The sequence below is a fragment of the Salvelinus namaycush genome, chromosome 18, assembly GCF_016432855.1.
Source record: "Salvelinus namaycush isolate Seneca chromosome 18, SaNama_1.0, whole genome shotgun sequence".
NCBI lineage: Eukaryota > Metazoa > Chordata > Actinopteri > Salmoniformes > Salmonidae > Salvelinus > Salvelinus namaycush.
The window spans coordinates 8,858,810-8,930,898 of NC_052324.1; the positions used below are offsets into that span (position 1 = coordinate 8,858,810).

The 72,089-nt window shown below is 43.5% G+C and overlaps 1 protein-coding gene across 1 annotated transcript; it reads right to left on the reverse strand.

Annotated features, from left to right (window-relative positions):
• Positions 1 to 10,572: 10,572 nt before the first annotated feature.
• Positions 10,573 to 40,244, reverse strand: LOC120062671 (transmembrane protein 161B). Its single transcript, XM_039012716.1, has 12 exons — positions 40,041 to 40,244; positions 19,427 to 19,530; positions 18,290 to 18,373; positions 16,211 to 16,308; positions 15,846 to 16,002; positions 13,811 to 13,962; positions 13,328 to 13,388; positions 13,046 to 13,186; positions 12,592 to 12,705; positions 12,137 to 12,311; positions 11,917 to 12,013; positions 10,573 to 11,804 (listed from the first exon to the last, which is right to left on the reverse strand). Exons 1-12 carry the CDS (start codon positions 40,041 to 40,043, stop codon positions 11,533 to 11,535), a joined length of 1,458 nt encoding a protein of 485 aa, XP_038868644.1. The 5' UTR covers positions 40,044 to 40,244; the 3' UTR covers positions 10,573 to 11,532.
• Positions 40,245 to 72,089: the final 31,845 nt, after the last annotated feature.

The following is a 72,089-nucleotide window of genomic DNA, read 5'->3' on the forward strand; positions in this document are numbered from 1 at the left end:
GGAACAGTAGCAACAGGACGTATGATGCAACAAACGTGTTTAAACATCATTGTTATCTGAAAAGCGTCTAAACAATGTTTTGTACTAATGGGAAATAAAGGTCTTTACAACTTTATTCCTCAATTTCACCTTTTATTGTAAAAGATTAATGCAAACTTCATCATCCAAACATCACACGGAACACAACCACAGCCAAACTCATTCCATAAACCTGTCTAAATAACAGGTTGCGTGGCCAAAAACAAACAAACATACAGTTGCCTTTTGGCAAACTCCAAGTGGGCTGTCGTGCAATTTACTGAGGAGTGGCTTCCGTCTGGCCACGCTACCATAAAGGCCTGATTGGTGGAGTGCTGCAGAGATGGTTGTCCTTCTGGAAGGTTCTCCCATCTCCGCAGAGTAACTCTGGAGCTCTTTTAGTATGACCATCGGGTTCTTGGTCACTTCCCTTTCGAGTCTCATAGCAAACGGTCTGAATAATTATGTAAATATGGTATTTCATGTTTTCACTTTGTCATTATCGTGTATTGTGTTTAGATTGATGAGGGGGAAAAAAATATTGAATACATTTTAGAATAAGGCTGTAATGTAACAAATTGTGGAAAAAGTCAATGGGTCTGAATACTTTCCGAATGCACTAAAGACTCTCAGACCATGAGAAACAAGATTCTCTGGTCTGATGAAACCAAGATTGAACTCTTAGCCTGAATGCCAAGCGTCACATCTTGAGGAAACCTGGCACCATCCCCACGGTGAAGCATGGTGGTGGCAGCATCATGCTGTAGGGATATTTTTCAGCGGCAGGGACTGGGAGACTCTTCAAGATCGAGGAAAAGATGAACAGAGCAAAGTACAGAGCGCTCAGAACCTCAGACTGGGGTGAAAGTTAATCTTCCAACAGGACAACGACCCTAAGCACACAGCCACAGGAGTTGCTTAGGGACAAGTCTCTGAATGTCTTGAACCTAAGACTTGAACCCGATCGAACATCTCTGGAGAGAGCTGAAATTAGCTGTGCAGAAACGCCCCTCATCCAACCTGACAGAGCTTGAGAAGATCTGCAGAGAAAAATGGGAGAAACTGCCCAAATACAGGTGTGCCAAGCGTGTAGCGTCATACCCAAGAAGACTCAACGCTGTAATCGCTGCCAAAGGGGGCTTCAACAAAACGCTGAGTAAATGGTCTGAATAATTATGTAAATGTAATATTTCATTTTTTAAATTTTTTAATACATTTGTTTTTTCTTTGTCATTATGGGGGATTGTGTGTAGATTGATGAGGATTTTATCAATTGTAGAATAAGGTTGAAACATAACAAAATGTGAAAAAAGTCACGGGGTCTGAATACTTTCTGAATGTACTGTTAGTTAGTGTCGTGACATTACTTTCATTAATCTGCTGACTGTTATTTATCGAATCAACTAACTATGTTTAATTGTTACCCGATTAAATGAATAATGTAACAATTAACTCATTAGGAATTTTGGGCACCATGAGAGCGGTTGTTTAAAGAGTTACCATCTCCCGAAGTAAACTCTAAAGGTCTTTACCTATCACATCCATAAAACAGTCAACGTATTATATCATAACCTCTTATATATCATATCATCATTCTGAACAGTTGTAACCTTCTAGGAAATGCAAACACCCCAGCCTTACTTATGATTCAGTACTACACAGATTGGTCAAATTATTTATTTACTAGCTAACTAAATAATAACACAGAATAAGCATACACACTTAATACATGAGACAAGGGTCCCTAGCGGACTAACACAACATATGGTGGCTTGTTACACAGAAAATGAAGAACCAGCCCTCCTTAGGAAGGTTGTTGTCCTTTCAGTTGAATGCTTGTATGGCTCTGATTGTCCGAGAGGGGTCTCCCCTGTTCCGTCTTCTACTGATGTTCACTCTGGAAGATGCTTCTTGGAAAGGCTAGCCAGCCGTGTCGACGGTTCCCATTGGTGATGAGCGTAGTAGGATACGGTGATTTGAGAAGAGTAGTGGTGGATGGTCCCCCTTAAATTTGCTTTTCTAGATATTTGGCTTAGAACAGCTAATCAGCCGTACCAGTGATTGTCCGAGAGGGGAGTTTTCTCCTCTCTCCGCCTCGTGTTGATAGTCAGAGTTTGAACCACTTTACACGGGCAGCTGCAACCTAGCCATGTTCTGGTCTAGTCTCGGAGGTGAGTATATTTTCTTCACCTCGTGTTGAGGTGTGTAGCGACCGCTCCACGCTTTTCTGGTCTAATGTTAATCTCTCTACCAATCCTTTTATGCACTCTGGCCGAAGGGGATGGTTCCGTCAGTCTGACACGCTCTCTGACCTCACTCGGGACGTGGCTACTTACTATGCACAGATTAAAGGAGATTTTTTGGCTCTATTTTATGGCTCCTAAAATCAGTCATAGTTTAAGAAAAATATGTTCAGAATTTTTCTTATTTCATATACAACGTTAAGAATGGAACTTGACAGTTGACGGATATACTTTCCAAGTTACAGTATTTCCTTTAGAATTTTTTTAATGACATCACAAAATAAAAACCAATATAACATTAGTTTTCTGTATATCATCTCTGACCATTCCCCACCTTCTTATGTTAGAAATATTGTTGCAGTATTCGCTTTAGAAACTGTTAGAGTTTTGGTGGGAAGATAGTCTTAGCTTCTTATGGCTGCAATCCCGTTAACGGGATGATATGACAACAGCCAGTGAAAGTGCAGGGCGCCAAATTCAAACAACAGAAATCTCATAAATAAAAAGTCCTCAAACATACATGTATCTTATACCATTTTAAAGGTAATCTTGTTGTTAATACCACCAAAGTGTCCAATTTCAAATAGGCTTTTCAGCGAAAGCACCACAAACGATTATGTTAGGTCACCACCAACTCACAGAAAAATTCAGCCATTTTTCCAGCCAAAGAGTCACCACAAAAAGCACCAATAGAGATCAAATGAATCACTAACCTTTGATGATCTTCATCAGATGACACTCATAGGACTTCATGTTACACAATACATATGTCTTGTGCGATTAAGTTCATATTTATATCCAAAAACCTCCGTTTACATTGGCGCCATGTTCAGAAATGCCTCCAAAATATCCGGAGAAATTGCAGAGAGCCACGTCAAATAACAGAAATACTCATCATAAACTTTGATGAAAGATACATGTTTTACATAGATTTAAAGATACACTTGTTCTTAATGCAACCGCTGTGTCAGATTTCAAAAAGCTTTATGGCAAAACACAATATTCAATAATCTGAGAACAGCGTTCAGCCACAAAAGGAAGCCATACAGTTACCCGCCAAATTGTGCAGTCAACAAAACTCATAAAAAGCATTGTAAGTGAAGATTTATCTTTGCTGATCTTCGTCGGAATGCACTCCCAGGACTCCCACTTCCACAAGAAATGTTTGTTTTGTTCTGTAATGTCCATCATTTATGTCCAAATAGCTATTTTTGTTAGCGTGTTTGGTAAACAAATCCAAAGTCAGGAAGCGAGTTCACTAAAAGCAGACAAAATGTCAAAAAGTTTCGTAACAGTCAGTAGAAACATGTCAAACGATGTATTGAATCAATCTTTAGAATATTTTTTACATAAATTCAATAATGTTCCAACCGGAGAATTACATTGACTTCAGATGTGCGATGGAGCAGAGCTCCCTCTCATGTGAACGCGCATGGTCAGAGCATGGTCAGGTCATGGTAGACCTGACTAATTACTGTATCCTTCGGCCCCACTTCACAGTAGAGGCATCAGACAAGGTTCTACAGACTGTTGACATCTAGTGGAAGCCGTAGGAAGTGCAAACTCATCCATATCCCACTGTGTATTCAATAGGGGCTGGGTAGAAAATCGACCAACCTCAGATTTCCCACTTCCTGTTTGGATTTTTTCTCAGGTTTTTGCCTGCCATATGAGTTCTGTTATACTCACAGACATCATTCAAACAGTTTTAGAAACTTCAGAGTGATTTCTATCCAATACTAATAATAATATGCATATATTAGCAACTGGGACTGAGGAGCAGGCAGTTTACTCTGGGCACCTTTCATACAAGCTACTCAATACTGCCCCTGCAGCCATAAGAAGTTTAAGATCATGTTTGGTGTATAGAAGCTTGTGGGTACTGGTGTTACTGACATTACCATACCATTCACAGACAGGAGTATTCCTTTTGATGTTCACTCTCAGTCACACAATATGTTTTAGAAATCTTTTTTGAAGCATTGCAAATATTCTGACCAAGATATTTTGTCTATATTTAGTCAAATGTGATACAAGGGAGTATGTGGGTCTTATTTGTGTATATAACTTAGGTAAGATGAGATGGTAAGGTACACCAAATCAAACAAATTCAGTCTATACCCTGCCTCAAATGATGATGATTTTGAAAATAGACTACAGGTTTGAGAAAACAAAAGCTGTTGCTGGGCTCAAGCTATAAAAATGGTGTGTATGATCTGCCCTTGATATAATTGACGGCCCTTTCGGCAGGCCACGTTTTTCCTTGTCCCAAATCTGAAGTAGAATTGCTAACGTTCTATAAAAACAGATCAGAGGCTTCCAGGGAAATGTTATGTCCTCTTTTGGCCCATTCAATCCACAAGGTCAGGTCATTGATGGAGTAGCTCCTCTTTATTGCTACTAGTTCTCACAATCCCAATAACACAATGGTGGAATTCCTATTCTCCCTCAGACAGAGAGCTAGCGATTAAAGGAACACCTCTCCAGAAGATTCTGTCATTCTTGCTCTGGAATGGGGTGGTGGGGGTCTGGAGGGGTACATCAACCCCCCAAAGGGGTGCTCTGTGGCACTCTGTAGAGAACAGACTGGTCTGAATAGGCCCCTCTCAAGGGAAAGAAAGGAACCTCTCCAGAGGTTTGTTTTGAGATCCTGCCTCTGAAATGAATGTATTGGCCCAGTTTCTCCTGTTCATATGGAATATGGACAATGGCACTCACAGGCTTTATTACAGCTCCTCTGCACTATCCAATGAATGCCTCATAATGCTTGAGTTGGATGAGAATGACCCCCCGGTCCTTCAACACACCACCCCAACCATACAACGGAGGACAGGCAAAGCAAATCAATAGATTGATTTAGCCAATTTCAGGTTATACAAGGACTTCCATTTAGTCTAAAGTGACATTCTGGGCTAAATTAAAATTTAGGATGACAAAACTATATTGAACACCATATCTTGAGCATCTGGTTTATAATGAAGTAGAACATGTGTTTCTCAAACGTGACTAGTTGGAGGCCTTGGAACGCAAAGTAATCTAGAGTGAGAGGCTTATCAGACCAATGCATTTATCAATGTACTTGACAGGCTGGTGCTAACCTTGTGAGGACCAAACCTGGACTGAGCCAGAAGGGACCAAAACATGTTGAATAACAAGGCCACTGTTTAACTATGCAACAGTAGAATGTTGTTGCTATTAACCGTGGCCAGGTTACACATGATACTGTAACACAACATCTCCAGTAACAGTTGCAGAGTTGTCTCACAGTTTGTTAAAGTCTGCCCCGCCATCTTGACAACCCCTGAGCTAAATAAAAGCAGGGGTGTAGTGTCATAATGCAAACTAACAGTAATTATACTGTATGTATTACACTGAACAAAAACACAACATGTAGTGTTGGTCCCATGTTTCATGAGCTGAAACAAAAGATCCCATCGATATTCCATACACAAAAAAAGCTTATTTCTCTAAAATGTTGAGCTCACTTTTGTTTACATCCCTGTTAGTGAGTATTCCTCATTTGTCAAGATAATCCATCCAACTGACAGGTGTGGCATATCTAGAAGCTGATTAAACAGCATGCTCATTACACAGGTGCACCTTGTGCTGGGGACAATAAAAGGCCACTAAAATGTGCAGTTTGTAACATAACACAATGCCACAGATGTCTCAAGTTTTGAGGGAGCGTGCAACTGGCATGCTGACTGCAAGAAAGTGCCCCATGGTGGCAGTGGGGTTATGGTATGGGCATGCATAAGCTATGGACAACGAACACAATTGCATTTTATCGATGGCAATTTGAATGCGCAGAGATACCGTGACAAGATCCTGAGGCCCATTGTCGCGCCATTCATCTGCTGCCATCATCTCATGTTTCAGCATGATAATGCACGGCCCCATGTCACAAGGATCTGTACACAATTCCTTGAAGCTGAAAATGTCCCAGTTCTTCCACGGCCTGCATACTCACCAGACATGTCACTCTTTGAGCATGTGTGGGATGTCCTGGATCGACAGCGTTTCCCAGTTCCCGCCAATATCCAGCAACTTCGCACAGCCTCTGAGTAGTGGAACCACATTGCACAGGCTACAATCAACTGCCTGATCAACACTATGTGAAAGAGATGTGTCGCGCTGCATGAGGCAAAAGGTGGTCACACCACATACTGACTGGTTTTCTGATCCACTCTCTTACCTTTTTTAAGGTATCTGTGACCAACAGATGCATATCTGTATTCCCAGTCATGTAAAATCCATAGATTAGGACCTAATGAATTTATTTCAATTGACTGATTTCCTTATATGAACTGTAACTCAGTAAATTCTTATAAATTGTTACGTGTTTATATTTTTGTTCAGAATATATTAATCTGGCACTTTTCATTATGGTTTTAAAACACTCAAAATTGTATGGATGTAACTCATCCCATCCAAGGCCAATGTTTAGGTCTACCTGGGTGATGCACGGCAGCCTTTTTGAATTGACAATAACAGGGTGAGCCTTAACACATTGGGCAAGTTCCACTGCCCAGGCATTGCTAATGAATGCCAGATCTTACAACGTCTAGATAGGTATTTTAAGTATCAGCTAACTACATCATACGTTATAGAAATCTGTCAAACGATGACGTGGCACACAACCAGTGGTTGAGGGTTGCAACGTCTAAGCAGGGGAACACAACCATTGACTGACTGTCATCGCAATGCCTCGACAGAGGGAGGGACAATACAAGGACACATTACACAGTCTTTTGCAAGGCACCGTTTCTGAAGTTGTCCACCATTTGTGCTGTACTGAACACAACCTAACAATACTGAAAGACTAGGAGGAAATTAAAACTGTAGCTAATGTTTTGCACTGGTAACATATGGATTATTAGGAGTATGGACACTATTCTCACAAGGCCTCATTTTAACACTTGTCCATTGGCAAATTTCTGCATTAGCTGTCGAGAACAGGTACACGTATGCCATGCCTCTGGTGGGTAAAGTGGGTCCTTCCTGCAATGTCCACACCTCTGATGCGGGAAAGCTCAAGTGAACAGCAGTCAAAAAAGGTCCTCGCTAATATTTCAGAACAAACCTGTTCAAAATTGAAAAACTTTAGATAATAAAAGACTTGAATGTAACCCTCAAGCTGAGTAACTATTTGTAACAGTCACGCAACCTGTGGGGGCCTCTGGGATAGTAAGCTTCTGGGCCAATAAAATAGCTTTTCCTTGTGCAGTATTTAATCACGGCCAATTATCAACCAGTAAGTCAGTAAACAAAATGTATTGAGATCAAAACCAAATTCCAAAACACATGGTAATGATTTGAATTTATTAAAAGACAAACTAAACCAGAAATAATAAATACATAGAGTAAGTGTAATACTTTTGAACTAAGAGAAAAAGAAAAGGAAAAAAAAGAAACACTAAAGTGGTGACAGACAAGGCAAACAACGCCTTTTTGGCCAATGGATTGTAAAAGTATCCCAGCTACTTTTGACATATCAGGGAAAATATATATCTAAAAAGATACAATTTGCGATTTGTCTTGTACACGTTTCTGAACTGATTGAAAACATCATTGTCCAATAATACATTGTTTGGTGTTAAGGTTATACATTTTCTACAGGCCCCAAAATATATTGAACTTAAAACCCAGTTTCCGAGTGGGTAGGGAGGATGTGGGCGGGTGGAGGGGGGGATGGGTCAGCTTCATATTCTTTTATTTGATTGTTTTTGTGCTTGTAACCCCCCTCAAAAAGAAAAATGCCAAAACTAAATAAAAAGTTGGTCACAAAAGAAAACATGGTGTTCAGAGGTAAAAATAATCTTCCGTTGACCTAATCACGAGGTATAGGGCTAGGAATAAGAGCCAAGTGCAGTCATTAACCGTTGAGGGTAGAAATTAAAATCACATACCAATAATTTATCACAAAGAAACATCTGAATTTAGGCAGGATTGATACATTCATAGTGTGCATACTCTCCACCTTTCAAATAAATAAGAACAAGTGAAGACTTTTGACAGCTCTTTAAAAGCTTGAAATGGGCATGGTCTAACGTACTCGACATCCAAAAACACACAGTACGAGTCAAATGTTTGGACACACCTACTCATGGAAGGGTTTTTCTGAAGTTTTGCTATTTTCTACATTGTAGAATGGTGAAGACATCAAAACTATGAAATAACACACATGGAATCATGTAGTAACCAAAAAAGTGAGAAACAAATCAAAATATATTTTATATTTGAGATTCTTCAAAGTAGCCACCCTTTGCCTTGATAACAGCTTTGCACACTCTTGGCATTCTCTCAACCAGCTTCATGAGGTAATCACCTGGAATGCATTTCAATTAACAGGTACTGCATGCCCCGTTAAAAGTTACATTTGTGGAATTTATTTCCTTCTTAAATGTGTTTGAGCCAATTGTAACAAGGTAGGGGTGGTATACAGAAGATAACCCTATTCGGTAAAAGACCAAGTACATACTATGGCAAGAACAGCTCAAATAAGCAAAGAGAAACGACAATCCATCATTACTTTAAGACATAACGGTCAGTCAATCCGGAACATTTCAAGAACGTTGAAAGTTTCTTCAAGTTCAGTCGTGGCCTCCCGAGTGACGCAGTGGCCTAAGGTACTGCATCGCAGTTGCTAGCTGTGCCACTAGAGATACTGGTTTGAGTCAGCCGGCCACGACTGAGACCCATGGGGCATCACACAATTGGCCCAGCGTTGTCCGGGTTAAGGGAGGGTTAAGGGAGGGTTTGGCCGGCAGGGATGTCCTTGTCCAATCGTGCTCTAGCAACTCCTGTGGCGGGCCGGGCACATGCAGGCTGACACGGTTGCCAGGTGTACGGTGTTTCCACCGACACATTGGTGTGGCTGGCTTCCGGGTTAAGAGGGCATTGTGTCAAGAAGCAGTGCGGCTTCGTTGGGTCGTGTTAAGGAGGACGCATGACTCGCGACATAAGCCTCTCCCGAGTCCTTACAGGAGTTGCGGCGATGAGACAAGACTAACTACCAACTGAATACCACAAAATTGGGGAGAAAAAGGGGTAAAAGTAATTTTAAAAATTATAAGTTCCATCGCAAAAACTATCAAGCGCTATGATAAAACTGGCTCATGAGTATCGCCACAGGAATGGAAGACCCAGAGTTACCTCTGCTGCAGAGGATAAGTTCATTAGAGTTAACTGCACCTCAGATTGCAGCCAAAACAAATGCTTCACAGAGATCAAGTAGCAGACACATATCAACATCAACTGTTCAGAGGAGACTGCGTGAATCAGGCCTTCATGGTCGAATTGCTGCAAACAAACCACTACTAAAAGGACACCAATAAGAAGAAGAGACTTGCTTGGTCCAAGAAACATGAGCAATGGAAATTAGACCGGTGGAAATCTGTCCTTTGGTCTAATGAGTCCAAATTTCCGGTTCCTACCGCCGTGTCTTTGCGAGACGCAGAGTAGAACGGATGATCTCCACATGTGTGGGACTATCATTTGCTTTTCAACAGGACAATGACCCAACACACTTCCAGGCTGTGTAAGGGACATTTGACCAAGAAGGAGAGTAATGGAGTGCTGCATCAGACGACCTGGCCTCCACAATCACCCAACCTCAACCCAATTGAGGTGGTTTGGGATGAGTTGGACCACAAAGTGATGGAAAAGCAGCCAACAAGTGCTCAGCATGTGGGAACTCCTAGACGGTTGGAAAAGCATTCCAGGTGAAGCTGGTTGAGAGAATGCCAAGAGTGTGCAAAGCTGTCATCAAAGCAACAGGTTGAAGAATCTGAAATATATTTTGATCTGTTAAACACTTTTTTGGTTACTATATGATTCCACATGTGTTATTTCATAGTTTTGATGTCTTCACTATTATTCTACAATGTAGAAAATAGTAAGAATAAAGAAAAACCCTTGAAATGAGTAGGTGTGTCCAACTTTTGACTGGTACTGTATCTATGTTTAGCTTTCTTAATGAACCAGAAAACAAACTGTTTGTCAAAGTTATCTGGCTAACTCATTGATCCTGCTTTGTAGTATACCCCTCTGTCCTGACAACTGTTCTTTACTCCTGAACGGGCTGGACAATCATCCCTGTTTTTGAGCTTGTGACTATGTGTGTGTGTGTGTGTGTGTGTGTGTGTGAGAGAGAGAGTGTCAGTAAGTCTAGGAAAGTCTGTACATAGAACAAGATATGCACAAGGGTATGAGTACACACTTGTGCTCTACTGGTTCCTCGTTGGGGACTCTGAAGACAGAAGGCCGCAGGGTTGCTGTCAATCATCAAATGTACAGCCCACCGGAGGGGTCACTTACTTGGCAGCTCTTTCAAATAAAAACACATTTCTAAATTCACAATTTGATCCATGAAACAAAAAACAGAAGACATAAAATTGTAGTTTCCCTACTGGCTCTACAAGGGGAGGACGGGTACAGGGGAGGGTGGAGGGTGGAGGAAAGAGGCCGTAGCTTACAATTGGCATTTGACTTGACACTTCTATTGATCAAAATGCCCTTTTAGTTGTACACCAACCTAACAGCAGGGATCTTACTCACATTCACACGTACCATTCCCTTGGCCACGGCTTGTGTGTTGCTGCCCTCGCTGACTGTCGTCACACCTGTCAGAAGGGGCACAAGTTTCTCTCAGCTCTTCCAGTATGGCTCAGTTTGTACCAGGGACAGTAAAAGGGGGGATAAAATATTTCACAAATCATAAGGAACACACATTTAAAAACCCATGTTCGTCCTTGGTAGCCAGTTAGACATATTTCAATTGAACAGTTTCAAGTGATGGGATCTCAGCAGGGACTCTCCCAGTGAGGTGTCCCCTCCTCCTTCTCCAGTAGCACAAGCATCGCAGTGGTGACCTCTTATTGGCTGCTTTGGTTCACACATCCCTTTACAACATCCACAGCCACCCCCCCCCACCCCACCCCCCACAGTATGCAGAGACAAGGTTCTCTGCTGCTCTGTTTAAGACTGTACACACACACATATTACCTTTACTCTCATTTATATTAGTGTCTTTTGTTAAGGATTTGCAAATCCTGCTCTCAAAATAAAAAGGTAGTAAAAGTCAAGTTAAGAGTCATCCATGAAGGAAGCACTGGGGGTGAACCAGGGGTTCTCTGCAGATATGGTCATGAGTGACGTGGCTGTGGGAGGGGAGAAGGGTTGTCCTTAGAGCCCTGCCCCACACAGTCGTTTCTGAACGGGGCTGGAACAGAGCCCAGTGGGACACCACCCTGACCCTGGGGGAATGCTGCTATGCCGCCATGAGATACTGGTGGTAGAAGAGGCCGAAGATGGAGGTGGAAAAGAGGCAGGCAGCGATCCACCAGGTGAGGAAGGAGAGGAGGCCACGGAAAAGCAGGGGGGTGAACACTGTTCGCAGGCCCCCGAGGGCCACCGACAGCTGGACCACCGATGCCTGGGCCTCCACAGCTAGTCCTGGAGCTGCAGTTGCTGCAGGGTCAGAGTTCATCTCCATTGGGCAGGGGAGGTCTTCCTCAGAGTACACCCCCCAGGAGTGTCCACCTAATACACAAAGAGTAGGGTGCTACATTAGCAGTGTGGTGGACTAACGACTGCTGCTAAATGGTTCAATTTAATATATGAGCAATAATTTCTGATGATGTGCCAAACTCACCTAAGGTTTTTAGCAGCAAGGTTGTATGCAGCAACATCACCAAGGGTGCCACATACTGCAGTGCGATTACACATAGGTAGTAGAAAACACGGGCCACCTTGGAAACAAAAGAAAAAAAGAGAACTTCCAGTCAAGAGGAACTCTTAAAACCCCATTTGTTTTATCATACTCTGCCCATCCGTCAAGGCCAAATGATTGGCCGACTCGAGGCGCCACTCACCATCTTCTGCAGGTCAACGGTGCTGATGCGTCCCGCCTCCTTCTTCATCTGCTCCACGCCCTTCTGGGCCAGGTTGAGGTAGGCCTGGAGGTGGTGCCTCATCATGGCCAGGCGCAGCACACACAGCAGCAGGATGGCCCACAACCGCAACGTGTCATAGGTCTCCTCAGTCATCCTGGTGAGGAGTCAGACACAGCAAGTGTGTGAGTGAGAGAGTGTGAGAGAGCGAGAGAGTGTGAGAGAGAGAGAGTGAGAGAGATGGGTGAAGGAAAAATAAGCCAACGCACGTCGATAATGTGAGAAGATGAGGTTGTGTGTGAGGGTATGAAAGCCAGGAGTGACAGGGAGAGGTGGAAAGAGACGTTACAGAGACGTGAAACTTTGCGAAGGCTTAATCCTTTGACCATGCATGTGGTTGGGAAAATGTACCGACAAACAAAACAAGGTGAACTTACAAAGGCATACTCTCCTTCCCCAGGGCAGGATTCAGGAGGTAGTCCTTGGTTATAGGCTTCACCCACAGCAGTACCATAATAAGAGGGGAAAGGAAGTTGATATGAAGCAAGGTCCTGGAAGAGAAGAACAACATATATGGTCACACATTCTTGTCAGTAAAACGCTTTGCTTATCCAGGAGGAATGTGAATACTGTATGAGCACTATATGTTTATGGCATACTATCATCTACACTCATTGAGGACCGGCTAGTAGACCACATCACTTATTGGTTTATTCAGATCCCCATTAGGGGGGAAGCCCTTCGGCTTTTGCCGAAGCAGCAACTATTCTTCCTGGGGTCCACAAAAAACAATAATTTAAACTCACACCTACTTCAACCAGCCCATTTATGAATGGGACAACAGTAACTGCAGTGAGGGTGAGGAAGACAGGAGAGAAGAGAGGGACTCACTGTGTGACTTTGGCTGTGGTCAGGTTGAGGGCGTCCAGGTGCATTTGAGCCAATCGTAGGCCGGGGAAGGTGAGGAATGCACCAATCAGAGAGCAGAGCAAGGCCAGGATCAGCTTAAAGGTGAGTTTAGATATGGGACCCCTGGAGAAAAGAACAGACAGTTATACTGGGCTAAAGTGTACCTCACAGTCATACATGTGAAAGCGCGCACACACACAGTCCATGAGTCAATTACATTCATGACCCATGCATACTGATAAATAAAAAAAAGCTCATACTTACTGGGACTCTAACCCCTGGTTTTCCAAAAACTGTGTGGCACTTTCAGAGAAATTTGCAAAACCTAGATTGAAATGAAAACACGATTCGATTCTCAAATTGGTCCTACAAAGTCCAGAAAAATTACAATTACAGTACATTAGACAAAACAAATGGAATCTATTCCTCTAGTAACGGATTTAATCTATTCCTCTAATGTAGTGTTCTTCCACCCTGGTCCTAGGGAAGCACAGGGTTTGCAGGCTTTTGTTCTATCTCATCACTAACACCCGCTAGTTAGATAGAACTTGATGTGTTAGTACTGGTCTGGAACAACAGCCTGTGGGCCCCACGGGTTGTACTCACTAGTAAGCAAACGGTACGAAAACGCTAGTTTTCGTTTTCCATTACAAAATGTTTTGCTACGTTTTGTACTAATGAATAGGGCCCAGGATGGAAGAGCACTGTGGGCTAGCCATACTGACAGATGGCTCATGGCCCACTCACCTGTCTCCAGGCCAAACTCCAGGTAGTTCTCAGTGACGATGAGGATGGCCATGGCTTTGACAAAGAAGAAGAAAGCGAAGGTGATGCAGAGCGAGCGCTCGCCACCTTCCTCCAGCTTGAAGTAGAAGGCCGTCAGGGAGAACAGGGTCTTACTGTGGGGCAGGGGAGTTAAGGGAAACGCCAGCAGAAACACACAACTCGTGAAATATAGCCTACTAATCATATTGCTGTGAGCCATGGCCGTGTAGAGACGTTTCTGGAGTAATGGTGGCGGCTCATTAACATAATGGACTCGAAGGATCAGAAGCACGCAACAGTACTGCGCAGTGACCCTGCAACAAGCATGCGCGCACACAGTCTAGCTTCTCTCACTCTCTTAAGCAGCGGCTGTCACACATTACCATGGGGCTCAATGGGCCGGGCTTCCTCAGAACTAGAATGGTGTTCCTAGCGGGCTAAGTAAGGACATGGCGTGCTTCTAGAGCTGCCTTGCATCTCCAAGGTGATGGAGCTCAGCCTTTATTCCACATAGCAATCTCTCAGGCCATTCTGAATGGGGAATCGTGGTAATGTAGGCAAGCCAATGGATTTTCCTTTTCCTGGGGGTCACAACCAGGATACTAAAGGCTGCATTAAAAAAAAAAAAAAGGTATCTGACAACTTAAGAGCTAGTTTCTCTCAAAGGAGCAATGAACCGCCATTATCAGAGCTCAGTGAGGTAGCTGCTAATGACGCCCTAAATACTACTTGGGAAGCAGTCACAGAACGCAAGTGGCAAATTTCGATGCAGCATTTCAGCGAGAGCAGCTTTAGCCCACTTCGTTATACCATCACTAATTGTCAGGATAAATCCAGGCTAACCAACAGGCCACTCGATGGGATGTCTACCTGTCGTGCATTCAACTTTATCAACGCTTACCGAAACCCCTTTCTGTTAGGTGGAAATCACAGAGCTTGGGAAGAATCAGATGTTCCAATACCTCATACTGTAACTTCACAAAAAATGTCATCTGCTAAATCCATTCCAATTTGGCAGTTTTAAGATTCCATTCCATGGCTGAGGCGTGTTAAGTCGAGGTAAACACAACAGGTGCCCGGCTGCAGCCTCTGGCTCTTAACTTCTCCAAGAGGGTCGCCCGAGACAGGAATATGAAATCAAGTGTGCCATTAACACACACACCATCACCATCTTCATCATCCACCTAGCCGTGCATCCCCTCCTCCACGTACCACCCCCTCCCAGTCACCTCTTTTCCCAAGCAAATCAGTCTGGTGGGCTGTGAAAATTGGGCCTCCAATCTTCCTCAGCAGGCATGCAGGAAATGGCATGCCTTCTGACCGCACTCAGCCAGGGAGCGTGGGAAAGATTGATCCCCGCGCACTGTGGCGGAGGATAATGCGTATGATTTGGTGACGCGTCGGCAGAAGAGAGTAGCAGGGAGGCATGTGGTGGCAGGCAGTGGCTGGAGCTGTGTCTGTCAGTTTACGGCTACTTACTGCCGTCTGCCTGCTAAAATGGAACCTGGGAATAATCAAGGCTCTCTCACATATTGTTTTTACACTCTCGTAGAAAAAGAGATGTTAACCGGCAACAGGTAGGGAACAAAAAGGTAGGATTCTCAGTATGTGCACATGAGTGATTAAATGCAAGAACTCTAATGACATTTTACTAGGCCTTTTATGTTATCGTTTTTTGTTTTGTGGACGAAATAGGGGCGAGGTACGTTGAGCAGTGTGTAAATAAATAAATAGAACAGCAGAATATGTACTATCGTGCATGTAATGTTGTCACAAGGGAGGAAAATAGTGTTCACTGTTCGCAGTAACGTCTTTGTTATGTAATAGACGTTTTCACCATTAATGACTTGGCTTGTCAAACGTTGCCATTCGTTGAGGTTGGGGTTCCACTGAAACCCCCGACATCCTCTAGACCTGGATCGCTGTTCAGCAGAACATTGGGACAAATGGATGTTATATAGAAGGAATGATCGAAAGAGAGAAAAACGTATTGGACGATGTACGGACTGAAGGATACATGACAAAGGCGAGGACGAGCAGGCACCACACCACGCTGATGTTCATCTCCCCAGAGGGCTGGGCCACTGTGTAGTACAGCTCGGTGATCAGATACACCACTGTGGCTGCCACCGTGAAGTCCACCAGCCACTGGAACTCTGGGAAGTAGTGCAAAGCTGCAGGAAACGAGCAGGAGGATGAAGAGGAGGATGACTGATTTATTAACTGTTCTGTTACTTGGTTGATTTATGACAGTATTTCTGGACTGTGATGATGTGCTCAGATACTGAATGACGAAGATTTGTTGAGGTTTAAGAGAGAAAACAAAACTGGTTATAAAGATATGAGGATAACTGAATGGTGTCAGTAGATATGGCCTCATACCTAACGTGTCCACTTCTGTGATGCACTTGGTCTCCAGCTGCAGGTCTATGTCCTTGGGAATGGTCAGAGGCTTGTTCTCTATGTGGCCATTGTTCCTCCTGGGACAAAAGACAGAGCGCCAAATCAATACTAGACAGATATGGGGGAGAGAGAGACAGACATGTCCTATGTTGCAGGCAGGTGTACTCCACATCATTTTTCTGGTCATTAGTCCACCTCTAAAACACGGGCACAGCAGAGAGTGCTAAATAAAAATCTACTGCTATCGTGTCAATTTACTGGCTGTCCTGACAGAAAAACACATCATATGCTGGACTATATCAAACTTAAATCTGTGTACTAGGTAATTTAGGCATCTGCGAGATTGCTAGTGTCATGGAGGTCACGAAAAACGTGACAAAATATTATGTGCGCACATTGATGCGACAGAAGGCCACGTCGTGTTTCTGAGCGGTCAGATAGTTAGCGACAAAGACAAGAAGCTGCCATGAGAGGAATCGTAGGTGGCTCATTTCAGCTCGTCGTATCTTTTTATTGATACAATGTCTAGTTGACTCATGTCAGGTCTACCCTAACATGGCAAAAATGTGCAAGCTAGCTAACAAACAACTGTAACCATGTATTTGAGAGACACCAAGTGCTCATTGTGCAAATGCATGTTTTCAATAAACATTTGGAGACTGAATATAGTTTACATGTTGTCAACAATCCAAGCCAACCCAGTATGTTTTGGCCCATAGTTGCACACGTGTCGGTTTTGTTGCTAAACAACCAACCAGTTTATTGTCAACCCAACCAAGGCGTACTGAGCACTGACGCTAGCTCTTTTGTAGTGCGGAGTAGGGCCCCATGTAATTCATAAGTCCAATATTTTGTTATAGAGCTACAGGGGGCAACATGCAGCACAGACTGCAGGAGCAGCACACGGCAGGGGCTGGGCCAGCTGTTCCTTGGACAAGCCAACCTTTCTATAGGGCCTCCGGGACACAGGGCAGTGTTTGTTCAGCCATGTGTGTGTGCTGGATTCAGAGGACAATACTATGGCAAGACACTGGGGCCAAACTTGAAATGTGTCCAAGGAATCTTTGGGGGACCTGACAGGAAAAAGTGCTCGTGGCTTCACAACAAAAGGAATCGAGATGTGTGGCACTAGCAGTCCGTTTTTGAAGCGTATCACGGAACCCAAACCGGCTGCGCGATAAACTCAATGTTTATATCCCAGGACAAATTAGCTAGCAACAGCAAGCCAGCTAAATAGGAGAAATTAGCTAGCAAATGCAAGCTAACTAGCCAAATTGCCATACATGTTTAATGCTTTTCGACCTGTCCCCAATTTAATGTCACTGGTCAAAGTTTGTTTTGATATTTTCACCTGCGTGCCGCGATCGCGTTTGGTGTAGGGCGACACAATACATTTATTCAGGATAGCGCACGCGCGCAGCCGGTTTGGGTTCCGTGTTAGTAAACGTGGCGTCGAGCGCCAACCTGCATCACGGAGGCCTAGGAATTGGACTAGAACTACATAATGGCTCCAAGCAAGAATCTAGAAGATAAACTTCATAGGCTTCATTTTCAAATGTTTGAGAACATTTCACATTGCTAAACCTTGCTTTCTATTAGGCTAAAAGGCATGAACACAAAATGGAGATGAGGAATAAATATCTACATAACATAGGTCTTATTTCAGAACTCGCCATAGAATCGTCATGACTTCTACCCGAAACCATTACATGGGTTTAGCCCTAAAGCTTGTTTTGTTGGGAGTCTTAAACTGCTGTTCATACACTACTGAAAGATGTCACCTGCATGGCCTGGACTGACCAACCATTCAAGGTTCTACCACCTCAACTCACTACCATAAAACAGCCAGAGACCATTCTAAGGCAAGCTTCACTCATAGGCAGAAGCAAACAAACAAAAAAACGTCAGTCCTCTCACTTTAAACAGGCCTTGAACAAGCCTCCTAAACACATCAGCTTAATCACTCAACTGCCACGCCCGTGTTCACCATCCATCTCACAACGTCTGCCTTTCCTTCCTGCCTGATGAGAGGTACCATTCGCTCCCCCCCACACTTACCGGTCTTTCTTGCTCTTAGTTTTTTGTTGCTTTCCGGCAAGGCTCCTCAACTCATCTTCCGTAGGGTGCTGGTACCACCGCAGACTGGGAAAGGAGGAGACAAGTGAGTAATCTAGGTAGCTTTAGAACTACACCAGTGGTCCCATGTCCTGGAGGGATGAAGGGTGGACAGGCTTTAACACATCAATCAATTAACTAACTAATACATCAGTTGGATTGTTGTTTTTTTGTGTTGTGCAAGAACAATATATTTACACAGGCTATGGCCCACTAGGACCAGTATTGGTGACGTAATACCTCACATACTCCAAAAAGTGAGCCCTTCTATTGTTTGTGGTTCCAGGCCTTCATGATTGAAAATGATTAGGACCATCAAATTAGCAAACAATCTGGGTTTTGCGATAATTTACCTGAGAAAATACACACAAGACATCCCTCAAAGCATATTCAATGTATTCGAGACAACTAATACACCTATGACAAATACTTGCCAGAAGTTTACAAAGAGGGTAGTTATCATGTCCTTTGAGGACTGTACTTAAAACAAGAGCTAATTTAAGAGCAGCCTTTTGAAGACTAACATTTCACGCAAGCTCTAACTTTGTCACAAGCCCTGAGAGGCATAGGTGTGAGAGGGAGGGGTGGAGGGCTTGTTTTCATTCATTCATCTTTATTTATTTATTAGGGGAAACTTAATTGCGGATCTCTCTGAAGCAACACTGAGCCTCCTGTTTGGGCTAAAGTTTTTTGAAAAACACATCAACAGCCCCCTAGAAAAAAACAAGCACTGATGAATTATTAAGTGTTTTCTGGGGAGCTGTTTACTCAAAAACACATATCGCACTAATTAGAGGAAACGAGACGGGTGCATTATTTTTATTGCCCGTCCTCTCGGGTTGTCCCAATATTTGATGACGCCCTTTGGTCTATGCGACGCGACTTAAATTATTATTATTTTTATTCCCTTTCAGCAGACAATGAAAAAAGAGACTGTTTACAAATTGAGCAAATACTATTTTCCGCATTGTTAAGACTTGAAATGAATTGTTCTGATGGGAAAACCACTGAGGAGATTAAATCATGGCTCTTAAAGACACCATCAGAAACATTAATGTCAGGAACAGAGTTCTACATTACCTGCCACTGCAGAGTAGCCATCTTGCAAAGGAATAATGAGGTATGATCTTCTGAATTACACTGGCCATTACCATAGTAACCACCAGCTGCACACCGATCACACCCTGAGGGAGGGAAAACAAATCAAGTTATAATCTAATAGGAATTGGACAGATATGAAATACAGTACACACATACAGTTGAAGTCGGAGGTTTACATACACCTTAGCCAAATGCATTTAAACTCAGTTTCACAATTCCTGAAATGTAATCTTCGTAAGAATTCCCTGTCTTAGGTCAGTTAGGATCACCACTTTATTTTAAGAATGTGAAATGTCAGAATAATAGAGAGAATAATTTCTTTCAGATGTATTTATTTCATTACATTCCCAGTGGGTCAGAAGTTTACATACACTCAATTAGTATTTGGTAGCATTGCCTTTAAAATGTTAAACTTGGGTCAAGCGTTTTGGGTAGCCTTCCACAAGCTTCCCACAATAAGGTGTGTGAATTTTGGCCCATTCCCGCTGACAGAGCTGGTGTAACTGAGTCAGGTTTGTAAGCCTTCTTACTCGCACATGCTTTTTCAGTTCTGCCCACACATTTTTAATCGGATTGAGGTCGGGGCTTTGTGATGGCCAATCCAATACCTTGACTTTGTTGTCCTTAAGCCATTTTGCCACAACTTTGGAAGTATGCTTGGGGTCATTGTCCATTTGGAAGACCCATTTGCGACCAAGCTTTAACTTCCTGACTGATGTCTTGAGATGTTGCTTCAATATATCCACAATTTTTCTTTCTCATGATGCTATCTATTTTGTGAAGTACACCATTCCCTCCTGCAGCAAAGCACCCCCACAACATGATGCTGCCACCCCCATGCTTCATGGATGGGATGGTGTTCTTTGGCTTGCAAGCATCCCCCTTTTTCCTCCAAACATAACAATGGTCCTTATGGCCATGCCAGTTCTATTTTTGTTTCATCAGACCAGAGGACATTTCTCCAAAAAGTACATTTTTTGTCCCCATGTGCAGTTGCAAACCGTAGTCTGGCTTTTTTATGGTGGTTTTGGAGCAGTGGCTTCTTCCTTGCTGAGCGGCCTTTCAGGTTATGTCGATATAGGACTCGTTTTACTGTGGATATAGATACTTTTGTACCCGTTTCCTCCAGCATCTTCACAAGGTCCTTTACTGTTGTTCTGGGATTGATTTGCACTTTTCCCAACAACGTACGTTCATCTCTAGGAGACAGAATGCGTCTCCTTCCTGAGCGGTATGACGGCTGCGTGGTTCCATGGTGTTTATACTTGCGTACTATTGTTTGTACAGATGAATGTGGTACCTTCAGGTGTTTGGAAATCGCTTCCAAGGATGAACCAGACTCCAATTTGTTTTCTGAGGTCTTTGCTGATTTCTTTTGATTTGCCCATGATGTCAAGCAAAGAGGCACTGAGCTTGAAGGTAGGCCTTGATATACATCCACAGGTACACCTCCATTTGACTCAAATGATGTCAATTAGCCTATGACATAATTTTCTGGAATTTTCCAAGCAGTTTAAAGGCACAGTCAACTTAGTGCATGTAAACTTCTGACCCACTGGAATTGTGGTACAGGTAACTATAAGTGAAATAATACGTCTGTAAATAATTGTTGGGAAAATTACTTAGTCATGCACACAGTAGATGTTAACAAATTATAGTTTTGGTAAGTTGGTTAGGACAAGAACTTTGTGGAGTGGTTGAAAAATGAGTTTTATCCACTATAATTGATCATTTCAATAAGCATTTTTCTACGGTTGGCCATGCTTTCCACCTGGCTACCCCTACCCCGATCAACAGCCCTCCACCCCCAAAAGCAATTCGCCCAAGCCTCCCCCCATTTCCCCTTCACCTAAATCCAGATAGCTGATGTTCTGAAAAAGCTGCAAAATCTGGAACCCCTACAAATCAGCCGGGCTAGACAATCTGGAACATCTCTTTCTAAAATGATCTGCCGAAATTGTTGCAACCCCTATTACTAGCATGTTCAACCTCTCTTTCGTATCGTTTGAGATTCCCATAGATTGGAAAGCTGCCGCGGTCATCCCCCTCTTCAAAGGGGGAGACACTAGACTAGAGGTCGACCGATTAATCGGAATGGGCCGATTAATTAGGGCCGATTTCAAGTTTTCATAACAACCGGTAAAATCGGCATTTTTGGACACCGATCACGGCCGATTACATTGCACTCCACGAGTAGACTGCGTGGCAGGCTGACTACCTGTTCTGCGAGTGCAGCAAAGAGCCAAGGTAAGGTGCTAGCTAGCATTAAACGTATCTTATAAAAAAAACAATCAATCTTAACATAATCACTAGTTAACTACACATGGTTGGTGATATTACTAGTTTATCTAGCTTGTCCTGCGTTGCATATAGTCGATGCGGTTCCTGTTAATTTATCATTTAATCACAGCCTACTTCGCCAAACGGGTGATTCAACAAGGGCATTCGCAAAAAAAGCACTGTCGTTGCACCAATGTGTACTTAACCATAAACATCAACGCCTTTCTTAAAATCAATACACAAGTATATAATTTTAAACCTGCATATTTAGTTAATATTGCCTGCTAACATGAATTTATTTTAACTATGGAAATTGTGTCACTTCTGTTGCGTTCTGTGCAACAGAGTCAGGGTATATGCAGCAGTTTGGGCCGCCTGGCTCGTTGCAAACTGTGTCAAGACTATTTCTTCCTAACAAAGACAGCCAACTTCGCCAAACGGGGGATGATTTAACAAAAGCGCATTTGTGAAAAATGCACAATCATTGCACGAATGTACCTTACCATAAACATCAATGCCTTTCTTAAAATCAATACACAGAAGTAAACATTTTTAAACCTGCATATTTAGGTAAAAGAAATTCATGTTAGCAGGCAATATTAAAATAGGAAAATTGTGTCACTTCTCTTGCGTTCATTGCACGCAGTCAGGGTATATGCAACAGTTTGGACCGCCTGGCTCGTTGCAAACTAATTTGCCAGAATTTTACGTAATTATGACATAACATTGAAGGTTGTGCAATGTAACAGCAATATTTAGACTTTTTGGATCGGGTGGCATCCAAAAAGATAAAATACGTAACTGTACTTATTTCACTGAAAGAATAAACATTTTGTTTTCGAAATGATAGTTTCCGGATTTTACCATATTAATGACCTTGTAACTTGTTTGAACAGTCAGTATACCGAAAGATATTTGAAAAAGGCTTGCGGTGTGAACAAGATAGATGCAGTACCATGTGTATGGGATCCAACCTGTGACCTTCACTTCTGATGAGAGCATCATTCATGTGGCTTTGGTATGCATGGTCTCTTGTAGTATTGGCACAACATGGATCATTTGTGCCTAATTTGATACAGCCTAGCCAAAGGTATACAGGGTGGAAGTGGTGGATTTGAGATTTGAGTATTAGTGCTGCATAAAAAAAAAAATTGGGGGGGGGGAATACAGTTACATATCACAATATTATTTTGAATATTATTACAGTGCATTCGGAAAGAATTCAGACCCCTTCACTTTGTCCAAATCTTGACTTGTAGTCAAATATTGATATACAGTATTCAGACCCCTTCCCTTTTACCATTTACATTACAGCCTTATTCTAAAATGGATTAAATTGTATTTTTTCCCCTCATCCATCTTCACACAATACCCAATAATGACAAGGCAAAAACAGTTTAGAAATACTAGCTAATTTATATATATTTTTAAAACGGAAATATCACATTTACATAAGTATTCAGACCGTTTACTCAGTACTTTGTTGAACCAACTTTAGCAGCGATTACAGCCTTGTATCTTATTGGGTATGACACTACAAACTTGGCACATATGTATTTGAGGAGTTTCTCCCTTCTCTGCATTTCCTTCAACGTCATGTTGGATAGGGAGCGTCGCCGCACAGCTATTTTCAAGCCTTACCAGAGAATTCCGAGCTCTGGCTGTGCCACTCAAGGACATTGAGATTGTCCCGAAGCCACTCCTGCGTTGTCTTGGATGTGTGCTTAGGGTCGTTGACCTGTTGGAAGGTGAACCTTCGCCCCGGTCTGAGGCCCTGCACACTCTTGAGCAGGTTTCCATCAAGGATCTCTGTACTTTGCTCTGTACATCTTTCCCTCAATCCTGACCAGTCTCCCAGTCCCAGTCGCTGAAAAACATCCCCACAACATGATGCTGCCGTCACCATGCTTCACCGTAGGGATGGTGCCAGGTTTCCTCCAGACGTGACACTGGAGCTCTGCCAGAGTGACCATCGGGTTCTTGGTCACCTACCTGACCAAGGCCCTTCTCCCCCAATTGCTCAGTTTGGCCGGGCGGTCAGCTCTATGAAGAGTCTTGGTGGTTCAAAACTTCCTCCATTTAAGAATGATGGAGGCCACTGTGTTCTTGGGGACCTTCAATGCTGCAGAAATGTTTTGGTACCCTTCCCCAGATCTGTGCCTTGACACAATCCTGCCTGAGTGCTACGGACAATTCCTTCGACCTCATGGCTTGGTTTTTGCTCTGACATGCACTGTCAATTGTGGGACCTTATATAAACAGGTATCTGCCTTTCCAAATCAGTTGAATTTACCACAGGTGGACTCCAATCAATTTGTAGAAACATCAAGGATGATGAATGGAAACAGGATGCACCTGAGCTCAATTTCCAGTCTCATAGCAAAGGGTCTGAATACTAGTAAATTAGGAATTACTGTTTTAGTCTTTTTATTATTATTATTTGTAAACCTTTCTAAAAACCTGTTTTCGCTTTGTCATTATGAGGTATTGTGTGTAGATCGATTACATTACATGTTTACTTCATCAGTTTTAGAATAAGGCTGTAAGGTAAAAAAAATAAAAAAATAAAAAGGGGTCTGAATACTGTATATCAATATTTGACTACAATTCCAGTGCTTTCCATAAGCACCGGTCCAGTATTTTCCACCTTATAAATTAGGCTTTTCATTTAAAAGTTCCTATTCGCTAGTCAGAAAAGTCTGTAAAGCCTTCTCCCGCTAGAATGAACAATATGCATCTTCTAGTGATCTATTGACAGGACATGTGCCTTTCCGTCACAAAGCGAGCGATGACAGGAAACTGCTGGTTTGTCAGTCTGCGCTTTGTCCTGCCTCTCTTTACCTGTGTTGTGTTTTTTGCAATGTGGTTGGCTGCACTCACATTTATTTTCACGAATGGAGAGCATGATGCTTCTTCATCGTCTCATGTGAGTGAATTTACACATCCCATGTAAGTGTTAACGATGAGTTCTAATCCACTTAATTATTATAATAATTTATCTTCTTTCGCGTGTATCATAGGTCTTTAACCAGCCACTGAGTCGGGGCACAGAGGCTATTTACTGTTCCTTGATTGACGACCGAACTTGTGTTGCCTAGTTTATAAAAAGGTGTCAAACTGACTGAATAAGGGGCCTCCCGAGTGGCGCAGAGGTGTCACTACAGACCATGAGGGGTGCACAATTGGCCTAGTGTCGTCCGGGTTTGGCCGGCCGGAATGTCCTTGTCTCATCGCGCAACTCCTGTGGCGGGCCGGGAGCATGCACATTGACTTCGATCGCCCGTTGTACAGTGTGTCCTCAGACACATTGGTGCGGCTGGCTTCCGGGTGACAGACAATGCTGCGAACATGAAGGATGCTTGGTCTGAAGTGGAGGAGTACTACCCATTGGCTGTGCTGCTCAAGCATTGAATCTGCTCCTCAAGGACATCATGGCACTGAAATGGTTAGGTATTTGAAGGATCATCAAGTTATAGCAGCAATCTACCTCACCAAGCAAAGTGAGAAGAATAAGAGCACCACATTGAAGCTGCCCAGCAACACCCATTGGGGTGGTGTTGTCATCATGTTTGAAAGTCTCCTGGTGGGGAAGGAGTCTCTCCAAGAAATGGCCATATCACAGTCTGCCGATATATGGACAGCCACATCAAGAGGATCCTTCTGGATGAAGTATTTTGGGAGAGAGTGGTAAGCAGCCTGTAACCTATAGCAGTAGCCATTGCACGGATTGAGGGAGACAATGCCATCCTGTCTGATGTTCAGACTCTGCTTGCAGATGTAAGAGAATAAATCTGTACTGCCCTGCCCACTTCACTGTTGCTCCAAGCAGAGGAAGCTGCAGTTCTGAAATAGATCAAAAAGCGTGAAGCTCATACATGTTGTACCCCAAGTATGCTGGCAAGAGCATCCTGTCTGATGCAGAGATCAACAAGGCCAATGTTGTCATCACTACCGTGTCTCGTCACCTTGGCCTGGATGAGGGCAAGGTTCTTGGCAGTCTGGCGAAGTACACTTCCAAGCAAGGGCTTTGGGATGGAGATGTAATATGGCAGTCGTGCCAACATATTTCCTCAGCCACCTGGCGGAAGGGACTTTGGGGATCTTTGAGGAAGGCAACCAAAGCTTTAATATTTCTGTTAATTCCCATATATTCCCAAGTAAAGTTTTCACCTCTGAATATTCCCCAAAATGTGCAACCCTAGGAGTAACTAACATTTTGATGATCCATCCTCAGTTCTCTAATCACAGCCATTAAACTCTGTAATTGTTTAAAAGTCACCATTGCCCACATGGCGAAATCCTTGAGCGGTTTCCTTCCTCTCCGGCAACGAAGTTCAGAAGGACGCCTGTATCTTTGTAGTGACTGGGTGTATTGATACACCATCCAAAGTGTATTTAATAACTTCACCATATTCAAAGGGATATTTAATGTCTGCTTTTTTTGTTTTACTCATCTACCAATAGGTGCCCTTCTTTGCAAGGCATTTGAGAGAAAAAAAATGGTTTTTGTGGTTGAATCCTTTAACTCTAGACATTTAAGCTTCTCATGTTTAATACATTTGTAAAAATGTCTGAAAACATAATTCCATGTTGACATGATGAGTTATTGTGTGTAGGTCAGTGACGCAACATTTTAAATTCAACCATTTGAAGGAAAAAGGAAACCGCACACTGCTCTTGATAGTATCACTGATCTTTAATAAGCTTAACGTATCGGCCTCACGGCCTTCGTCAGAGCTTTTGTGATTTAAAAAAAATGTGCACCCTTATGTAGACCTAGCCCCACCCACATCCGTTCTACAAATCGAAGGGGGTTGGAGGCAAAGGGAAAACAAATAAGTGCTACCAAATATAACAATATGCATTCCATAAATATTACAAAAGTGTATAAATAAGACGTATTAAACACGTCTGTAAAACCACGATGAGGACATAGCAAGTTTTCATTAGTCATTGGGTACATCGTACAAAAAACATCAGAGTAATCTTCAATAGGCACATATTTCATGTTCAAATTCACAACATAACATACATAGGCATTTCATCATTAAGTCCTTTAGGAACCTTAATGTCTGGAGGGTGAAAATCCTAAAACATTCTCTTTTACTCAGAGTATTATTAATATCACCTCCCCTGTCTGATATCTTAACTTTCACTACGCTACAAAATCTAAAAAAGGTAGAAATGTCATGCTTCGGGTACAGCGACTGGATAATCCCTGTCGTTTCTCCTGATTGAACTTTTATGTTCACCAATTCTCTGTTTGACAGAGCGGGAGGTTTCAACCATTTAAAATTCAGGCTGTATCACAACAAAATGTGGAAAAAGTCAAGGGGTGTGAATACGTTCTGAAGGCACTGTATATGGCATTATTAAATATATTGATATAGGCCTACTGATTTGATTAAAGTGTCGACTGCTGCTTTCTGTGTAGCAAAGCCAATGTTTAACACCTGCTTCCTTTTTCCAATCGTACCTTTAAAACTCTTTCCCTCCAATTCTATATTGTTTCTCAACAGGGAATCAATGTTAACGACAGAATCTATGCTCTTGACAGAACACAACCTTTATTCTTAGGTTTTTGCAACAATACATTTAATTGAAAGACTCGTTTTTCAGACTAGATTACTAATCAACCGCCTTCCCTCAAAGTCCCACCCACAGTGATTGACAGGTCTGAAACCCTACCAATGCTGTGACTCACAAACATCCTGCCTCCTCCCCTGACAATCCCACCCAGAGTGAATGATTGACATGCCAAACTGTTAAAAGGGATTATTCACCCAAATTACAAAACAAAATTGGTTTCCTTAAGTGTCCAGAGCAGCAGAGCCAATAAAATACATAATTTGAAGAACAAACATCAGTGTGGCAATTTATATATCTTGCAGTAAAACAGTAACTATGGCTTTAATCTCAAAACAGATTTAATGTTAAAAAAGGTTACATTAGAAAATACCCCCGATCATATAGGCGATATCCAAAACAACTCACACTGAATTCATACATTTTCAGTCATTTTAAAGTTGTCTTTCTACTCAATACACAACTCATTTGACAACGCTGGGAGGTAAAGTCGTTAAAGTATTTAATAATTTAGTTGTGTATTTCGTGTGGAATCAAGACAGAGGTAAGCAAAATACAGATTCTTCTTTAATAACTCCCTGGCTGGCTACTTTTTCTAGTTGGCTGGCTACTCCATGTACGCCTACTTACAGAAAAAACTGTTAGGAAAGAGAAAGGGGGATACCTAGTCAGTTGTACAACTGAATGTATTCAACTGAAATGTCTTCCGCATTTAACCCACCCCCTCTGCTAGGTCGGCCGCACCTGCGCCAAAACTATAGCTTGTTGTCCATCTTTTTAAATAGTGAGCCAACATGTTTTCAGCACTTTGATTTCCCTGACTGATCAAAACTCGTTTCTCTGCAGCAGACATATGTTAGGAACATCAAATCGCAATACATATAGAAGAATCATGAAAATAGCAATAGCGGCACCAAAGTAAAGAGATAATATCGTATAGTGAGGTTACTGGCAATATATATTAAAAAATATATATTTTAAACTTTGCAGTGTGACATTAACAAACAATGCGGGACCGTGTTTCTCAGTTGCTCAATGCACTTGCAACGTCAGGGTTGTGGGTTGGATTCCCATGTGGGACCAGTATGGGGGGAAGAAAATGTATGCACTCTCACTACTGTAAGTCACTCTGGATAAGAGTGTCTGCTAAATGACTAAAATGTACAGTACTGGGCCTAGACTACATAGGCCTAGACTACATAGGCCTAGACTACATAGGCCTAGAGATTATGGTGTGGCTGTTCATAGCCTACTATTTTTTGCAACATGTCTTACTAAAACTGTGCAAAGCACTGAAAAAGCACTGCAAAGCAAAGAATGGAAGTCGTGTTTACGTTTGATTAGATTACATCAATTCGGGAAGGGTACGCCAACTTCTACAATGACCTTCAACTGAGTTGAGATAGGGACAGGTAAGAGTGGAAAGCGGGGTTAGTAGTCCCTCAATGTCATTTCTCCTTCTTGTCCTCCCGACCAAAACATGAGAGTAAAGATAAGCTTATTTTCCTAAAAACCCGCAGATATTGCAGGTCATAACCAATGTTAAAAAAAAAAAAAAAAAAGCTGACACTGAGCAAATTTCAGGTCTGCCGAGAGCAAAACTTGAACATTGTGAAAATTGTGTGCAACTTCCAGCACGCATTTACTGAGAACACTGAGGCGGTACCCGCTTTAAGTTACAGTTTTAACAGAGGCCAAGTAGGCTACTGTGACTATTTGACCATAATGTAGGCCTACCAGGGCCTACCATAAAAAACGGTGAAAAATGCAACCCATAACATTTTAAAAACATGGAAATAGCTGTTCTATCATTCCGCCTACAGTAGCAGCAAATGTGTGGTGTTCAATCCTACTGTACATTCCATGACTTTTGAAAAAAACGAAACAAGTAGGGCTACACATTAACCTGTTTATCCTCTTGTCCTTCAGACAAGGTGGTGACTGAAAATGTGTTGTTTGATGCAAGAAACTACTTAACTAAATAAAATATTCCCATACCATTATAAGAGAATCCAAAATTATGCTAGCCTCCGCCTATTGGCTACTTAGCTTATTCAAGACCGTCAATACAACACTGCCCCTTTAAGACATAAAGCTCTTTACCTCACTTGCTTTTCAAAGATGGCTAGAAATGCACACGTTTTGCGCTCTTGAAGGAAGCAACCACTCCCCCACTATTGACTAGAAATGAGCTAAAACTGGGCTAATAACTCAGATTGAAAAAAAATGTGCACAGGTGGCTACATGCAGCTCTTGCTTTGATCTCAAAAGAAGCAAATCAGAGTGCTCATGCTGTAAAAAGTCAAGTTCAAAGTGAATGGCACATTTCTACAGTGGGGCAAAAAAGTATTTAGTCAGCCACCAATTGTGCAAGTTCTCCCACTTAAAAAGATGAGAGAGGCCTGTAATTTTCATCATAGGTACACTTCAACTATGATAGACAAAATGAGAAAACAAAATCCAGAAAATCATTGTAGGATTTTTTATGAATTTATTTGCAAATTATGGTGGAAAATAAGTATTTGGTCAATAACAAACGTTTATCTCAATACTTTGTTATATACCCTTTGTTGGCAATGACAGAGGTCAAACGTTTTCTGTAAGTCTTCACAAGGTTCACACACACTGTTGCTGGTATTTTGGCCCATTCCTCCATGCAGATCTCCTCTAGAGCAGTGATGTTTTGGGGCTGTTGCTGGGCAACACGGACTTTCAACTCCCTCCAAAGATTTTCTATGGGGTTGAGATCTGGAGACTGGCTAGGCCACTCCAGGACCTTGAAATGCTTCTTACGAAGCCACTCCTTCGTTGCCCAGGCGGTTTGGGATCATTGTCATGCTGAAAGACCCAGCCACGTTTCATCTTCAATGCCCTTGCTGATGGAAGGAGGTTTTCACTCAAAATCTCACGATACATGGCCCCATTCATTCTTTCCTTTCCTCTTTCCTTTCCTTCGTCCTGGTCCCTTTGCAGAAAAACAGCCCCAAAGCATGATGTTTCCACCCCCATGCTTCACAGTAGGTATGGTGTTCTTTGGATGCAACTCAGCATTCTTTGTCCTCCAAACACGACGAGTTGAGTTTTTACCAAATAGTTCCATTTTGGTTTCATCTGACCATATGACATTCTCCCAATCTTCTTCTGGATCATCCAAATGCTCTCTAGCAAACTTCAGACAAGCCTGGACATGCACTGGCTTAAGCAGGGGGACACGTCTGGCACTGCACGATTTGAGTCCCTGGCGGCGTAGTGTGTTACTGATGGTAGGCTTTGTTACTTTGGTCCCAGCTCTCTGCAGGTCATTCACTAGGTCCCCCCGTGTGGTTCTGGGATTTTTGCTCACCTTTCTTGTGATCATTTTGACCCCACGGGGTGAGATCTTGCGTGGAGCCCCAGATCGAGGGAGATTATCAGTGGTCTTGTATGTCTTCCATTTCCTAATAATTGCTCCCACAGTTGATTTCTTCATGCCAAGCTGCTTACCTATTGCAGATTCAGTCTTCCCAGCCTGGTGCAGGTCTACAATTTTGATTCTGGTGTCCTTTGACAGCTCTTTGGTCTTGGCCATAGTGGAGTTTGGAGTGTGACTGTTTGAGGTTGTGGACAGGTGTCTTTTATACTGATAACAAGTTCAAACAGGTGCCACTAATACAGGTAACGAGTGGAGGACAGAGGAGCCTCTTAAAGAAGAAGTGAGAGCCAGAAATCTTGCTTGTTTGTAGGTGACCAAATACTTATTTTCCACCATAATTTGCAAATAAATTCATTAAAAATGAATTTTTCCCCCCTCATTTTGTCTGTCATAGTTGAAGTGTACCTATGACGAAAATAACAGGCCTCTCTCATCTTTTTAAGTGGGAGAACTTGCACATTTGGTGGCTGACTAAATACTTTTTTGCCCCACTGTATATGGCAATGGCTATTTGCATACAGTGCATTCGGAAAGTATTCTGAGGTCGAAGGAACTGTCCGTAAAGCAATCGGGGGAGAAGGGCCTTGGTCAGGGAGATGGACCAAGAACCTGACCAAGAACTCGGACAACCATCTCTGCAGCACTCCACCAATCAGGCCTTTATGGTAAAGTGGCCAGACGGAAGACACTCCTCATGAACAGAGCAAAGTACAGAGAGATCCTTGATGAAAACCTGCTCCAGAGCCCTCAGGACCTCAGACTGGGGCGAAGGTTCACCTTCCAACAGGACAATGACCCTAAGCACACAGCCAAGACAACGCAGGAGTGGCTTCGGGAGAAGTCTCTGAATGTCCTTGTGGGGCCCAGCCAGAGCCCGGACTTGAACCAGATCGAACATCTCTGGAGAAACCTGAAAATAGCTGTGCAGTGATGCTCCCCATCCAACCTGACAGAGATTGAGAGGATCTGCAGAGAATAATGGGAGAAACTCCCCAAATACAGGTGTACCAAGCATATAGCTTCATACCCAAGAAGACTCAAGGCTGTAATCGCTGCCAAGGTGCTTCAACAAAGTACTGAGTAAAGGGTCTGAATACGTAAATATGGTATTTTAGCAGGTTTTTGTTTTGTGTGCAAAAATGTCTAAAAACCTGTTTTTACTTCATCATTATGGGGTATTGTGTGTAGATTGGAGGGAGGAAAAAAACAAATACATTTTAGAATAAGGCTGTAACGTAACAAAATGTGGAAATAGTCAAGGGGTCGGAATACTTCCCAAATGCACTGTATAGGCCTAATGCAGCTCTGATTGGTTATAGCGCACCGGTCTGTGTAGAGTCTTGCATGTCAATTACAATAGAATCCTACTCCAATGCGCTCTGCCTACAAGAACATCTCTTGCACAGTTAGTATTCAAAACTAAGTCTTGCATAGTTTTTTTGGGGTCCGGTATATTATATTGATAGTGGCTAATATTGTGTTGATTCGAGCACAGTTCCCACAGTAAAGTGAAACATTGATAGTGTTAACTAAAGGGGAAAACTCTAGAAAGTTGATTGAAGTTCAATCTTGTGCTTCTCTGCGGGGGCTGATATTTAACCTGTGCGCAGCTTAGAGTGAACATTGGTCGTAACTGCTTTTACAGATAAGGATTATGAAAGGGGAGTCAATGAAAATCTCAAAATGCTTTTGAAATTGTGCTTTGAGAGTTCACTTCATCCACTTTCTCTTTAGTCCTTCCATCCTCAAAAGGTTCTACAGCTGCACCATCGAGAGCATCCTGACGGGTTGCATCACTGCCTGGTATGGCAACTGCTCGGCCTCCGACCGCAAGGCACTACAGAGGGTAGTGCGTACGGCCCAGTACATCACCGGGGCCAAGCTTCCTGCCATCTAGGACCTCTATACCAGGCGGTGTCAGAGGAAGGCCCGAAAAATTGTCAAAGACTCCAGCCACTCTAGTCATAGACTGTTCTCTCTGCTACCGCGCGGTACCGAAGCGCCAAGTCTAGGTCCAAGAAGCTTCTAAACAGATTCTACCCCAAGCCATAAGACTCCTGAACAGCTAATCAAATGCCTACCCAGACTATTTGCATTTTAGTCCTTTGAAGATAACAGGTTACGGGCTGTTAGGGAAAAAACTGAACAAATCATTATTGAAACAATTTCCTGAGCCACTAATAGAGTTGTAGTGTAGCATGTGTTTTCAGACATGAATTTGAACCAACTTCGTGCAGGAGACAAACTCAATAACACGAGGGATTGTTAGAGAAATAATATTAGGAAACAATTAGATAAGGCTTAGTAAGCAACTTACGAGAGTACACATTAACTCACCGTCAACTGAAGTACACTCAAATAAAAAAAAGGGGTCTCTAAGATACCCATTTAGGACTGTTAAACCTGTACAATGCAGAATCGCTCATACACTCCCCCTGAAAGTCCAACAATTTGTCCACTGTCATTTCCAACAATGAAGTAGGCTACACAGCAGCAAAGTGCACTTCTTCAGTTACGATATACAACTGCAGTAACAAAGAAGTGAGACCGTTAAATGTTTTTATTGGTACATTTGAGGCACTTGCAAGAACGGCCATCAGTGGCAATAAAAAGAAAATGTGCGACTCTCAGCACCTATGATGCTCATCTGAGAACAAGCAGCACTCAACAGTGGAAAGCTGTTCCTGTGATAGCCAGCTTAGGCTTTAGCACAGGGGATTCAATTTCAACCCTTACGGATCAATACTCTCTTAAACGGGCTGGGTAGAATCATTCATATCGTGCCGTTACTTTACACGCTCAGTGTAGGGTAGTCCAACTTTTACCATAATAAGTGGGCGTAGCCATATCAGCACGTACTCATGTGGATGCGCGCCCGCATACACAAACAAATGTAGGCCTTTGAATAGCACTAAATCTTACACACATTTTTGTCATTTGAATAATGATCGAGTCGAGTTGTCAAACTGACGAAAACGGTGGGCCATTGTGGTCAACAAAATTCCCTTTCACGTGCCACATTTTAGTCACACGCCACATTTGTATGCCTCATTAACCTATAGTAAATATAAAATCACTGACTATGTGCAAACATACATAGCCTTGTCCTACCAACATATTTTTCTGCATAACATCCTATTCTCTTCCCAACAGCAGAAATATGACAAACATACAGTACCAGTCAAAAGTTGACATCTACTCATTAAAGTTTCTTAAAACTATTTCTTCATTGTAGAATAATAGTGAAGACATCAAACCATGAAATAACATATGGAATCATGTAGTAACCAAAAAAGTGTTAAACAAATCTAAATATATTTTATATTTGAGATTCTTCAAAGTAGCCACAATTTGCCTTGATGACAGCGTCGCATACTCTTGGCATTCTCTCAAATCAAAATCAGTCACATACACATATTTAGCAGATGTTAGTGAGGGTGTAGCGAAATGCTTGTGTTTCTAGCTCCAACAGTGCAGTATTATCGAACAAGTAATATCAAAAATGTCACAACACAACACACACAAATCTAAAGTAAGGAATGGAATTAAGAATATATAAATATTTGGACGAGCAATGTCAGAGTGGCAAAAACTAAAATACAGTAGAATAGAATACACTACATACATATGGAGATGAGCAATATAAATATGTAAATTTCATTAAAGTGGCCAGTGATTTAAGTCTATGCAGCAGCCTCTAAGGTGCTAGTGATGGCTGTTCAGCAGTCTGATTGACTTGAGATAGAAGCTGTTTCTCAGTCTCTCTGTCCCAGCATTGATGCACCTGTACTGACCTCGCCTTCTGGATGATAGCGGGGTAAACAGGCAGTGGCTCGGTTGGTTGTTGTCATTGATGATCTTTTTTGCCTTCCTGTGACATTGGGTGCTTTAGGCGTCCTGGAGGGCAGGTAGTTTGCCCCGGTAATGTGTTGGGCAGACTGCACCACCCTCTGGAAAGCCCTGCGGTTGTGGGCGGTGCAGTTGTACCAGGCAGTGACACAGCCCGACAGGATGCTCTCAATTGTGCATCTTTAAAAAAGTTTGTGAGGGTCTTAGGTGGAAGGCAAATTTCTTCAGCCCCCTGAGGTTGAAGAGGCGCAGTGGAGAAGCATTCCACCTTCTCCACTGCGGTCCAGTCGATGTGGAAAGAGGGGTGCTCCCTCTGCTTTTTCCTGAAGTCCACGATCTCTTTTGTTGACATTGAGTAAGAGGTAACTTTCCTGGCACCACACTCCCAGGGCCCTCACCTCCTCCCTGTAGGCTGTCTCATCATTGTTGGTAATCAGGCCTACTACTGTTATGTCGTCTGCAAAATTGATGATTGAGTTGGAGGTGTGCGTGGTGAGGTAGTCACCTGGAATGCATTTTTCAATTAACAGGTGTGCCTTGTTAAAAGTACATTTGTGGAATTTATTTCCGTAATGCGTTTGAGCGAAACAGTTGTGTTGTGACAAGGTAGGGGTGGTATACAGAAGATAGCCCTATTTGGTAAAAGACCAAGGCCATATTATGGCAAGAACAGCTCAAATAAGCAAAGAGAAATGACAGTCCATCATTACCTTAAGACATGAAGGTCAGTCAATCCGTAAAAAAGTTTCTACAAGTGCAGTCGCAAAAACCATTAAGCGCTATGATGAAACCGTCTCATGAGGACCGCCACAGGAAAGGAAGACCCAGAGTTACCTCTGCTGCAGAGGATAAGTTCATTAACGTTAACTGCACCTCAGATTGCAGCCCAAATAAATGCTTCAGAGTTCAAGTAACAGACACATCTCAACATCAACTGCTCAGGGGAGACTGCGTCTTTCATGGTCAAATTGCTGCAAAGAAACCACTACTAAAAGGACACCAATAAGAAAAGACTTGCTGTGGCCAAGAAACATGAGCAATGGACATAAGACCGGTGGACATCTGTCCTTTGGTCTGATGAGTCCAAATTTGAGATTTTTTGGTTCCAACCGCCGTGTCTTCTTTAGATGCAGAGTAGGTGGACGGATGATCTCCGCATCTGTGGTTCCAACGGTGAAGCATGGAAGAGGTGGTGTGATGGTGTGGGGGTGCTTTGCTGGTGACAGAGTCAGTGATTTATTTAGAATACAAGGTACACTTAACCAGCATTGCTACTACAGCATTCTGCAGCGATTCACCATTCCATTTGTATGGATCTTAGTGGGACAATCATTTGTTTTTCAACAGGGCAATGACTCAACACACCTACAGGCTGTGTAAGGGCTATTTGACCAAGAAGGAGAGTGATGGAGTGCTGCATCAGATGACATGGCCTCCACAATCACCACACCCTCAACCCAATTGAGATGGTTTGGGAAGAGTTGGACCGCAGAGTTAAGGGAAAGTAGCCAACAAGTGCTCAGCATATGTGGGAACTCCAAGACTGTTGGAAAAGCATTCCAGTTGGTTGAGAGAATGCCAAGAGTGCGCAAAGCTGTCATCAACGCGAAGGGTGGCTACGGGTTGCACCTCCGTCACTCGGTGGCATCATTGCCATTGTTATCAACATTCTACAGACCCCGCAGCCACATTGGTGACCAAAGTAGAACAGGGGCTCATTACTTTGAACAGGAGCTAATGACTGCCCAGGGATGTGGTCAAGTTACTAAACCTTTCGTCCGAATCGAGTCCCAAGTCCCCTGTGCTCGAGTCCAAGTCCGAGTCAACAATGGTCAAGTCACGAGTCGTGTCACAAGTCCCTTTGACTGAAGTTCGAGTTCCAGTGCTCGAGTCCTGGTCCAAGTGCTCAAATCTGAGTCACCGGGTCCACATTAACTCAAAATAAAGTCATTTTTCCATTTAGACAGTGTTGCTATCCCTTTCCCTTCTTCTGTGGCACCAAATGTTTGCATAAAGGCTAACGATAATGTTACCAGGGCCATGTTCCGTTGCAAAATGTTCTTGAACGTTGCAGATAGACATTCCACGAATAGAGGTGACGTTATTCCTTATTCAAAAATGTCAGACACACGTTTGTTCAACATCATGACTGAACAAGGTGTAGCCTAAACAAATGGTTAATGGTCCGCAAGTACCCTAGTTTTAGAACAGCCCCACCGCCAATCCATTTTAAAAAGAAACAAAACGTAGTGCCGTTAATATGGGTCATATCTTTTGAACGGTAAGGGCTAGAACCAAGACGTTTTCTCTGATGAAAATAAGGAGACTTGGCTGCATTGGCTACAAAACCTGGCTATGAAATGCAGTGGGGAAAGTGGGAGGGTTGAACGAGACTACAAATCCAAAGACGGCCTACTTTTCTATACTGAAGGGAGAGAAAACATAGCTAAACTGTTGTTTTACTATTAAGCTCAATGCTGCTCGTTTGTAATTTCGTAAAGCAGCTGGTGCTTCTTAACCAAGCAAAGGGTAGCTAACTAGAAGGCTGGTGGTGACTGAATAGCTACTGGGAAGCAAGAGTTGCCTGCGAGATGTATATAATCAGAGCCGGAGCGGAGACTGTCTGCCCATACTCAACGCTTGCGCTGCGCATATATGCAGCTAATATTGATTGTGCTTATCACTGAAAAGCTCTCAATCTCTCCAAAAACTATTTTCCAGCACATTTAGTAGTCAGATTTTAGTCACAGAGAATTTTGTCTAGTCTCGTTTTAGAAAAATCATTTTTGATTAGTTATAGTTTTTTCTGTCCATTTAGTCAGCGATAGTCTTGTCAATTACCATGGAAAGATTGGTGTTAACGAATATTTTAGTCACTATTTTTGTTGATGAAATTAACACTGGCTCAGAATACATCAAGAAGCCTTGGACAACTGAGACTGCCTTTTCCATCAGCTGGGAGACTGCTACCCTGAGAGAAAATTAGGTCATCATGTAGGGGAAGAAATGTGAGTGAAAGGGTGACTTTTATAGTGTTTCTACTGTGCATTTTTATGGCTAATTGTACCTCACTTTCCCCTCTAAGAGTACTCTACTGCAGAATCTACTGATGTAGCACCATCTTGAGGCTCTGTGAGCAGAAAATAAGAGAAATTTAGTGTTTTAAGTTCACTGGTTTCCTGATTCTGACCTGACCACTGAATCTGTTGGGATTTGGTCAACAGATTGACTATTACTGGATTTGAGAGAGGGAACGGAGATGTGGGTAGAGAATGCGGAAGATGGAGGGGATAGATGCGTGTGTGTGTGCAGGGGGGGGGGGGGGGGGGGTGACTGGAATTTGGGAGACCCCAGGCAGGCATCACACAGTGCAGTATGCACTCTTAAAGCCAAAGTCAATACCTCCACTAGAGTCACAGAGGGGGGAGTAGGACCCATAATGTTGCAATTTACTCTTCTGACATCTGACATCATGAGAAATGTGACCTCTGGTATCTGACAATAACAGGCAGGATGGAATTTCTCAGACTCTTGGATGTACAGGGTATATAGGTCAAACACACACTAACACACAGTTGGGTCGGTCTTGAACATTCTCCATAGGGTACTCTAGGAGTCTCAAGCCTGGGGAAATTGAACATCAGCATGGGCTCTCTTATCTTCCCCAGTCCCCACGACCCCATCCACACAGGGGCCAAATGAAGGCCAAGGGGGGGGGGGGGGGGCACAGGGGAGATAAACACCTCAGAGCTCAATCGCCCCCAACAGGCGGCCTGCCATCTTGCCCCTGAAACCAACTGGAGACCAGAGGGGAGCCCATCTCCACTGCCCCCTGCTCTCTGGTTAAGCTGACAGTTGGTGGAAAGCTTCAAGGTTTCCCTGCCTGGAAATGGTACTCACTACTAGCAATATGGATTCACAGAGAAAACATACAAGAATATCAAAGTCAGTCAAATAATTCTGTGTAGACCAATATCACTTGTGAATAATAGACAATAATGGTGTGCTACAAGGGCACTGATTGATTATTGTTAGGCTATTATCCATCTACTATTGAGCAGCCATAGTGCACCCCATTAAAACAGCGTACTACAGCCACCTTACCTGTGAATCGTGGGCCAACAGCATGAGAGCTGCAAGCACAGGTAAGGCAAATCAGTGACTTTCTGACTGTGTCCCACTGACCATCACAAATGACAATGTAGCCTAACAGTTTATCTAAATGTCCAATCTGAATTGCCCAGGCATCATAAGACATAAATGCCATTAAAAAAAGGTATCTCCATTATGTTAAAAATGTGTTATAAGCTGCTTATAATTAGCATATCAAAGACCAAACTCTGTGGGTGAGTACATCCTTAAAAGTGACAGCGAAGTATCCTAAATCTCACACCTTTGCTTCCGTTACTCACAAATGAACTATGAGTGCTTTCAAGTCCCTTTTTTAAATTGCAATGAATTCCAGCACTATCTGAAAAAGATAAGGCGCTTTGGTGTAACCTAACTACTAAATTAAGAATTATCCTTATCCGCAAACCTAGGCCTATAGTTCAGGAGACCTTATGATAACACACAATTCACCTAAACATAAATGGACATCAAAAGTAAATCTAAATTTAGATCAGAGATGGTAGGCCCATCTCTTCCCATTCAGAATGTTTTAAATTGTACTGTTCAGTCTTCGGTAGTACATTTGAATTTTAGAACATGCCAAGGGATTGTACGGCATCTGATCCTACTTTTATGTTACATCGTGTTGTACATTCGGGGGCCATACAACGTATAACTTGAGGAGTTTCAAGTTATTCTTAACAGATTAACCTGGGGATTTAGCAAGCATTACCAGTACCATAATATTATAAGAGACAAAAGTACGAGGGACATACAGTGTATGGCTGATCAAATGCAATATCACAACATGGCAAGTTAGAAAATAACCCACAAGCATACCGCCTCGCGGAGGGCATTCTGAGGTCAAAACGAGTGGTCTATCTAGAGGTGAGAAACACCTTTCCCTACCTGCACATTCTCAATGTGCAGGTAGGGAAAGCAAAGTGAACATGGCAAGCTAGCATAAGCAAAGTGAACATGGCAAGCTAGCAAGGTTCTAGTTGTTCGCTGAGCATCACGAGCGCCAAATTCTCCAGCAATCTAAGTACTTGTCAGAATAAGATGGATAAAAACATTGGCTAGCTACTAATAGTAACTAATTGGAGTTCACTGCACAGGTGTTTGAGGTTCGATAGCTACCTGCCGGTAGGTAGCTAACATGCTAACCTAACGTCAGCTACATAGACTTGAAACTAAACATGCAATATTACATCTGGTTGTGAAACTTCAGTATATATTATAAAGTTCTGCATCAAGAGCTAGTGCTGCAGCATATGTGTAAAATTATCTAGCTAGTTAGCTGGTTGCTCTCTGATATCAAGCTAACGGCTAACTGGTGTGGCATAGAATACTCACCATGTTGATGCAGTTGTGCTGAAATGGACTTAACGCCGACAACTGTCACACTAAGCTCCCCGAGTCGGAAATCGAGCGGCGCGGAGCACATAAGCCTTTCTGAAGTTGGTGATAGTTAAGATTAATTTATTTATAAATCAAACTGCTGCAATTATATTTCAATGACCAATTCATTCAAGCTCGGTTCCCAAGTGTTTTCAACTGCAGTAGAGGTCACGCTAAGACTCTGGGTATATAGGCGTCTCTGGATATGCCTGTTTACAGTGTGACTTATGTGGGCGTTACTTTCTTTTAAACAAAAGCCTGGCGCATTGCATTTCATACGGATATCTTTAATGTAAACCCATATTTACGGACAATGAAATATGGCATACTTTCTATTGTAATGTATGGATTTTATTTAGGCATTTTAGAACACAATAAATGTACCTAAGGACCCCAGAACGGAAGACCTGAAGGTACACGTGACTTTTATTTTCACCAGTCTATCAACGGATGAGAAACCCAGCAAGATCTGAATGTTAAAACTAAAGAAGAATGTGCAGTGTTTTAGAAGTGTTTTATTTGGCAGGTGAAGATTTTCTGGTATTTGCCTATTACGAATTTGAAATAGCCTCATGCGCTACAGTGGGTTATACTACTTTAGTGAAGCCTATGGCCTAATTTGACATGATGCACCATTTCAATAAATAGTTGAAAAGAAAACATAAATGATTATGTAGTAAGTGCAGTGGCGACCCGTCATTCTGTTATGTGACGCGTATTAACGCCAAAATAACAACATGCAAAAATAAAATAAAAAAATACACCTGTTTAGCTAAAAATTAATAGTTTTGTGTTTTTTTTTGCCTGTTTTGCATGTTATTGTAAGGAAACAGGCAGGGAGCAGGTTTCGAATCCTCGACCTTCTAGCCCGAGGTCCGGCGCGCTACCGAATGTAGAGTCGATTTCCGTGCTTATAAACCCAGGGTCGTTACACTACTCCCTCCTTTCAAAGAGCGCGTCCTCGCGCTAGCTGGCGACTCTACGTCTTACAGGAACGCGCTCACCGGCCAGGCACACGCACTGTCGTGGATGCAAGGTCCGATAACTTCTGACACCAATGTAATGACCTCACTAGATCATAAAGGAACAATTGTCCAGACAGAGGATTGAGTTTACGAATTGACGGTTTATTAACCCAACTTTACACAGGCTACTGTTTGGCTGTAGCCCATGCCAAATAAATGAAAGATACCCCACAAGCCAACCGTGACCTTCTCTTGTGAAGAACAGACGTAAGAGAAAGAACAATGGCTAAACCTGGTCTTAACTTCCAATGCTCTATCCCCCTGCCCAACCCCCCTCCACGCCACTCCGCCAACCACCAGGATGCCCGGCATCAGAACATTCCAGGCATTTCCGTGATTGGCAGATAGCAGGTTGATTGGCATGTCGGACCCCCTAACACTGGTAAGTACAACACAACCCACTAATAGCCTAACACATAACACACCGCCGTCTGTGCGGGTCCTGGAGTCTCCGGGCATACTCCGGCCCCGAGGGAACATGAGGGCTATCCAGGGGCCGACCAAACGCCATCTCCGCAGGGGTGCGGATCTCTCTCCCCAGCATGAGGAGGGCAGGCGTGCAGGAGGTGGAGTCTTGGACAGCGGAGCGGCATGCCATGAGGACCATAGGCAGGTGCTTGTACAAACCTCCTGTAGTACGAGGCCAGGCCCAGGAAGCTCTTCAGCTGACGCTGGTCGGTGGGGGTGGGCCAGTTTCGGACAGCCCCCACCTTGTCCTCCATGGTGTTGATCCCCTCCTTCCCCACTCGGTGGCCCAAGAAGGACACCTCTCTCATGAAGTGGCACTTCTCGGGGTGGAGCTTCAAACCTGCGGCAGCATACCTCTCCAGCACACGCCGTAGCGCCACCAGGGCTGACTGCAAGGAGCTGCCATGGGCCAGGATGTCATCGAGGTATACCAGACACTGCTGTCAGGGGATGCCATCCAGCACCCTGTCCATCAAACACTCCAAAGTAGCTGGAGCGTTGCACAGGCCGAAACACAGGACCTTGAACTGCCAGTGTCCTCTGTTAGTGGAGAACGCAGTTTTGGCTCTGGCCTCTAGGGAGAGGGGCACCTGCCAGTAGCCACTGCGGAGGTCTAGTGAGGAGAACCAGGAGGACCCCCTAACCAGGTCCAGCGACTCATCCATACGTCGTATGGTGTATGAGTCCTTCCTGGTTACCTCATTCAGCCGCCTGTAGTCTGCACAGAACCTCAGCTTGCCCCCCTTCTTCGGAACCATGACCCAGGGGCTGTCTGAGGGCTCGATGAAGTCTGCCTGCTGCATCTCCAACACAACCTTGTCTGCCACCTCCTGGCGTGCCAGCGGGATACGGCGGGGACGCATCTTGATGGGTCGAGCATCACCTGTGTCGATCTCATGCTGCACCAGATGAGTCTGACCCACCTCTTCCTCACTCAGCGCAAAGCTGTCTCTGAATTCAAACAGCAACTTCCACAACCGTTCCTGCTGCTCGGGGTCAAGACCAAAACAGTTCCTCCCCCATATCTCCCTCACTGCAGACAGTGTCCTCTCCTCTCCCATCTGGGGTAGCTGGGCTGGGGGGGCGCGGCCCGGGCTAACAGAGGGCTGTGTTGTGGAGGTAGCTGGGGGAATGTAACACACAGCCATAGGTGACAGGCTCGGGAAATGTCACATACAGATGTGGGGGAGGGGGGGCAGCCATGAGTCTCTGCTGTTTAACTGTTGTAGTAAAGGGTTTGTTGGGTTGAGTGAATGTGACTTTAGGGGGGGCCATGGTGACTTCCGGCCCTCCCTGGAAGCTCAGTGTGCCCCCATTTAGGTCTAACTGGCAGCCTGTGCTCCTAAGAAAGTCCAACCCCAGTATACAAGGGTCCTGCACAGCCGGCACCCACACAGGATGACGCACAGACCTGCCCCCTACTGTCAGAGTCATTATTCCCTTCCCTTTCATGGGTGCCAGCTCACCTGTGACTGTGCGGAGCTGCACAGTTGTGGGCTCGCACAGTTGTGAGTCCAACCTGGCACAATATCTGGACTCACCAGGGTTACTGTGGACCCAGTGTCCACCAGGGCAGAGCAGGGCACCCCCTCCACAGTGACATGACAAAAGTCCCCAACACAGGTCCGGCCCACCACAACAACAGGCTCCATCCGCTTGCCCTTGTCTGCTTCTGGGTGAGCCTTGCTTCCCCGTCTGTGCCGGTGGGCTCCTCCTGAAGAAGATGGTGGTTGGGATAGAAAGCCAGGGGTCCGCACTACCCGGTCTATGCGGACCCCGAGCCGTTTCCCTGAGCTCTGGGGGACATGGGGTAATCCCGGCGCAGATGGCCTGGCTGGCCACAACCCTAGCAGACCCTGGGACCAGGGAGTGTGTTTCGTGCCACCTGTAGCGACACAGCACGAATTAGTTCTGTCATTTCAGCCACCCATGCAGGCTTTTCCAGCTCCGGGCTGCTCTGCACCCCAGCTCGCACAGAGGGTCTGTCTCCCTGCACCCCCACCAAAGCCCCAGCCCACACCAGCTCCCTCTCCAAAGCCATCTCCAAGGCTATCTGCAATGACTCAGGATGAGCCAGCTGGGTCTGTATGCGCAGCTCCGTAGGAGAGAGAGCCTGTATGAACTGGTCCCGTGCTAGCTCGCTCTGCACGGAGGGGGGCATGTGAGCATATGCCCGCCGAGAGAGGCTCTCAATGTCATTAGCTAGCACCCGTAGAGGCTCTCCAGGCTGCCTGCGTCTATTACTCAGTTCGGAGGGCAGTAGCCCGGCTGTACACTGTCCATAGCGCCTCCTCAGTGCTCCCACTAAAGCACCATAATCACGTCTGTCCTCGGGGCTAATCAATATCAAACAGGCCAGAGCATCATCCGTGAGGCATAAAGCCAACTGCAGTGCCCTATCTTCATTCGACCACCCCCTAAAATGAGCTAACAGTTCAAACTGAGCATGAAAAGCTTCCCAATCCGCCTTACCGGAATACTTTCGGGGTCTTAACAGATACGGACGCAGCCGGGAACTGGGCACCGCCATGTTTGTTTACATCCTGAGCCCCAGATTCCTCGTCCCGCTGCGTCGACGTCACCCCTTCGGTCCGCCAACCAGAATCCGCGCGAAGCACAGTCGACGAAGGACTCATGCCCGCTTCAGCTGCCATCACTCTAACGTCCTCCCTCAAGCGGCCTCTGGGCTCGACGCCCTGGCAATCTCCTCAGCCAGATCCTCCAACGTCCATGCACACGCACCTCCTTGGCCATAATCGTCCCCTACCTCCACCTTCACTTTCGGATTCCCTCGAAGCATTTTCAACCCCCGTTCTTACCTACGGTAGTTAGCCCACAGAAGTCAGCTAGCTAGCTGGCTAACTTTTATCAACGTTTTTACTTCTGACACCAATGTAATGAAACAGGCAGGGAGCAGGTCTCGAACCCTCGACCTTCTAGCCCGAGGTCCGGCGCGCTATCGACTGTGCCGCAAAAGCATGCTCGTGCGGCAGAGCCGATTTCGGCGCTTATAAACCCAGGGTCGTTACATTATTTTGACGTTAATACGCATCACATACAGTGGGGCAAAAAAGTATTTAGTCAGCCACCAACCGCATAACATGGTGCCTGAACGGTCACACGCTCCTTAAAGCGAGTGCTGGGAGTTGGCTCTGGTCTGAAATCTAGCTCAGCCAACCACCCCGTGTGCCCCCCACAATTTTTTGGGGGGGCTGCCTCTCGTGCCGGGCTGTGTATACGTTGTTTGTTGGCATCCTTGTACTTTACAAAGTTTTTAGAACAGATTCCTGTTGGAACGATCCATAAATTATACCCACCCTGGTGTGGGTGTGTGGTCTAAGTCTGGGTTTAAGGTATCTCTAAGTCTGGGTTTAAGGTATCTCTTCGTCTTCAGCTACTTAAGTTGTGACATTTTATTCTTGCATAAACCAGTGATACTGCACAATGACTCCACATCTAACTTAACGAGTGAATTCACATCGGCTACAGCTTTTACGTCTCCCACAGCAACCCCAGCAGTTCCTTCCATGTCTGCCCTGAACTGGGGTTGAACCAGGTATGCTCCACACACATGCCAACCATGTTAGCTGACAGATCAAGTGGTTACTGTGGTCTGGTACTATATGAGAGAAAGTTGACTTTTTAAGCCTGGTTTCCTAGACACAGATTAAGCCTAGACCTGGACTAAAAAACATACTCAATAGAGAATCTCCATTGAAAATCCATTTTAGTCCAGGACTAGGCTTAATCTGTGTCCAGGATACCGGCACTTAGAGTGCAAGGAAGGTGACTTCACTAGCCAATGGCTCTGCTTCTAGCATGCCACAGCTAACCCAGTAAGCATAACGGCATTGAAAATACTTCTAAAAGGCATATTTTGCAGACATTGAAGTTAGGTTAATTTCATGTTCTGAATGAAAGGTGAAAATACGTATTTTCTGGGTGTTTAAAGTATGTATTTTCCTTACGTTGAAAATACGTACGTTGAATTGTTGCAATTTCTGTATTTTAACCCGAACTGTTCTAGTAACTGGGGGGGCTTGAATGATTCCTGTGGCCCATAGTAGGCATACTCTGTCTCAACACGACTTGTGTCATGTACGCTTACCATTGATATCAAAGGAGGTGAGGTGTTGCCAGTGTGAATGTGCATCTGTGTCACGTTCCTGACCTATTGTTCCTTTTTCTGTTATTTATTTAGTTGGTCAGGGCGTGAGTTGGGGTGGGTTGTCTTTGTGTGTTTTGTCTAGTCTAGGGGTGTTGTATGTGTATGGGGTAGAGAAGAGTGAGGTTGTCTAGTTATGTCTATGGCTGCCTAGATTGGGTCTCAATCAGAGACAGCTGTCATTCATTGTCTCTGATTGGGAGCCATATTTAAGGCAGCCATAGGCAGTAGGCTTTTGTGGGTAGTTGTCTATGTTGAACGTTTGTTGCTTGTCTGTGCACTTACGTTATTTAGCTTCACGGTCGTTTGTTGTTTTGTTAGTTTGTATATAGTGTTCGTTTTGTGTTTTCTCTCTCTTCTCAATAAAAGAAGATGTATTTTGCACACGCTGCGCCTTGGTCCAATCTCTCTCAAGAAGACGATCGTGACAGAACTACCCACCAACCATGGATCAAGCAGCGTGAGCGGAACCAACAACAGAGGCAAAGTAACCAGGACTCGTGGACATGGGAGGATGTATTGGACGGCAAGGGTTGCTACACATGGGAGGAGATCCGAGCTGGAAGAGATCGCCTCCCATGGGAACAGCTGGAGGCGATTAGGAGAGCAGAGGCAACCGGAGAGAGGAACCGGAGCTATGAGGGTACGCGACTAGCAAGGAAGCCTGTGAGTAAACCCCAAAAATTTCTTGGGGGGGGGCTAAGAGGGAGAGTGGCGAAGTCAGGTAGGAAACCTGCGCCTACTCCCTGTACTTACCGTGGAGAGCGAGAGTACGGGCAGACACCGTGTTACGCAGTAGAGCGCACGGTGTCTCCTGTACGTGTGCATAGCCCGGTGCGGGTTATTCCACCTCCCCGCACTGGCAGGGCTAGATTGAGTATTGAGCCGGATGTCATGAAGCCGGCCCTACATATCTGGCCACCAGTGCGTCTCCTCGGGCCGGCTTACATGGCACCAGCCTTACGCATGGTGTCCCCGGTTCGCCTACATAGCCCGGTGCGGGTTATTCCACCTCCCCGCACTGGTCAGGCGACGGGGAGCATACAACCAGGTAAGGTTGGGCAGGCTCAGTGCTCAAGGGAGCCAGTACGCCTGCATGGTCCGGTATTTCCGGCGCCACCTCCCCGCTCCAGCCCAGTACCACCAGTGCCTACATGACGCACCAGGTTTCCAGTGCGTATCCAGAGCCCTGTTCCTCCTCCACGCACTCTCCCTGTGGTGCGTGTCTCCAGCCCAGTGCCTCCAGTCCCGGCACCACGCACCAAGCCTCCTGTGCGTCTCCAGAGCCCTGTACGCACTGTTCCTTCTCCCCGTACTCGCCCTGATGTGCGTGCCCTCAGCCCGGTACCACCAGTGCCGGTACCACGCACCAGGCCTATAGTACGCCTTGAGAGTCCAGTGTGCCCTGTTGTTGTTCCCCGCACTAGCCTGAAGGTGCGTGTCCTTAGCCCGGTACCTCCAGTTCCGGCACCACGCACCAGGCCTACAGTGCGTCTCAGCCGGCCAGAGTCTGCCGTCTGCCCAGCGGCGCCTGAACTGCCCGTCTGCCCAGCGGCGCCTGAACTGCCCGTCTGCCCAACGGCGCCTGAACTGCCCGTCTGCCCAACGGCGCCTGAACTGCCCATCTGCCCAACGGCGCCTGAACTGCCCGTCTGCCCAACGGCGCCTGAACTGCCCGTCTGCCCAACGGCGCCTGAACTGCCCGTCTGCCCAACGCCGTCTGAACTGTCCGTCTGCCAAGCGCCGCATGAACTGCCCGTCTGTATTGAGCCTTCAAAGCCGCCCGTCTGCCATGAGCCTACAGAGCCGTCCGCCAGACAGGAGCCGCTAGAGCCGTCCGCCAGACAGGAGCAGCCAAAGCCTTCCGCCAGACAGGATCAGCCAGAGCCTTCCGCCAGACCGGATCAGCCAGAGCCTTCCGCCAGACCGGATCAGCCAGAGCTTTCCGCCAGACCGGATCAGCCAGAGCCTTCCGCCAGACCGGATCAGCCAGAGCCTTCCGCCAGACCGGATCAGCCAGAGCCTTCCGCCAGACCGGATCAGCCAGAGCCGTCATCCAGCCAGGATCCGCCAGAGCCGTCATCCAGCCAGGATCCGCCAGAGCCGTCATCCAGCCAGGATCCGCCAGAGCCGTCATCCAGCCAGGATCCGCCAGAGCCGTCATCCAGCCAGGATCCGCCAGAGCCGTCATCCAGCCAGGATCCGCCAGCCAGCCAGGATCCGCCAGCCAGCCAGGATCCGCCAGCCAGTCCGGTGCTGTCCCTCAGTCCGGAGCTGTCCCTCAGTCCGGAGCTGCCCCTTATCCTGGTGCTGCCCCTTATCCTGGTGCTGCCCCTTATCCTGGTGCTGCCCCTTATCCTGGTGCTGCCCCTTAGTCCGGTGCTGCCCCTTAGTCCGGTGCTGCCCCTTAGTCCGGTGCTGCCCCTTAGTCCGGTGCTGCCCCTTAGTCCGGTGCTGCCCCTTAGTCCGGTGCTGCCCCTTATTCCAGTGGGGTTAATTTGGAGGGTGGCCATTTGGAGGAGGCTACGAAAGCGGGTAGTGACTATGGTGGGGTGGGGACCACGACCAGCGCCAGAGCCGCCACCGTGGACAGACGCCCACCCAGACCCTCCCCTAGACTTTATGCTGGTGCGCCCGGAGTTCGCACCTTAAGGGGGGGGGTTATGTCACGTTCCTGACCTATTGTTCCTTTTTCTGTTATTTATTTAGTTGGTCAGGGCGTGAGTTGGGGTGGGTTGTCTTTGTGTGTTTTGTCTAGTCTAGGGGTGTTGTATGTGTATGGGGTAGAGAAGAGTGAGGTTGTCTAGTTATGTCTATGGCTGCCTAGATTGGGTCTCAATCAGAGACAGCTGTCATTCATTGTCTCTGATTGGGAGCCATATTTAAGGCAGCCATAGGCAGTAGGCTTTTGTGGGTAGTTGTCTATGTTGAACGTTTGTTGCTTGTCTGTGCACTTACGTTATTTAGCTTCACGGTCGTTTGTTGTTTTGTTAGTTTGTATATAGTGTTCGTTTTGTGTTTTCTCTCTCTTCTCAATAAAAGAAGATGTATTTTGCACACGCTGCGCCTTGGTCCAATCTCTCTCAAGAAGACGATCGTGACAATCTGTCATCTTCAGGTGGGTTAATTGGGGATTTGGAGAAAGAGGGTTGGAAGGGTGTTGTCTGGTCTGGTCGTTGGAACCAACAGAAGATTGCAACATATAATATTTAAAACTTGAAAACTGCCAGTGATGATGTTCAATGTTGTCCAACCTACATAATAAATCAACAGACAACCTCGACTACAATAACATTCACAGTAAAGGTTACATACGTCTTTTTTTCTTACTATGACTGTGATATGTTGTCTTTTTAGTTGAATGCACTGACTAATCACTCTGGATAAGAGTGTCTGCTGAATGACCAAAATGTAAAATAACATTCACACTACCAACACCCCCCCCCCCCCCCCCCCCGTTTGAACAGCACAGTACGGCACAGTTAAGTACAGTAGAGTACGGTACAGGACAGTACATTTTTAGTCAGTAGAGTACAATTGAGTACAGTAGAGTTTAATTCAGTAGAGTACAGTATAGTTTAATTCAGTACAGTTTAGTTCAGCAGAGTAGAGTACATTAGAGTAGGGTAGTAAGGGTACAATACAGTACACTATACCAGACTGAACCAAACATGGACTAATTATAGAGGTCGATGTTTGGGGCAAATCAAGGCAGGTCCAGACCAAATCTGAACCAAACACCAAAAATCAACCGGTCTGGACAGCATCAAAAAAAGACGTCCAATAGATGTTGTTGTCTGTCAGTGTTTAGCGATTTAATACCGGCTACAATTTCACCAGTGTCAACCGCACACCTAACACAATGCTAGCATAGTGTAAGCTTTGACTTTGACTCTGCATGTCTGCAGAAATGGCTGCCATGACAAGTCATTGCTACTACGAGGATATTCATCAACAGTATTTTTAGGGATCTCCATTACCCAAGGCACCAGCTACTATTCCTGGGGTCCAAACACATTAATACACTTATATCACACATAAAACAAAATATGAAACAGTACATCATAAAATGATTACACCATTACATATCTACAATACAAAATGTTTAATACCACCATACAAAAATATTACAATGTATGTGTGTGTAGAGTGCATTTGCTAGCGTGTGTGCGTATGCGTGTGTCTGTACCTGTGTGTGTGTCTCGTCACAGTCCCCGTTGTTCCATAAGATGTATTTTTAAATCTGACTCTAATGCTTGACTCTAGGTAGTACTGTGCGCCTCCGATAGTCAGTTCTGGACATGGGGATTGTGAAGAGACCTCTGGTGGCATGTCTTGTGGGGTATGCATGGGTGTCCGAGCTGTGTGTTAGTAGTTTAAACAGACAGCTTGGTGCATTCAGCTTGTCAACACTTCTTACAAAAACAAGTCGTGATGAAGTCAATCTCTCCTCCACTTTGAGCCAGGAGAGATTGACATGCATATTATTCATGTTAGCTCTCCGTGTACATTTAATGGCCAGCCGTGCTTCCCTGTTCTGAGCCAATTGTAATTCTCCTAAGTCCCTCTTTGTGGCACCCAGAGTATGTGAGCAGAGTTGAGTGGTTGGAAGTCCCACTTATCGCTCTGGATTAGAAAAAACTGCAGCTCCGAATTCGCTCCATTCATTAAAATCATAATTTGACCAACACCCATCTATTTTTGTGACTCCCTGGACCATTTGGTTTTGAAGTATTGAAACCAAACCATATGATTTGAAAAGTACAGTATTTTAATAAATATTAAAAGGTGAATGTAAGAAGCACACATTATTTCAAATAGAATACATGTCATATTAAACAGCATATAAACACTCTAAATAGGTCAGGAGCCAGACAGGGAGCCTAAGAAGAAACGAAGATGAATTATTTAGACTATATTATTTATATTATTTCAAGGCTATAGCCTAAAAATAAATACATTGTGAAGCATTTGCGAGTGTGATACAATAGGCTGGTAGGGACATAAAGCGCTCAGCATTTAAACAACATTTTGTTGTATTAAATCTATGTAGTCTATAAATTGTGCGTATCTAGGCAATGACTTACTTAGAATTAAATACAAATTAAACAAAAAATTACTTATTAGTGCCTTTTGAATTTATTTCTAGAATCACCAGTTTGGCCAGTCCGTGGTTTCAGGCTCATGAGACTGCAGAGCAGGCCAGCAGTGGAGAACATCCTCTCTAGACTTGCAGAGCCAATGGGGATGCAAAACACCCTTTTGGCCACTCTCGCAAGGCTGGGCGGAGATGCAGTATTGTTTATTTTTCTGTAGGTAGGCCTATAGGTTTTTAGGCAACCTAATCTAATCAATCTAAGGCAACCTAACCTAATCAAAACGTAAAGCTTCTTGAACGTGGGCCTATTGGGCCAAAATCAATTATGGCTTATTGTATAGATAATAGCACCAAAATGAACAAAACATTTAAAATATCAGATTTTTTGTTCATAAATACTTCGCCACAATGACAATGTTATCTACCCACCTCGGTCCTTTATTTTAGCATGTGCATGTAGTACATACACAATCATGCTTTCGGGATATGTGTCTTTTCAGATTCACTACATCACCGCACTCCCTCTCTTGCTGTTGGTCCTCATCTTTGTAAGTCACCTTGATTTTGTATCTGTGTGTTTTATCAGTTTCTATATATATTTTTAATTTAACCTATAACTAGTCTGTAAGGATCGTCTTCGGGAGAAAGAGAGGAGGACCAAAGCGCAGCGTGGTAAGTGTTCATGTCTTTAATAAAAATCCAAAAACTGAACACAGGAACAAAAACAATAAACGATGTGATCAAACGAAACAGTACCGTGTGGCGACAACACTGACACGGAAACAAACACCCACAAACCAAAAGACAAAACAGGCTACCGAAATATGGTTCCCAATCAGAGACAACGACTAACACCTGCCTCTGATTGAGAACCATATCAGGCCAAACACAGAAACAGACAAACTAGACACACAACATAGAATGCCCACTCAGATCACACCCTGACCAAACAAAACATATAAACATACAAAGCAAACTATGGTCAGGGCGTGACATAGTCAAGTCAGTTATATAGTCAATAGTCAAAACACATTTTTATTTACAATGACGGCCTAGGAACAGTGGGTTAACTGCCTTGTTGTCACGACTTCCGCCGAAGACGGTCCCTCTCCTTGTTCGGGCGGCGTTCGGCGTCACCGGTCTTCTAGCCATCGCCGCTCCACCTTTCATTTTCCATTTGTTTTGTCTTGATTTCCCACACACCTGGTTCACATTCCCTCATCAGACTAAATGTATATTACCCTCTGTTTCCCCCATGTCTGTGTGTGGAATTGTTCTTTGTGTAGGGTGTTACACTACAGGCTGGCTTGCGCTAGGTTTGTTTCAAACCTAGGTTTGTTTGTTTTGTTTAATCTGGTTCATGTTACCGTGGTTGTGCTTTGTGCTGCCTCACCTGTGCCTTTGGGCCAGGGTGTATATTAAAGTTATCCTGTTATCACCCATCTCTGCTCTCCTGCGCCTGGCTTCCCGGCAACCAGTCACTCACCCCGTTACACTTGTTCAGGGGCAGAACGACAGATTTTTTATCTTGTCAGCTCAGGGATTCGATCTAGCAACCTTTCGGTTACTGGCCCAACGCTATAACCACTAGGCTACCTGTCGCCCCCTATATGAAAATATTTAGCGAACTCCATGACAGTAGCTAAAGCTAGGGGCTATAGCAGCACACAAGTAGACTAGAAATGCATGCTGAGCCGGGCATTCCCTGAGCTCATGAAATTAGTTCTACTGGAGCACTACTGGACCGTTACTGTAGCGAAACTGGAGCGGGCGAGAAGGCCGATGCTCCAGCCAAATTGGGCATGTTCTGCGCCTCGCTCCAGCTCCTCTCGAAACTGGAGCGGGCGAGAAGGCCAATGCTCCAGCCAAATTGGGCATGTTCTGCTCCTCGCTCCAGCTCCTCTCTGCTCACATACTCTGGTGGCACCTGACCACACAACTGAACAGTAGTCCAGGTGCGACAAAACTATTGTCTGTAAAACCTGCCTTGTTGATATTGTTGTTAAGAAGTCAGAGTAGCCCTTTATTATGGACAGACTTCTCCAAATTTTAGCTACTGTTGTATCAACATGTTTTGACTATGACACCTCAATCTACTCAATTTCTACATTATTCATTACAAGATTTAGTTGAGGTTTAGGGTTTAGTGAATGATTTGTCCCAAATACAATGCTTTTAGTTTTTGAAATAATTAGGACTAAGTAGTGTATAGTGTTGATTCATCCGAAACCTCAAAGCCATTGGAATATCATTAGTAAAGATTGAAATAAATAAATGGGCCTAGACAGCTGCCATGTGGAATTCCTGATTCTACCTGGATTATGTTGGAGAGGCTTCCATTAAAGAACAGCATATGTGTTATGTTAGACCGGTAAGCCTTGTCCACAATATAGCTGGGGGTGTAAAGCCATAACACATACGTTTTTCCAGCAGCAGACTATGATCGTTAATGTCAAAAGCTGCACTGAAGTCTAACAAAACAGTCCCCACATTCTTTTTATCATCAATTTCTCTCAGCTAATCATCGGTCATTTGTGTAAGTGCTGTGCTTGTTGAAAGTCATTCCCAACAAGCATGCTGAAAGTCTGTTGTCAATTTGTTTACTGTAAAATAGCATTGTATCTGTTCAAAAGACAACTTACTAAGGGGTTGGTAACAGGCTGATTGGTTGGCTATTTGAGCCAGGAAAGGGGGCTTTGCTATTCTTGGGTAGCGGAATGACTTTTGCTTCCCTCCATGCCTAAGGGCACACCCTTTCCAGTAGGCTTAGATTGAAGATATGGCAAATAGGAGTGGCAATATTGTCCGCTATTATACTCATTAATTTTCTATCCAAATCTAGTCAAAAGTGATTTGTTTCATACATGTGTTCAGCAGATGTTATTGCGGGTGTAGCGAAATGCTTGTGTTTCTAGCTCCAACAGTGCAGTAATATCTAACAAGTAATATCTAACAATACACACAATCTAAAGTAAAGGAATGGAATAAAGAATATATGAATATTTGGACGAGCAATGTCAGAGTGGCATAGACTGATACAGTAGAATAGGATAGAATACAGTGTATATTGTACATATGAGATGAGTAATGCAAAATATGTAAACATCATTAAAGTCACTAGTGTTCCAATTATGAAAGTGGCCAGTGATTTCACGTCTATGTATATAGGGAAGCAGCCTCTAATGTGCTAGTGATGGCTATTTAACAGTCTTATGGCCTTGAGATAGAAGCTTTTTCAGTCTCTCGGTCCCAGCTTTGATGCACCGGTGCTGACCTCGCCTTCTGGATGATAGCGGGATGTACCGGTAGTAGCTTGGGTGTTTGTTGTCCTTGATGATCTTTTTGGCCTTCTTGTGACATTGGGTGCTGTTGGGCGGTGCTGTTGCCATACCTGGCCATGATACAGCCCGTCAGGATGCTCACAATTGTGCATCTGTAAAAGTTTGTAAGGGTTTTAGGTGACAAGCCACATTTCTTCAGCCTCCTGAGGTTGAAGAGGCGCTGTTGCGCCTTCTTCACCACATTGTCTGTGTGAGTGGACCATTTCAGTTTGTCAGTGATGTGTACACTGAGGAACTTGAAGCTTTCCACCTTCTCCACTGCGGTCCCTTCGATGTGGATAGGGAAGTGCTGCCTCTGCTGTTTCCTGAAGTCCACAATCAGCTCCTTTGTTTTGTTGACGTTGAGTGAGAGGTTATTTTCCTGGCACCACACTCCCACGGCCCTCACCTTCTCCCTGTAGGCTGTCTCATTCTTGTTGGTAATTGGGCCTACTACTGTTGTGTCTTCTGCAAACTTGACGATTGAGTTGGAGGAGTGTGTGGCCACACAGTTATGGGTGAACAGGGAGTACAGGAGGGGGGCTGAGCACGCATCCTTGTTGGGCCCCAGTGTTGAGGATCAGCGAAGTGGAGGTGTTGTTGCCTACCTTCACCACCTGGGGACGGCCCATCAGGAATTCCAGGACCCAGTTGCACAGGGCGGGGTTCAGACCCAGGGCCTCGAGCTTAATGATGCGCTTAGAGGGTACTATGGTGTTTTATGCTGAGCTATAGTCAATGATCAGCATTCTTACATAGGTTTTCCTCTTGTCCACATGGGATAGGGCAGTGTGCAGTGTAATGGCGATTTATTGTCTGTGGATCTATTGGGGCGGTAAGAAAATTGAAGTGGGACTAGGGTGTCATGTAAGGTAGAGGTGATGTGATCCTTGACTAGTCTCTCAAAGCACTTCATGATGACAGAAGTGAGTGCTACGGGGCGATAGTCATTTAGTTCAGTTACCTTTGCTTTCTTGGGTGCAAGAACAATGGTGGACATCTTGAAGCATGTGGGGACAACAGACTGGGATAGGGACAGATTGAATATGTCCGTAAACACTCCAGCCAGCAGGTCTGCGCATGCTCTGATGACGAGGCTAGGGATGCCGTCTGGGCTGGCAGCCTTGCGAGGGTTAACACGCTTAAATGTCTTACTTATGTCGGCCACAGAGAAGGAGAGCCTACAGTCCTTGATAGAGGGCCGCGTCGGTGGCACTGTGTTATCCTCAAAGTGGGCGAAAAAGGTGTTTAGCTTGTCTGGAAGCAAGACGTCGGGGCCTGCGACATGGCTGGTTTTCCCTTTGTAGTCCAGGAATGTCTGTAGACCCTGCTATATCTGTCTCGTGTCCGAGCCATTGAATTGCGACTCCACTTTGTTTCTATACTAACGTTTTGTATGTTTGATTGCCTTACGGAGGGAATAACTTCTTACGGCTGAAATCCCGCAAAGGGTTCGATATGACAACAGCCAGTGAAAGTGCAGGGCGCCAAATTCAAACAATAGAAAACTCATAATTAAATTTCCTCAAACATACAAGTATTATACACCATTTTAAAGATAAACTTGTTGTTAATCCCACCACAGTGTCCGTTTTCAAAAAGGCTTTACGACGAAAGCATACCATGCGATTATGTTAGGTCAGCACCTAGTCACAGAAAAACACAGCCATTTTTTCATCCAAAGAGAGGAGTCACAAAAAGCAGAAATAGAGATAAAATGAATCACTAACCTTTGATGATCTTCATCAGATGACACTCATAGGACTTCATGTTACACAATACATGTATGTTTTGTTCGATAAAGTTCATATTTATATCCAAAAATCTCAGTTTACATTGGCGCGTTATGTTCAGTAATGTTTTGCTTCCAAAACATCAGGTTATTTTGCAGAGAGCCACATCAATTTACCTAAATACTCATAATAAATATTGATAAAAGATACAAGTGTTATGCATGGAACTTTAGATAAACTTCTCCTTATTGCAACCGCAGTGTCAGATTTCAAAAAAGCTTTACGGAAAAAGCACACCATGCAATAATCTGAGTACAGCGCTCAAAGACCAAAACAAGCAATACAGATACCCGCCATGTTGTGGAGTCAACAGAAGTCCGAAATAGCATTATAAATATTCACTTACCTTTGATGATCTTCATCAGATTGCACTCCCAGGAATCCCAGTTCCACAATAAATGTTTGTTTTGTTCGATAAAGTCCATAATTTATGTCCAAATACATTCTTTTTGTTTGTGCGTTTAGTTCACAAATCCAAATTCACGAGGTGCAGGCCAGACGAAAAGTCAAAAAGTTCCATTACAGTTCGTAGAAACATGTCAAACAATGTATAGAATCAATCTTTAGGATGTTTTTAACATAAATCTTCAATAATGTTTCAACCGGAGAATTCCTTTGTCTTTAGAAAGGAAAAGGAACGCAGCTACCTCTCACGGGCGCTCGCCTGACTGAGCTCATGGCATTTTGCCAGACCTCTTACTTAATCAGCTCTTATTCGCTCCTCCTTCACAATAGAAGCCTAAAACAAGGTTCTAAAGACTGTTGACATCTTGTGGAAGCCTTAGGAAGTGCAATATGACCCCATAGACACTGTGTATTCGATTGGCAAATATTTGAAAACTACAGACCTCAGTTTTTACACTTCCTGGTTGGATTTCTTCTCAGGTTTTTGCCTGCCATATGAGTTCTGTTATACTCACAGACATCATTGAAATAGTTTTGGTAACTTCAGAGTGTTTTCTATCCAAATCTACTAATAATATGCATATCTTAGCTTCTGGGCCTGAGTAGCAGGCAGTTTACTCTGGGCACCTTATTCATCCAAGCTACTCAATACTGCCCCCAGCCATAAGAAGATAACTACACTGTTTGTATTCGGCCATATTCCCAGTCACCTTGCCATGGTTAAATGCGATGGTTCACGCTTTCAGTTTTGCGTGAATGCTGCATCTATCCACGGTTTCTGGTTAGTGTAGGTTTTAATAGTCACAGTGGGCACATCTCCTATACACTTCCTGATAAACTCAGTCACCGTATCAGTGTATACGTCTATGTTTCTGTCTGAAGCTACATATCCCAGGCCGCGTGATCAAAACAATCTTGAAGGTTGGATTCCGATTGGTCAGACCAGGAATAGTCCTTAGCATGGGTACTTCCTGTTTGAGTTTCTGCTTATAGGAAGGGAGGATCAAAATGGAGTCGTGATCACATTTGCCGAATGGAGGGCGGAGGGTGGCCTTGTAGGCATCCCGGAAGTTGGAGTAAAGTTGTCAGACCCCTATGGCTTGTTAATAGACAACAATAGTGTTTTCACATGCTTGTCTTTCATAATTTTGTCATGTACTGTATTCCTTGGATGTGTAGTGTTGGCCTTTTTTTGCTAGCATGTCATGCCAGCTAATCTTGGCAATGAATTTGTTAAAGTATTTGGCAATATCAGTGGGTTTTGTGATGAATGAGCCATCTGATTCAATAAATGATGGAGCTGAGTTTGCCTTTTTGACCAAGATTTAATTTAAGGTGCTCCAAAGCTTTTTACTATCATTCTTTATATAATTTTTCTTTGTTTCATAGTATAGTTTCTTCAACTTATTTTTATTTAGTTAAATTTGCAGTACATTTGCCAATCGGTTGTGTTGCCAGATTTATTTGCCATTCCTTTTGCCTCATCCCTCTCATCCCTCTCAATTTACAACTGTTTAATTCCTCATCAATCCAAGAGGATTTCACCATTTTTACAGTCATTTTCTTAATGGGTGCATGCTTATTATTAACTGGAGTAACCAATTTCATAAATGTGTCAAGTGCAGCGTATGGCTGCTCATTACACACCACAGACCAGCAAATATTCTTTACATCGTCAACATAGGAATCACTACATTGTCCAATCCACATTGTGTTTACCCTTCACGACTTTTTGAGTTGTGTATAGCTATGGTGAAAAGGGTTGACATTGTCCTTTGGGTGTGACTGATAGATGCTAATTGGTCCATAAACAGTTAGACAGGTTGAATGCCCCTCCCTATATAGTACATCAGTTTAAATGTCCATTCGCAGTAGGATAAATTATGTTTGTGTATTTCTGAATCATAATACATTTTACATTGAAAAGGCCTTCATCAACAGTGTAAATAGGGAAATAGCCTATGGCCAATTAGATTTTGTATGCTGCACAATGTTCAAGAGATGGCCTACTGCCGGGGTACTCAAATCTTACCCTGGAGGTCCAAAGTACTGCTGGTCTTCTGTTCCCTGATTAGAGGGCAAGAATAAAAAAAGCAGTGTTACTGGCATCAAGGTCCAGATTTCAATTTGAAGGGCCTACTCGTATCCTTTCCATAATGAATAAATGGAAACATATGGCTCATGTTTAGGACTTAAGAAGCAACATAATTACAATACTGTATTATTCCAACAGTCTAGATAATTTATTTTGTAGATATGTTGCCCTAACAGTAAGGGAAGACAGTATACAGCCTAGTACAAGACCGCCTAAACAATCTGGCATAGTGTTGCAAAATTATGGATTGATACGCTGTAGCCTACAGTCAATGCGTATTGAGTTATCAACAAGTCTACATTGTTTCTTAACTTCCTATTCTAAAAGCAATCTAAATATCTGCAGTGATTCATAGCAGGCCTACTCTCAGTCTCAACATGACTTGTGTCATGTATACTTACCATTGATATCAAAGGGTGGGAGATTGGGGGAAGTGTTGGGAGTGTGAATGTGCATCTGCATGGGTGTGGGCAGCCAGCTTTAGGGCGTGCGCGAGTGTGTATGTATTTGCAGATGCGCATTTGTTCATTCGCCAGTCCAGAGCCCTCCTCTCTTATTGCAGGGATCCCTACCCCCATTATGCATAACTGCAGCCCTCACACACACACACACACACACACACACACACACACACACACACACACACACACACACACACACACACACACACACACACACACACACACACACACACACACACACACACACACACACACACACACACACACACACACACACACACACACACACACACACACACACACACACACACACACACACACACACAGGAGTGTGTTTCTCAATCTGCAACGTCACTCATTTCCCTTGTTAAGAAATCACACCTCAGGCCTGAATTGAGCTTAATGTGTTGTAATCTAAAGTCAGCAGAGAATGCAATTAATTGTGGAAATAAGGTCACATGCATACACCACAAGTTCTATACGTACGTATTTGTGATACTTTTCTGACAGTATACTGTGACTTAGTGACAATAACATTTTAAATTCGTAATGAAAAGCAATGCTCTGTATTATATTGCGTCCATGCTGTAAGCCCCCATACAGTCAGCAGCTCTGTCATTGCTAGAACATGGACTGTATTCTCTGTGGAACAGAGGAGTTCTGTTCTTAACACAGCCCAGATCTCAAGTCTAGTTTTATTTTTAGATGAAACATTATCGTCGGCATCCAGTGCGTACTGCTGAGTTTCAAACTCGTTCCTGGTTTAATCCATGTGACATCTCCTCAGTGTCTCCTGCTCTTCTGAGTTCCCGCTCATGAGCCCTGCAAGATAAATAAAGCTGATAGAAATATTACAGTAAAACCTCCGCATAGTCAATCAAACACACTCATTGCGTAATGTCACACTTCACTTTTAATGACAGAGCTTTTTGGTATTTGGGAGCTGGTGAGCATTATAGATAATTTCCTTCTTTTACTAGTCATTCAACAGTTTGAAATGCATGCTACTAATCTCAGCAGTATACTGCCTCGGTGAGGAAGGAAATGGAACAAGAAGCCCAGTCAACCCAGACACTGAAATGGTTCGCAGAGCCATTTTGAAGTCTCTTTGGTGTAGTGCCTCCTTCCTCATTCGCTCTAATCTCCAAGAATGCAAATGAAAATGCAAATGAAAATACTACTGAATAATTTATGTATTGTATTCCTTAATGCAAACCAAGAGCTTTCCACTTAAATAGAATAATGTAGCTTTGGAGCATACATTTGTTTTCGCCATAGCAATGCAGCATACAAACGGTTCTGTTTGACTATTTGGTAGAAGCTGCACATGTAAACGTCTACTCGAGCTGTATTTTATAAGGATCATCAATACATGCTTCTGAATCGTATTCTTGTGTGACAGGCTGGGTTTTTGCTGTGCTGTATTCAACCTGACCTCCATAATCTCTACCATACCTGAATGCCAGTAGGCCTACTGGACATACTAGGGAGCTGATATACAGACCCCTCTATTTCATGACTTTCTTGTGCAACATTTACCTGTATTCTAAATCCACTGTCATTGCTTGGAGGGAATGGCCATTGTTTTGAATATTACATACTTCATTTTTCCTCACAAATGATTTGTGAAATTTTCTGGAGCTATAGCAAATGAAACATTTGGGTTATTTTAATATTCTCTGCCTCTGCTATTGAATATGTCAATATGTAAACCACTGACTTTAGCTCCTCACCATCTGATGCTAACTCTGCATGATACAACCCGGCAACTTGAACCTTTCAATGCCCTTCCTTGGACCCCGTGCTAAAATAATCCCAGTGTTTTTACAGTACAAGCTTTTCCCTCAAATATACACTGTTCCACCACACATCCACTATTCAGTTGGCTATATAGTTTCCTATTTCAGGAAATATATATGTTTTCTGTATACAGTTCCTTCAGAAAGTACTCATATCCTTTCACTTATTCCACATTTTGTTGTTACAGCCTGAATTCAAAATTGATGAAATATATTTAATTTCTCTCCCATCTACACACAATACCCCTTAATGACAAAGTGAAAACATGTTTTTAGAATTTTATTGAAAATGAAATACAGAAATATCTAATTGACATAAGTATTCACACCCCTGAGTCAATACATGTTAGAATCACCTTTGGCAGCGATTATGGCTAGCTGTGAGTCTTTCTGGGTACGTCTCTAAAAGCTTTGCTCACTTCAATTGTGCAATATTTGCAGATTATTCTTTTAAAAATTCTTCAAGCTCTGTCAAGTTGGTTGTGAATCATTGCTAGACAGCCATTTTCAAGTCTTGCCATAGATTTTCATGCCGATTTAAATCAAAACTGTAACTAAGCCACTCAGGATCATTCAATGTTGTCTTGGTAAACAAGACAACTGTGTTTTAGGTTATTGTCCTGCTGGAAGGTGAATTTGTCTCCCTGTGTCTGTTGGGAAGCAGACTGAGTGAGGTTTTCCTCTAGGATTTTGCCTGTGCTTAGGTCTATTAAGTTTATTTTTATCCTTGCCGATGAAAAGCATACCCATAACGTGACACAGACACCACCATGTGTGAAAATATGAAGAGTGGTACTCAGTGATGTGTTGTGTTGGATTTGCCCCAAACATAACACTTTATATTCAGGACAAATGTTCATTTCTTTGCCTTACTTTAGTGCCTTATTGCAAACAGGATGCATGTTTTGGAATAGTTTTGTTCTGTACAGGCTTCCTTATTTTCACTCTCTCATTTAGGATATGTATTGTGGAGTAACTACAATGTTGTTGGTCCAACTTCAGTTTTCTCCTATGACAGCCATTAAACTCTGTAACTGTTTTAAAGTCACCATCAGTGGAGACCCGTCATTCAGGGCAAGTGAGGCAGAGCAAGCCGAGCTCCAACAGTTTTAAGCTCCACCTTTTTTAGCCTAAACAATAAAAAAAAACGTTTTGGGTTGCCTGATTTGCATGTTATTTTGGCATTGATACGTGTCACATATCAGTTTGCAAACAATGTACATTTTTTATAAATAACATTGAGTTAATAAAGCCGCATACAATCTTGGTCTCCTTTTGTAGCTCTAAAATGCAGGTGTTTCAGCCTAGCTCAGTGCTTTCTGTGTTTTTCGTTGTTTTTTTTAATTTAACCTTTATTTAACTAGGCAAGTCAGTTAAAGAACAAATAATTTTTTACAATGACGGCCTACAATGGCCAAACCCAGACGACGCTGGGCCAATTGTGCTCCCCCCTATGGGACTCCCACTCACGGTCGGTTGTGATACAGCCTGGATTCAAAACAGTGTGTCTGTAGTGACGCCTCAAGCGCTGAGATGCAGTGCCTTACACCGCTACGCCACTCGGGTGGTGGGGCAGCCAGTGGAAAATACAGAGCGAAGGGGTTTGTAATGTTCTCTAGTTGCGCCTTGATTGGCTCAGCGTTGTGTCACTCATGGGGACACTAAATCACTGCCAAATCTAAGGGTAGAGCTCGAAAATTCAAGGCCCTTGGGTGCTGCCATAGAGTTACATTAGAAGTGCCCATCCAATAAGACTCAATGTCATTGGCCACAGATAAAATTAGGTCAAATCACGTTATATGTACAGTAGCTGTGATTGGACTGATCATGGAAACATCATACTTTCAAAATCTTAGCTAGCAGTCATCATCATGAATCAAGTTGACAATCTACTGGCTAATCCTCTTTCATCCTTGTCATATGAAGATAAATAATTAAGAGAAATTATAGATAAAACGTATCAGTATCAGAAACGAAGGTAAGACCCAGATGCAGACAACGTCGAATTAACAATGGTTTAATAATCCAACAGGGGCAGGCAATAGACAGGTCAAGGCAGGCAGGGGTCAGTAAACCAGAGGTGGGGCAACGTTACAAGTCAGGGGCAGGCAGAGTGGTCAGGCAGGCGGGCTCAGAGTCAGGACAGGCAAGGGGCAAAACCAGGAGGGCGAGAAAAAGAGACTGGGAACAGCAGGAGCTGAGACACAACCGCTGGTTGACTTGACAAACAAGATGAACTGGCAATAGACAAAAAGAGAACACAGGTATAAATACACAGGGGATAATGGGAAAGATGAGCGACACCTGGAGGAGGGTGGAGACAATCACAAAGACAGGTGAAACAGATCAGGGTGTGTCAATCGGTGCTCATCGGCCATTGGACTTACACATTACACAACCATTTGGAAATCGCAAATTCAACAATGAGTGGTTTGAAAGGAATAAGTGGCAAACTGCAAGCATTGCAAAGCAGTCACTAGCCTGCTATTCAGTGGAGTGGATGTGTGGTCCAAGTATGGGTTTAAGGGTTTCTTTTCCAAGCTTAAAAGGATAAACATTAAACATTGGCCATGCTGTCAATCCAGCATGACTTCTGCTGTGTTCAAAACAACTGGAAACTCAGGAACTGGGAAATCTGACATTAGTGAGTTCAAGACAACTGGGAACTCAGGAAAAAACAAGCGCAGACTGGGAAAATACGTTTTGAACTTCATTCAACTCGGATTGTAAGTCAGGAACTCGGGCCTCTTTCTAGAGCTTTGACCTGAAGATCACTGACGTCATCATGATTCGACCTTGTTTTTTTTCAGAGTTCCCAGTTGTCTGAAAGCACCATGAATACAGAGAATGAGAAAGTTTGATGACAAAATTTGCCTACGAAGTACTGCCACAACACCTTCCTGTTCAAGTGAGCACAGCACAACAAGATGAGTCCAAAAATATATTGTATGCTGCTGCATAAATTATGTAATATTCCAGGAAGATATGTATACTGTAGCTAAGAAAGTAATACTAAGTGTATGTTGTGTAGTAAGCTGTTAGTAGCCCATGTGCCTCACCGGGGGGACGGGGGGGACACGACCCCCCCATCCTGGGAAAAATATGATTTGTCCCCCCCAATATATCACTGTAAACATAACTATGTAATTTCAATAATATTAATAATACGCAATGAAAGCACTTGTGCTGATTATAGACACTTAATAGCGCGTTTTTAAGTTTCACAAGATTGCGACCCCCCCGCCCTTTTCCTCACAATGATTTGATCCACTGCCAGTTCTTTAGCTTGCAAGGTAATAGAGGGTTCGTATCTACTGTCCGAAAGGCACTCAATGTACGTAACTGACGTGAGGTAATCCAGTCAATCGCGCCATAGCAATGTATATATTTTTTTAATGTTGCAGGGTTCACACACTAGCTGAATTTGCAGAGCTAGCGCGCAAACTAAAGCAAACATTAACTATCAAGCTAGCTAGTACCTATTCCATTTATGTGGCGTCGTCAAAGATGGAATATTTGCTATCGTCAGTTTATTCCAAGATTAGCATGCAGCTGTAGTGCTTCAAAGTCCCTGTGATAAGGTTAGCGATAAACTGAAGTCCAAACTGAACAGAACTACACTCTCTTATACCATTGTCTTAAATATACACTGCTCAAAAAAATAAAGGGAACACTTAAACAACACAATGTAACTCCAAGTCAATCACACTTCTGTGAAATCAAACTGTCCACTTAGGAAGCAACACTGATTGACAATAAATTTCACATGCTGTTGTGCAAATGGAATAGACAAAAGGTGGAAATTATAGGCAATTAGCAAGACACCCCCAATAAAGGAGTGATTCTGCAGGTGGTGACCACAGACCACTTCTCAGTTCCTATGCTTCCTGGCTGATGTTTTGGTCACTTTTGAATGCTGGCGGTGCTCTCCCTCTAGTGGTAGCATGAGACGGAGTCTACAACCCATACAAGTGGCTCAGGTAGTGCAGCTCATCCAGGATGGCACATCAATGCGAGCTGTGGCAAGAAGGTTTGCTGTGTCTGTCAGCGTAGTAACCAGAGCATGGAGGCGCTACCAGGAGACAGGCCAGTACATCAGGAGACGTGGAGGAGGCCGTAGGAGGGCAACAACCCAGCAGCAGGACCGCTACCTCCGCCTTTGAGCAGGAAGAGCACTGCCAGAGCCCTGTAAAATGACCTCCAGCAGGCCACAAATGTGCATGTGACTGATAAGGAACACTGCTATAACTATTATTAGTAGTATTATAATGATTTAAACAAGTTGGGACAACCCTTCAGTTAACTACTGTACCTAACAATTATCCAGTAGTAGTGATTATGGTCCTTCAATATACATTTAAAATATTACAGCGTAGGCTGTGTTACAGCACTACTTTTGGTGTCCCCCTCAGGAATTGCTCCTGAGAAAATTTCATGTAATTGTCCCCTCCAAGGTTGATATCAGATTTTCGCCCCTGGCCTCACCCTAATAATTTGGTCCCTTTTCCCCTCTTAATTTCACCTACAGTTCTGACTTGGTGGTGCACATATAGCCTATAGCCTGTTTTAGAGAAATGCAATTATTGAATATTGTAAGAGTTTAATTTCATGCTTATATGCCCCCTTTATTTATATTACGGTTCTGACTAAGTGTACAGGGAGAATACTGTAAGAACGGCCCATGTTCTCAAATCTGTCGCTGTACATTTCATAAGTGCTGAACAAATAGTCCGATCTAGTTTGCTCATTAATGTCTTAATCGAAATTACGGATTGCCTCTTATCCGCTCGTCGTCCCCTTATGCCATAGTTTGTACATCTCAATTGTCAGTGGAAACCATATATGTATAAGCAAGTCAGCCATTATCAGATATGTTTTTTTAAAGGGCAGTAAATGAGGCTGAATTAACTGTTTTGCTGCCAGACAAGGCTCCGCTAATAGCCAGGTGTAGCAGTGGTAAGGTGTTGGGACTGCTGTTGGGACTCTGCTGTTGGGACAGCTTTATGTGGGCCCTACAGTTTGGGAGCACTGTTTGTCACCGTTATAGTCCAATGAATGTATTGTTTAGTGTTTAGTTGTGTTGTGTAATGACTTTGCTGGCATGCATCCAAAACGTTTCTTTTTTTTTGTACCACCAAGATTTACATGCTAAAATCGTCACTGGTCACCGTTAGCCTCATGGTGAAATCTCTGAGCGGTTTCTTTCCTGTCCAGCAACTGAGTTAGGAAGGATGCTTGTATCTTTGTAGTGACTGGGTGTATTCATACACCATCCAAAGTGTAATTAATAACTTCACCATGTTCAAAGGGATATGCTTTTTCAAAATGTTTTATCTACCAATAGGTGCCCTTCTTTGCGAGGCATTGGAAAACCTCCCTGGTCTTTGTGGTTGAATCTGTGTTTGAAATTCACTGCTTGACTGAGGGGCCTTACAGATAATTGTAAGTGTGGGGTACAGAGATGAGGTAGTCATTCAAAAATCATGTTAAACACTAGTCTATGCAACTTATTATGACATTTTTACTCTTGAACTAATTTAGGCTTGTCATAACAAAGGGGATGAATGCTTAGACTCAAAACATTTTAACTTTTCATTTTTAATTAATTTGTTTAATTAAAATTACTAAAAACATAATTCTACTTTGACATTATGGGGTATTGTGTGTAGTCCAGTGACACAACATCTACATTTAATCCATTTTAATTTGAAGGTGTAACAACAAAATACGGAAAAAGTCAAGGTGTGTGAATACTTTCTGAAGGCACTATATATAGGGAATTTGGAAAGTATTCAGACCCCTTGACTTTTTGCCAGATTTTGTTACATTACAGCCTTATTCTAAAATTGATTAAATCGTTTTCTCCCTCATCAATCTACACACAATACCCCATAATGACAAAGCCTTGAGTCTTCTTGGGTATGACGCTACAAGCTTGGCACACCTGTATTTGGGGAGTTTCTCACTTTCTTCTCTGCAGATCCTCTCAAGTTCTGTCAGGTTGGATGGGGATTGTCACTGCACAGTTATTTTCAGGTCTCTCCAGAGATATTAGATCGGGTTCATGTCTGGCTGGGCCACTTGAGGACATTCAGAGACTTGTCCCGAGATCACTCCTGCGTTGTCTTGGCTGTGTGCTTAGGGTTGTTGTCCTGTTGGAAGGAGAACCTTCGCTCCAGTCTGCGGTCCTGAGCGCTCTGGAGAAGGTTTCCATCAAGGATCTCTCTGTACTTTGCTCCGTTCATCTTTCCCTCGATCCTGACTAGTCTCCCAGTCCCTACCAGTCCCTGCCGCTGAAAAACATCCCCACTGGATGATGCTGCCACCACCATGCTTCACCGTAGGGATGGATGGTGCCAGAGTTCAATCTAGGTTTCATCAGACCAGATAATCTTGTTTTTCATGGTCTGAGTTCGTTAGGTGCCTTTTGGAAAACTCCAAGCGGGCTGTCATGTTCCTTTTACTGAGGAATGGCTTCCAACTGGCCACACCACCATAAAGGCCTGATTGGTGGAGTGCTGCAGAGATGATTGTCCTTCTGGAAGGTTCTCCCATCTCTACAGAGGAACTCTGGAGCTCTGTCAGAGTGACCATCGGGTTCTTGCTCACCTCCCTGAACAAGGCCCTTCTCTCCCGATTGCTCAGTTTGTTCGGGTGGCCAGATCTATGAAGAGTCTTGGCGGTTCCAAACTTCTTCCTTTAAGACCTTCAATGCTGCATAGATGTTTTGGAGACCTTCCCCAGATCTATCAACACATATTATATATTTGAAATTCTTCAAAGTAGCCACCCTTTGCCTTGATGACAGCTTTGCACACTCTTGGTATTCTATCAACCAGCTTCACCTGGAATGCTTTTCTAACATTCTTGAAGCAGCTCAGCGTGAGTAAGGAGGGGATGGAGGGAGGGAGAGAGAGAGAGAAACACTTATTTTAATCAGGTAATTACGCCAGTGGAATTAGAAGTATCCTTATTTTCTCAGGCGGCAGTCAGAGTATAGAGACGTTGAAGTGATTGCAGACTTAATCCTTGGATAGAGCAGACTCTCTGGGATAATGTGGAGTGGCTGTAGGCTGGTGTAAGACAACAGGATTTTAAGGTGAGGCCTGGGAGCGCCCGGTCGCAGTGTTCCCCAGGTTCTGGACGCTCATTTGTATTGATCATTTGTAGGATTTTCTTCATGCTTTAGCTCTTCACAACCACAGCACAGCGAGAGGGGCCCAGCATCCTTCTCACCAAGGTCTCTGGCCTCACTGGATGGAACTTACAAACCCACCCAGTTACCAATTAATAGGATATTTTGTATATGTCTGCATACTTTTGTATTTCAATGTAATAGTATATCCTCTGTGTTGTTTTTATGAATATAGACAATATGTATGTACAGTGTCCATATATGTCTAATATGTACAAGTAGTCCTATTCAAATACAGTAAACCATGAATTGTGTGAATAATGAATGTAGGATAATACCTGTCACTAAATTAACTTGGTACTGATTGCTTGTGAGACGTGACGTGTGTGTTTGTCAAGTGTCTTGCCAGTCAAATGAATTAGTTTAATGTCAATTATAAATTTAACTTAGAGGCTGCTTTAAAGAAGGCTAGGTTATATTTTTTGTTGTTGTGCCTATTTTATCAAGATACCTTTTTTATAATTTCAATGTGAAAGAAGCACCGTTTTGTATTAGGCTTATAATATTGGCAATAAAATAAAAAAATGTTTTATGTAGATATAGAATTATGCAATCTTTTTGTATGTATTTTAATACATTTAATTAACACATTTGCATTTGATAGGTTATTGCAGCCTAATACAAAAATGATTTGAGAAGCACCAGCAGTTTATTGAGAAGTCAATTGTAAGAGAATAACAATATATGTTTCTGTACAAGACTTTGACCTTGGGGTTAAGGGTGTTTTACCATCATTTGACCTCACATATGTTACCTTATCAACCCCTGCTTGTTAACCGCTATTGATCACCTCTCCCCGGAGACATCACACAATAATGGTACAAAAGAACAAAACATTATTGATACTCGACAGGTTTGGTACATGTTTGTTTTGATTCTTGTTATTTGCAAATTAGATTTTTCCTACTTTGAATTAAATTATTGAATATTCACTGGATATTTCCATTTTATAAAGGTAAGTAATATCTATCTACCTAACAACGAAAATGAAATACTTAATTGTATATTAATACCCTCTTTCCCCTCCCTTCCCACCCCATAAAGCATTTAATTTTTCTTCAGTCAATGCCAGTCCAAATCAATCTGGAACAATAATTACATGTAGATTTCCAGTGTTTATATTCATTATTGATGTCAATTCTTGTGCTTTGTTGCTCATATAATTTGGGACATTTCATCATGCCTTGTTGAAATTAGTTTTGAGGTATAGATGGCAATCATTTGTGGAGAATAATAGGGTGCATTGCAGTCGATCTGACTGTATAAACGAATCGAAAAGTAGACTCCAAATGCTCATCTGTAGTGATACGCTTTTGGAAACGAATGTGAAAAATCACTGTTCTGTAGGCTTATACTTTAAAATCAAATGGCCAATTCATGAAAGCGTCTGTCAAAAACTTTGACATTAAATGAGCTGATGCCGATTGAAACATGCGCTAATAGGCTTACATACATCTTGATGCACAGACTCACCAAGCAGGGATAAAAGTATATTTTTAATAATATATTAACAAACAACATTATTATTGTTATTATTATTAGGCCATTTTGCTCCAGTTGTAAGATGATCAAATAGTGATAATTTGATGCATTTGCTCATTATTTTAGCAAATACACACACACACACACACACACACACACACACACACACACACACACACACACACACACACACACACACACACACACACACACACACACACACACACACACACACACACACACACAAACACATGAATGCACACATCCATAAAAAAAGGTCCCCAGTATTTGGGCAGGGGAGAGGAGTGGGGAGAAAGGCACGCAGTGGAATGACAACTCCCTGAAAGTTCTCAGGGAAGTGTTTGTGTCTGGCCATGGAGCAGGCAGCTGATTTTGGATTGAGCGTTAGCATAACAAAGCGCCAGAGCCTGTGAACTTGGGGCACCTTTCGACCCTGGTGCTGTGGCGATGAATAGCCCCCAGGCCTCCCCATAGAGTGCCCCCACGGCTCGCCTGTTCCTTGCTAAATTGTTAATCAGGGTAATTTAATATAGTTTTCAATATGCCTCATCTCTCATCGGGAAAGCATTCACAGGCCCCTCGCACTCCTGCCCAAGAAAAGCCCCCCCTATTCAGCCAGGCGAGACGGGCAGCTGCAGGCCTTCTAGCCCCCTGAATTGAAATGTTCAAACATCAACAACATGGAGACCTGAGAGCCTATGTGTGTGTGTGTGGTGAGGAGGGGTGATGGGAGGAGTGCTGGTGTGAACTGGTTCTCTGTCTGTCCTCCAAACTTGAACGTGAACAGCCATTCATCCTTGTCTAAATCAACACACACACCTTAACTTGGCTGCGGACAAATGGCAGTGACAATAGTAGCAGAAGTCGTTTGTGAAAATTGTCGCGCACAAAATGTAAGTTTTCATATTGGATTGCGTGCCGTACAATGTCATGTAAGCAATTTGGATGAGAATGTGACTTTGGTAAATAGAAGTAGATGTAGATACCAATTGTCAAACAAATGTATCAACTGAGTAAATATTTTCACCTTTATTGTTGTGTGACTAATAGTATGAAAATACAACCCAGGATATTTTGACCATTATTATAACATTTCTACAGTTCTTAATCTGAATGACTCTTCATCGGCAACCCTGTGTGTTCAGAGTCCTTGATCAGAGGGAAATCACGTCAACCATGCTACGGCAGCACCTCCTTGATTGGTTGGGCTGGACCCTTTTCCTATTCTTCTCCAGATGAGGCAGCCTCATTGCTGTCTCCTCTGACATGACACATACTGTAAGCGCAGGCCCTATTTCAGCCTGGCCGAGAGTGATGTCATCTCTCCGGGCAGTAACTGTGTGTTCGTCTCATCCTGGGGATGTCATCGCCGGGCTGGCGTGTTCAGTGTAGATGGTGAGTCACTGGACCCCGGACTGCTGAGTTTGACTTACTGTGTGTAGAGGAGAAACCCAGGGCCTGCTCTTGACTCTAGCGTCTATAAATACTACAGTAATTGAGGATGACTCAGGCCCTCCCTTGACTCTGTGTATGAAGGACTGGGACAGAGACTGGACAATAATGACGGGCCCTTTTGTAGCTGGATAGGTGTGTGTGTGTGTGCGTGCGTGCGCTGGTATGTGTATGTTAATGTGTGTGTGTGTCATGTTCCATTATCATTAGCTTTAGACATGTTTATTTTAATTGTTTTACTTTCCCATCTGTACCGTTAGCTGTCAGTCAGGCACCATCGTTTCCATGACCTCCAAACCAAGCTATAGAAAATGAAAATGTTGGCCAGTTACATTTTCTGCATTTTCTGCCATTGATGCAGTCTTCAAGTAGTAGAGAAGAGTCCTCTGGTTCCCAGCTGATGTAGTAAAGAGACGTGCTTAGTACGGCTGCCTGTGGACTTCTGATAATAATAGAGAGGGGTGCATATTTTGCTGGATTCCATAGAATTTCTGTGAGGATGTGTTACTGGCTCTCGTTGAGTATAGAATACTGTATCTCCTTTACTCATTGGAAACAGCTATGATGATCTCAGGTGTTTTTCTCCACACTGTTAAAATGTTGTGCTTTGTAACACCAAACTGAGCTGCCACCAATGCGAAGAAGACGAAACCTTAACGGTTTTATATCCGTTCAATATGATCCATTACATCTCATGGCACAACAAGCTTAATACTAATGTTGAAATATGCTTCTCTTTATACAAACATGTATGCAACATTGTGTGAAATAATCAAAAAGTCAAAAGATTTTTTAATTAACCACAGTCCTCTAAAATCTGAGTCATGTGGCAAGACATGTTGATTGATAGGTGGGAGAAACAGATTGAAGGATTGGAGCGGGGAATTTAACCCCGGTCTTCGGTGGAGAGAGGGGTGACGTGTCCACAGGTTTTGCATGACTTGCATACATTTTTATTAAGTATATATATATATTTTTTTGTTGTAAATTGCAATTCACCCAAGAATAATTTCTTACCAGTGGTTGAGTGGGTAAAATTCAAAACGAAATGTACCATCTTACTGCCCCTCCTGTTTTCTAATCTTTTTAAATAAAAAAAAAGGTGGAATTCCCCCAAAATATTATCCATAGGCCCTTATCATAAATGAGTGTAGGCAAAAAATATTTGCATTTATAAACCATTGATTGTATGAGAAACACCGTTTTTGTGTTTTGATGCTACCTT

Excerpts from the sequence above, each read along its gene's own strand:
- LOC120062671 (XM_039012716.1), bottom strand. Across the intron at positions 18,374-19,426 it reads TGGCTACTCTGCAGTGGCAG|TCTGCGGTGGTACCAGCACC; the intron begins GTAATGTAGAAC and ends CTCCTTTCCCAG. Across the intron at positions 13,963-15,845 it reads CTCGTCCTCGCCTTTGTCAT|TAAGACCCTGTTCTCCCTGA; the intron begins GTATCCTTCAGT and ends CCTGCCCCACAG.